This window comes from Coregonus clupeaformis, chromosome 16, assembly GCF_020615455.1.
Source record: "Coregonus clupeaformis isolate EN_2021a chromosome 16, ASM2061545v1, whole genome shotgun sequence".
Lineage (NCBI taxonomy): Eukaryota > Metazoa > Chordata > Actinopteri > Salmoniformes > Salmonidae > Coregonus > Coregonus clupeaformis.
The window spans coordinates 1,012,176-1,082,612 of record NC_059207.1 but is presented as its reverse complement, the minus strand read 5'-3'; the positions used below and the strand labels follow the sequence as shown (position 1 = coordinate 1,082,612).

General features: G+C 44.0%; 6 protein-coding genes across 9 annotated transcripts in view; 2 read left to right on the top strand and 4 right to left on the bottom strand.

Annotated features, from left to right (window-relative positions):
• LOC121558133 (2-oxoglutarate receptor 1-like) overlaps positions 1-3,662 on the top strand; it is an 8,250-nt gene extending 4,588 nt beyond the window's left edge. The window contains exon 2 of the mRNA XM_045225836.1: positions 2,385-3,662. Within this exon, the coding sequence (XP_045081771.1) occupies positions 2,425-3,483 (1,059 nt within the window). The 5' untranslated portion in view covers positions 2,385-2,424 and the 3' untranslated portion in view covers positions 3,484-3,662. The remainder of the gene's footprint in view (positions 1-2,384) is intronic.
• A 3,122-nt stretch (positions 3,663-6,784) lies between these two features.
• hs6st3a (heparan sulfate 6-O-sulfotransferase 3a) lies at positions 6,785-32,785 on the bottom strand. The gene is made up of 2 exons (XM_041872547.2): positions 31,635-32,785; positions 6,785-8,755 (listed from the first exon to the last, which is right to left on the bottom strand). Exons 1-2 carry the CDS (start codon positions 32,201-32,203, stop codon positions 7,993-7,995), a joined length of 1,332 nt encoding a protein of 443 aa, XP_041728481.1. The 5' UTR covers positions 32,204-32,785; the 3' UTR covers positions 6,785-7,992.
• Positions 32,786-47,430: 14,645 nt separating this feature from the next.
• Positions 47,431-57,558, top strand: dzip1 (DAZ interacting zinc finger protein 1). 4 transcript variants are annotated; one of them, XM_041872540.2, is made up of 19 exons: positions 47,431-47,537; positions 48,294-48,437; positions 48,757-49,350; positions 51,841-51,880; positions 52,219-52,355; positions 52,469-52,615; positions 52,739-52,864; positions 52,947-53,009; positions 53,169-53,297; positions 53,577-53,625; positions 53,812-53,862; positions 54,107-54,166; positions 54,592-54,746; positions 54,965-55,169; positions 55,482-55,650; positions 55,907-56,316; positions 56,497-56,624; positions 56,794-56,956; positions 57,047-57,558. In XM_041872540.2, the coding sequence occupies exons 2-19, from the start codon at positions 48,435-48,437 to the stop codon at positions 57,124-57,126; spliced, it is 2,709 nt and encodes a 902-aa protein (XP_041728474.2). In that variant the 5' UTR covers positions 47,431-47,537; positions 48,294-48,434; the 3' UTR covers positions 57,127-57,558. The 4 variants fall into 4 exon arrangements, with proteins under 4 accessions (XP_041728474.2, XP_041728473.2, XP_041728477.2 ...); XM_041872539.2 differs by having other exon boundaries at positions 51,796-51,880; XM_041872543.2 differs by having other exon boundaries at positions 47,432-47,537; positions 48,294-48,497; positions 51,796-51,880.
• A 99-nt stretch (positions 57,559-57,657) lies between these two features.
• Positions 57,658-60,128, bottom strand: cldn10d (claudin 10d). The gene is made up of 5 exons (XM_041872544.2): positions 59,718-60,128; positions 58,500-58,661; positions 58,340-58,421; positions 58,130-58,237; positions 57,658-58,010 (listed from the first exon to the last, which is right to left on the bottom strand). Exons 1-5 carry the CDS (start codon positions 59,947-59,949, stop codon positions 57,839-57,841), a joined length of 756 nt encoding a protein of 251 aa, XP_041728478.1. The 5' UTR covers positions 59,950-60,128; the 3' UTR covers positions 57,658-57,838.
• Positions 60,129-62,806: 2,678 nt separating this feature from the next.
• Positions 62,807-65,181, bottom strand: cldn10e (claudin 10e). The gene is made up of 5 exons (XM_041872554.2): positions 64,638-65,181; positions 64,161-64,322; positions 63,974-64,055; positions 63,732-63,842; positions 62,807-63,642 (listed from the first exon to the last, which is right to left on the bottom strand). Exons 1-5 carry the CDS (start codon positions 64,867-64,869, stop codon positions 63,249-63,251), a joined length of 981 nt encoding a protein of 326 aa, XP_041728488.2. The 5' UTR covers positions 64,870-65,181; the 3' UTR covers positions 62,807-63,248.
• Positions 65,182-67,242: 2,061 nt separating this feature from the next.
• cldn10a (claudin 10a) lies at positions 67,243-70,093 on the bottom strand. Its single transcript, XM_041872553.1, has 5 exons — positions 69,760-70,093; positions 69,034-69,195; positions 68,869-68,950; positions 68,639-68,737; positions 67,243-68,064 (listed from the first exon to the last, which is right to left on the bottom strand). Exons 1-5 carry the CDS (start codon positions 69,977-69,979, stop codon positions 67,908-67,910), a joined length of 720 nt encoding a protein of 239 aa, XP_041728487.1. The 5' UTR covers positions 69,980-70,093; the 3' UTR covers positions 67,243-67,907.
• Between the last annotated feature and the right edge of the window lie 344 nt (positions 70,094-70,437).

The window sequence follows — 70,437 nt, the reverse complement described above, 5'->3', positions numbered from 1 at the left end:
GTTGGTTAAGGGCTTTAAGTAAGCATTTCACTGTAATGTCTGCACCTGTTGTATTCGGCGCATGTGGCCAATAAAATTTGATTTGATTTGATTTGATTTGAGGACACATTGACCAAAACTAGAAAAACATCATGCAAGAGGGTCTTGTTAATGTTTCCTTTAACAGGACCACCTTTAGGGACTGGATATAGTTTTGGACACTGTGTTGGTTTGTGATAGCCGCATGTAGCACAGGAGGTTGGTGGCACCTTAATTGGGGAGGACGGGCACTTGGTAATGGCTGGAGCGGAATTAGTGGAAAGGTCTCAACAACATCAAACCCATGGTTTCCATGTGTTTCGTGCCATTCCATTCGCTCCGTTCCAGACATTATTATGAGCCGTCCTCCCCTCAGCAGCCTCCACTGGCATGTAGTAAGGTTAAAACAATACTTAGTTGACCATGAACAAGTCTTTGCATTTGTCCAGGCTGTGAAATTAGCAGCACACGAACTAACACAGTACATACCCTTCCTGCGTTTTGTCCAGACGAAAGGTCTGAGTCTGTAGAGGTCACCTGTAGGAAAATCTAGATTATACAATGCAATAACAATATTATGATGCGTCCTGTTATGAGGTGCAACATGCACCTATTTGTGGCAGGAAGCAGATCCGTCATGTGGTAACACTTCTTGGGATCCATTGTTATAAACAGAATAAAGTGTGTTCAGTATACCTATGGGTGTATTTGGTTTATTCAATACCTGGAACCAGATTGTTCTGTTGTATTGGAAATGAATGCCAAGTTTAAAGTTGATATCTTTGTGAATGGGCTGAAAGTCCTTGTCTATGCAGGCGGGAAGATGGCTGGATCCTATGTTACAGCAGATCTGCGTGGCACAATTTGGTCCTGAGGTAACCCCAGGGGGCCATATATCTATCTGTTTAGGATAAAGTGGAATCTGGTTGTTTGTGTATGGCCCACTATGCTTCCATACCCATCTCCCAGACCCCAGAGCATGGTTACGCTCTACTCACAGTCCTAATTCAATGCAGGTTGGTCCCATCACTCTCCTGGCCTCTGGGGTCCAGGGGACAGCTACCACCAGCCTGTTAAGACAGAAATAGAAAAAAACAAAGATCATCCAAGTCAAAACATTGCTTCATCACCTTTGACCCCAGTATGGCTTACATTGTGTAAACCATTTAAACTTCTGTCGGGCCTTAACAGCCTTGACCTCGTGAGGACCATGCCATCTTGGCGCAAAAGCATTCTCTTTCACGAACAATCTCACCATGACCATGTCCCCCTCTGTGAACTTAGTTTCAACCACTGGATTGAACAGTGCGTCGTTTGCTCTGTCTGACTGCTGTTGCCTCAGAGATGCCTGTGCATACAGGACCTTGAGTCTGTCATGTAACTGAGTCAACACAGTCTGCTGTTTTGCAATATAGTCAATCTGCAAAGACTCCCAGGTACCCCTCGGTGGATCTGGCCTGCCGAGCCTTGTACGACCAGGCCTCCACTGGTTAACAGACGCACACACCAAGCACGTCTTACACCAATGGTCTATATCAGCAGCCAAGCCTGGCCACCAATAAAACCGCTTCACGAGTTGAGCTGTTTTATCAGAGGAAACAGGAGAATATTCGATATACAATTTGATTATAGGCTTTTGCCTGGTACCACATATTTACAACCCTGAAGTACAATCCCCTGAACAACTGTCACCAGTGAATCCCGCTTCAAGTTAGCCTCTAATTCCCCATCAGAGACCCACAAATCTTTCTGATACTCCTTAAGATCCAAACTGCACTGACAGGTGTCACATCTGTCAGAGTGATATCCCAAGTATCACCTTGCTTAGCAAGCTTGTCAACAATGCCATTGTGTTCCTCATGCAATGAAGAGCCTTTAGTGATGTGAACGCACCTTCACTACACCATGATTACGGATAGTCCTGAATGAATCATGAATAATGATGAGTGAGAAAGTTACAGACTCACAAATACCATACCCCCAAGACATGCTAACCTCTCACCATTACAATAACAGGGGAGGTTAGCATTTTTGTGGTGGGGTATGATATTTATGCCTCTGTAACTTTCTCACTCATCATTATTCATGATTCATTCAGGATTATCCTTAATCATAGTAGTATCCACATTAATGTAGAAGTGTTTAGAAACATATTATGGGACCAAATACTTCACTTTTTACTACTTTAATACACATAGAAGTTGGTCCTCCATTATGTACAAAAAGAGTTGTAATTGCTAAACCGTAGTTTCAAATCCAAAGTGCTGGAGTACAGAGCCAAAACAACAACAAATGTGTCACTGTCCCAATACTTTTGGAGCTCACTGTATACGTATATAATTATATAACTCTCTGTCTCTGTTTAGGTTCCTCTTCTAGGCCTATAACAACACTCACAGTACGGTCATGTCTAGCGTCATCTACGACGGGAACAAATCCGACCATAACTGCACCAATGTGGACAACCTGATGAAACGCTACTACCTGCCAGTCATGTACAGTGTCATTTTCGCTGTAGGGCTGCTGGGTAACGTCACCTCCATCGCAATCTACCTGGCCAAGCTACGACCCTGGAAGTCCAGCAGTATCATCATGGTCAACCTGGCGTTGACGGATCTTCTGTATGTCCTGAGTCTGCCTTTCCTGGTCTACTACTATACCCACGGTGATTCCTGGACCCTGGGCGAGTTCATGTGTCGCTTTGTGCGTTTCAGTTTCCACTTTAACCTATATGGTAGTATACTGTTTCTCACCTGTTTGGCTGTGTTTCGATATGTCGTGGTGGCACATCCTCTGAGGGCAGCGCAGGTGCAGCAGAAGAGGTGGGGTATCGTGGCGTGCGCCACGGTCTGGGCTATAGCCGCGGCGGAGATAGTGCCCATGCTCACCATGATCACCATGGAGAAGCGAAACAACAAGAGCACCTGTTTGGACTTTGCTAGCAACGACCCGACTGTTCTGTGGTGGTACGGCTGGCTGCTGACCGTGCTGGGCTACCTGCTGCCCCTAGTGGTGGTGGTGGTTTGTTACTCCGGTATCGTCCGGAAACTAGCCAATGGGCCCCAAACCCACAGCCCTCGCCGGGTGCGGGCACGCCGCCTCACCGTAGTGATCCTGGTGGTGTTTGTGGTGTGCTTCCTGCCCTACCACGTCCTGAGGATACTAAGAGTAGACACCAGGAGGAAGCCCGAGACGTCATGTATGGTGGAGCACTGGGTCCACGCCGCTTATATCCTGTCCAGGCCCATAGCGGGGCTCAATACCTTCTTTAACCTCGCTCTGTACACCCTGGCCGGGGACAACTTCCAGCAGGCCTTCCTCAGAGTGTTCCACTGGGGCCGCTGGTGGACCAAGGCCAGGACTCACCTCAAACTCAGCCTGGCTGTCGTCAGTAAGCCCAGTAACACAGCTTCAACCAAAAGGACAGCAGCCACGGATATGGACATCCATAGACATGAAATATAATACAGTGTTCTGTTTCATTCTGTGTGGACATTACTACCATGGCAATATATTGTCCTACAATTAAGCAATAAGCCCCGAGGGGGCCTTATTGCTTAATATACCTAAGGGCTATTCTTAAGCATGATGCGACTCGAAGTGCCTGGATACAGCCCTTAGCCGTAGTATATTGTCCATATACCACAAACCCCCGAGGTGTCTTATCGCTATTATAAACTGGTTACCAATGTAATTAGAGCAGTAAAAATACATGTTTTGTCATACCCGTGGTATACGGTCTGATCTACCACGGCTTTCAGCCAATCGGCATTTAGTGCTCGAACCACCCAGTTTATAATATAGTATATACTGTACTGTGATCCTGTAAATAGAAAACCTTTTATCAGATTTTATTATACACCAATATGAGGTTTATAACATATGAGATACTTGTAAAGAGTGACTCTATATCTATTGTATACTCTAATTGATATTGCCATATCACTTCATTATAAATAAATGTTTAACAATCATCATTTAACTCATCAATATCTGTCTCAGAGCTCTGTGGGTATTTGATGCATTGTTCGAGCTCTGACATGACTTGTGAGAGAGAACCAAGAACATGATACACTTGACCCATGACCAGAAACATACCAATATGATTCAGACACCAAATGTTTTGACTTCTATACCCAGTGTTAGCACTCTCTCAGTTATTTATTAATCACCTACTTTATGCAAGCAACAATGAAATGAGAGTCTAGGAATAAGGAACACATTGGCTGGGGGGAAAGATTTCCTGCTGTTAAGTGACATCTATTTTTCATCTTACAATCACAGGACCACTTCCTAATAAGGAAACTGATAGTAAACTGTATCATCATGCTTTTCCTCTGAAGCCTATTTACTATAATACATTATTCATCCAATTTAATTTCAACTAATTTCATCATTTGATAAAATCAAATAGTTAACAAACTAGTGTCAGATTAGTGGTGCTTAAATGTTTATTTGAGGCTGTACTATTGAGTCCCACATCAAAGGGTGGTTATGTCCACTGTTTACCCTACATTGTGGGAACCCAGACCTCACTTCAGATTCAAAGCTGGAAGCAAGTAACTAATGCAAAGAAACACTTGAGTGAACTCTCTGACAGTAAAGAAGACCTCTGTATAGTATCTTGCTATCAGAACACTATGAGAACAATAAAGAGGTGTGGCTAGAATGGAAGCTTGAATATGAATATAAATTAGTAGGCCTATGCGTGCAACAAGTTCCTCCTGTCTCTAGTTGCACTTGATTGTTGGCTATAGTTTCTTCTCAACCTTTCAATCTCTTCCTCTACCGTTCCAGTAAACATTGTTGAAAAGCTCCTTTGGTGACATTTTGTGAATTCCCCACGTCAACTTGATACCCTCACAGATTACATATCATTAGAAGCAGTGTTATGCATTAGAGCATTTTGAGAATGTGCGGGTGTATGCCAACATGAGCATGCGGTCTCCTATCATAGTATCTACTGTCATTCTTATGTACAGGGGTACAGATCTTTGGCAATGATGTCGTTCTTCACTGTGATGTGGACGCACATGGACGTATGTGCACATACAGTAACGACGTGATTGCAGCTTAGTGATTTATTCTGTGGTCAGTGTACTCCCAGGCTTGTCAGGGGCTGTGTCCCAAATGGTACCCTATTCCCGATAGTGCACTACTTTTGACTAGAGCCTGGTCAAAAGGAGTGCACTAAATATAAGGAATAGGGTACCATTTGGGAGGCATATAGGGAATAGTGCTGTGTTTCACACTGACTGGGAACCAGGAAATAAAAATAATAATATGCCATTTAGCAGACGCTTTTATCCAAAGCGACTTACAGTCATGCGTGCCAAACATTTTTGTGTATGGGTGGTAGAAATTGTTTCTGTCTGGCAAACCCTTTACAGGGTGTGATCTCTTCCTTCCTCCACACCTCCCTTTCTATTCCGCATATTTTCATGTTTCTCGATGAAACACTTGTCTTTCGATCAGCACACGCCTTTCCCATGGGAGTCAACTGGAATTCAAGTCGACAAAGCCTCTGTTTTTACAGGTGTCTCTACAGACCACAGCTACTTTCTATTTCTAATTCCCAAACATCAATTCTACATAATATGTTGAGTATGACATACGTGTTCCAATTATAAGGACTCCATGTGGTTCAGGGCTGTCTGCATTTCATTTCAATGTATATTTAAGGTAAATTAGTGAACCTGAACCACCGGAACGACCCATTTCTATCAACAGTGAGAGATCTTCCTTAGAAAATAGGAGTGACAGGGTTGTTTGTTCTTTAGAACTGATGTCACCAAATGATTCTACTGAGTGCCATGTGTCATATCCCTTTATGCGTCACTAACCATGTCACAGTGCTTGCTCATGTAAATTATTCTAAAAGTAAAATATCTCCTATGGTCAGAACAAGTGTCATTTGGGGAAGCGGTGGACTTGACACTCAGGTTAATTTAGGTCTGAATTCTTTCAACAATGGATTTCTACTGGGATCCTACTGCTTTCAAAAAAAGCTTCACATTCTAAGTGTTATTCACAGTAGTGCATGGTAATAGTTATGGAGAAAAACAACGTATCTCACTGTTACTGGGTTGACTTGATAAGAAGTAATGATGGTTGTACAATTATTGACCTCAATGAGTCTCTCTTCTCTCTCTCCTACTGCGATAGCAATTAGATAGCCTGAGAACTGCAGCTGGGCTGAAAAGAGGCTATTTTGGGGTAAGAACACACTGACTTCCTCCTCCTCCTCTCCCTCCTCCTCCTCTCCCTCCTCCTCCTCCTCCATACATAGATCACTGGTTCTGTTCTCTCTTCATCACATCACATACTCTCTCCAGCCTCCCTGGTGTGACTATGTACCCAGATGAAGGAGAAAGGCATTAAGATAGCCTACTCTTTATTGTGCTGCGTTGGAGTCAAGCTCAATCGCACTTTAAACACTCCGTTTCACCCTGAACTGCCTGTAACCACAACTAATGGCTAAAGGCTGCTCTACACCACCATGATGTAAGAGAGCATTAATTGGTTCAGACAGCCAGCCTATTGTGTCCCCCCCCCGGAGTTTATTTCTAGAGTTCCATCATACAGTGAGTGTGTGTGTGTGTGTGTGTGTCTACGTGTGCGTGTTTGTGTGTGTGTGTGTGTGCGTGCGTGCGTGTGTGTGTGTGGATTTGACAGGGAAAGCGTGCAAAGAGAAGTGGATGTCATTGTTCTTTGTTCACAATGTGAACAGGGCAGAAAAAAGGACATGTTTTGGAAAGCTTGGAAATCAGTGGTATGCTGCGTACATTTATTGAACAGCTTTCCTACAGGTGAATGTGTTGAATACCATCATACTGTACATATTAACTCATAGTTGGAAAGCAAACTTACAAGGTAAACTAATACAAGTCCTGTCCTAAATAACCAAAGTATGGGAGGGTGGTTAATGAATCATTTATTGTGTTATTACTATCATATCTTACTGTAGATATCATGAGCAAGTCCAGAGAGAGAACCTAGGTTGCAAAGCTACCGGTAATTCACCAAAGTTACCGGAGTTTTCAGTAATTAACATGTCATCTATGGTAACTTTGGTCATTTACTCGAATAACTTAAAAAGCTAGATATTCATATATGTATACATTTTTTATATCTGTGACTGGTTCAAGAGAAAATAGCCTAATTAATGAGAAAAAAAAGCATCTAATCAAGAATGGCATTATTTTTCATTTAACACTACAACTCTTCCAACTATTGACTTTTTTTCACAACTGTCACCAGTTTGGCGCCAAAACATTTACAACAAAGAGATAGTAAAATAAATAAAAGTGTGTAAAAATATATAAAGGTGTTTAATGCTGAAACCCTCATATTAAACACCAATGGTATTCAAGTTGATGGTTTATATCAGGATAATATTTTACAGGTTTTCCATTCAATTTCTTATTTTAGAATCATCTTATTTCATTTTATACATTTTACATGTGATAAGGCCAAATAGAGGGCCATAGATTATTACAGACACCTGTGATAATATGAAGTACCCAAAATGGCCAGTAGATGTCATCTGGTAAAATACAAAAAGAAAGCTATCAAAATTCTGGTAGTTTACTGGTACACTTCGAAAGTTTCTGTTAATATACCCTCCCTTTGCAACCCTAAGCGAACCACATTACTTTTAAAGAATCCTGAGGCGCTCATTTTGATTATGTACAGTCCCATGGAGATTCTGATAAAATCTTGTTGAATGTCCATTTGACACCCTAGAGTTGTTCACTTACTTTGAAGGACAGACACAATAAACTCTGCATGAGAAGAAACAAAAGTTGACCACATCATAATACATAGTAATAATAAATACACCCATCTGAAAGATTAAGACACCATTGGGCAGCCCAAGGCAGAGAGAGAGAGAGAGGGAGCGAGAGAGAGAGAGAGAGAGAGAGAGAGAGCGAAACTGACAGGAAGTACTAGTCCTAGCATGGGTGTTACGCCTCACCATCTCACCACCTGGCTGCTGTAGTCCTCTGTGGTGGCCACACCTCCCACCTCCTCCCCCTCTATCTCCCTCTCCTCCTCCTCCCTCCTGGATTTGGAGATGGGGGCTCTGTGCTGATGTAGCCGCTCCCTCTCCTCCTGCCTCTCCTGCCTCCTCCTCAGCCTCTGCTCCCGGTGCTGTGTCTGGCGGCTGTACTGGTACCTCCGGAGGAACAGCTCCTTGGCGTACTCGTACAGCTCCATGTCCAGGGCGTTGAGCCCCTCGATGCGCCGCCGCAGAGCCCCCTCCCCCACCCCCACGCTGGCTGCCCGCGTGCTGTTGATCTGCGTGAAAGCCTGGATGAAGCGCAGGCCGAACGTCCGCTCAAACAGGTACTGCGTCTTGCGCTGGAACTCGGTCAGGCCGTAGAAGGCCATGTTGCGGAGGTTGTTCTTGGCGCTGGCTAGTAGGACGCGGCCGCGCTCCCGTTCGGCGCCGGCGGTAAAGGAGGAGACGTTGTAGCAGCCCACCAGGCTGAGGTCGGCCAGCATGCGGACCTGCCGGTTGTTGGCCAGGTTGGACGGGCAGTCCATGAAGTTGGTCAGGGTGACCCCGGTCCAGTCGTCGCCACTGTAGCAGGCGGGCAGTTCGTCCTGGGTGGGAGAGCGGCCGTCACACATGTGCAGGGCTGTCTTCCAGGTGGCGCCGCGTTGCACGTGCTTCCACTCGCTCAGGTAGCGGGAGACAGGGTCCCTCAGCATGGTGATGTAGTAGAAGTTCCTGCAGCAGCAAAGACAGAAAGAGACGTTAGTTTCAATACAATTCCTCCAATCTGTAATGACAGAACTGGGAGAGTTTGAGAGAGTGAGACTGGCACACGTCTTTCACTTTCACTCCCTCTATCTAACACTCACTGATGAGATAGATGGTGGCAATGAGCTATAATTATTTGACCACGTGAGAGAAAAAAAAAGGTGGAAATGGGTTGATGAAAAGAGTGAAGAAAATATCATATTTCTCACATTTAAAAATAGCCAGCTTTAGAAGATAGGAAACTCTAATAATGCTCTCTCTAAACAGTGATCCTAATGAGCTGAGAGCACAGTGGGCTATCTCATTTCTAATGCGGAATAATAGTGAAGAGATATTTCTCATCTTATTGCTAGGCCTCCCTATCTCCTGAATATTCATACCTTGGTACCTTCCTTTCACTACATAACAAATAGCTACATTTAAGTAGCCTGTTTCATTGCGCTTTACTGTACTTTTTCAGAAAATTATCAACTTATCGAACATCCAATCTCTAGAGGGTTCCTTCTAAATCAAAATGGGGAATATAGGCTAAAGATGAGAGTTTAGTCAGAGAGATCCCCTACTATGTATATAGAATCACTTCTTCTAATACAGATCAACCCACACTGCAGTATTTTCTACATTTTCCTGTAGTCAAATAAAGTAGGGGAACCGTTTTGGGCACTGGAAGAAATAGTAGCCCCCCTCACAGGTAGCGATGGGAGTTTGAGAATTAAGATCAAGACTAAAACCTTGAAAGCTGCAGCTATACGGCAGAATAAACATCTTGTATGGAGTCAGACTGTTTCAAACACAGCTGCTCCTTGTTTTCACTTAGAGATTCTTACCTGTAAGCTGCTAGAGATTTATACCTTATGAATGTTTCATGGCCCATGAGAAGTGGGTAGGAAAACAGTTGAGACTGCCAGAGGAGACAAAGCATCACAAAGCATTCACTTGTACATTATGAATCAGATGTGAATAGTTGATGGAGAAGGAACAGACACTTTATAAGATAGATACCATAGTCAACACTGAATTGCTTAAATTTTGCCTGAACAGAAACGGAATTGCTTGAACAGGATTTTCTCAATGGTGAGCAATGGCGTTGAGTAGTCAGAGTATGTCAGATGTTGTCTCTATATTGATGAACAAATATTGATTTCTACCAAAACTTAGGGCCAATTAAGAAAAGTTAAATGTCAGTCTGCACCACTGAAGTGGTAATAATGGCTCTGTAACTGCCATTTAAAGAACCGTCTGACTGTTGACCTTTTGGTGCGAGGGACACACACCACCCTCAAAGGTAATTAGGAGATTATTGTCAGGTGGCAGACTACCATCGACCGAGATTTTAATGTGTCAGCAGAAATAGATCCTAACAAAGTCTTTGCTCATGACACACGCGCGAGCTTGCGCACACGCAAACACACACACACACACACACACATACACACAGACTCACAAACATGCACACACACACTCCAAGCCGTAATGGATATCTGACCACGGCACAGGCTGTAAATGAATTAAACTGGCAGCTTTGATACACTGAGAGTGTGGGGAGAGATGGACACACTCCCAGAGCTGTACAGAGAGATGGACACACACTCCCCAGAGCTGTACAGAGAGATGGACACACACACCCAGAGCTGTACAGAGAGATGGACACACATTCCCAGAGCTATACAGAGCGATGGACACACACTCCCAGAGCTGTACAGAGAGATGGACACACACTCCCAGAGCTGTACAGAGAGATGGACACACTCCCAGAGCTGTACAGAGAGATGGACACACACTCCCAGAGCTGTACAGAGAGATGGACACACTCCCAGAGCTGCTGCCTACACACTGTTTCTGGGAAGAGGACATTTTAGACCTCAATCACATATAGATGTAGGATCTTTATTTGATCACTCTTTTGTTGCTGAGAATTTTCCTGCTCCGCAGGAAATGCAGATGAGCTTTGTGATTTACAGAAATTCACTGAAAACCCGCACTAACACAAGGTTATATTAACAGTATTTAACTTTTCATGTAACCTAATTTTGACCAGCTAATAGCCAAACCCCTGTTCAACCAACATTATGGACTAAACGTTCAAATCCTGTTGCTGCAGGATTATTCTGCTGTGACAATACTGGTCCAATTAAGATCATACATCTGGGCTGCTAACATATTCCATATGCACAAAAAGCTTATTTCTCTTCAAATTTGTGCACAAATTTGTTTACATCCCTGTTAGTGAGCATTTCTCATTTGCTAAGATAATCCATCCACCTGACAGGTGTGGCATATCAAAAAGCTGTTTAAACAGCATGGTCATTACACAGGTGCACCTTGTGCTAGGGACAATCAAAGGCCACTCTAAAATGTGCAGTTTTGACACAAAACACAATGCCACAGATGTCTCAAGTTTTGAGGGAGCGTGCAATTGGCATGCTGACTGCAGGAATGTCCACCAGAGCTGTTGTCAGAGAATTGAATGTTCATTTCTCTACCATAAGCCGCCTCCAACGTCGTTTTAGAGAATTTGGCAGTAAGTCCAACCGGCCTCACAACCGCAGACCACGTGTAACCATGCCAGCCCAGGACCTCCACATCCAGCTTCTTCACCTGCGGGATCCTCTTAGACCAGCCACCGGGACAGCTGATGAAATTGAGTATTTCTGTCTGTAATAAAGTCCTTCTGATTGGCTGGGCTCCACAGTGGGTGGGCCTATTCCCTCCCAGGCCCACCCATGGCTGCGCCCCTGCCCACTCATGTGAAATCTATAGATTAGGGCCTAATGAATATATTTCAATTGACTGGTTTCCTTATATGAACTGTAACTCAGTTAAATTGTTGAAATTGTTGCATGTTGCGTTTATATTTTGTTCAGTATACTTGTTTCATTTCTACAGCACGGATAGAACTCCAATCACTTGAAGCTGACCAGAGCCTGAGGGCTGGCTTTACTGTGTTAGTGCCAGTCATCTTTAGAAGGAAATTAAATCTCAATAATACAAGTTGAAAATGTGAAACTGTCCTCAAAACTGTTTAACGCCAAATAGTATATACTCTGTATGCTACATACATATATTATGGTCCCTTATAAATGACACTCAAACACTGCTTAGGGTCCACCTGCACATGGTGACAAAAAGAGAGTTTACATTATTTAGCAGACGCTCTTATCCAGAGCGACTTACAGTTAGTGAGTGCATGCATTCTTTTTTTATTTTTCATACTGGCCCACCGTGGGACTCGAACCCACAACCCTGGCTTTGCAAACACCATGCTCTACCAACTGAGCTACATCCCTGCCGGCCATTCCCTCCCCTACCCTGGACGACGCTTGGCCAATTGTGCGCCGCCCAATGGGTCTCCCGGTCGCGGCCGGCTACGACAGTTTAGCTGGCAGCCACATTGGATGAGTCACCAACAATGGTTTCCAATCATTTCTACCAAACTAAAATGGGACATCATACCAACTAAACATTGTCATCACATGTAGCCCTTTCCTGCAGTCAAATGACCTAGTGGCCTCATGGGTGGAATGTTATTCATATTTTTCATAATTTCATAATTAATAAACATTCTTCTTTTTTTTAACACAGAAAATCTGATGGGTTTCTGTCAAACGGTTTTTATATTTTTCAGTATTCCATGATGTATATAAAGTGTAATATTGGGATGCAAACTCAAAATGTAATACATTTCAACTCTATATCTGACATGGTACAGGTGTCTTCTTTTTAAAGACCATAACCATGTGTGTATACGTTGGTCTCAAAGTAGATTTATTTAAGACTACCAAGAAACACTCTGTGTGACCCTTATTCAGGCCACTGCAGTAAAAGGTTGAACACTGCAGGCAGATGGACAGATATAGCTTACCATCCTCAAATCCATACTTTAACCCTGACCTTAGATCAGCGTCTACACTACAACTCCCTCCCACTGTTTAAACAGCTGTAGCGGGTTGCTGCTCCTCTAGTGAATATCTGTGATTTCTATTGGCTTTCCATAATGTAATGAGACAACTCTGATGCTATTAGTGAAGGAGGAGAGGAGGACTGATTCTTTCTGATGACTTCATTGAGAAACAAACTACTATTCCCACAGGGCTCAATCAGAGAAGTGCAGGCAAATTAGCCCAGCTCCTCTCTGTGTTGCTCTCACAAAATCCCTGTGTAACTTCAATTCAAGTTGTGTTGCAACAAGGAATATGAACATGTATTGTAAGAAGCTGCTATCGTTTAATCTTTATAACCATGCAGTCACTCATATTTATTGAGATAAAATAGTCAACCAAGATATATAGGGCAAGTAAGTAAATGAGCAACAATGTAATTCAATAATAATAATAATAATAATAACTACATAATCATTTTCATTCAGAAGAACACCCCTCCTCATCTTCTGGCATGTTCAATGCAATGGCTGTGCCCTATGGGCCTTGATCAAAAGTAGTGCATTGTATAGGGAATAGGGTGCCAATTCGGATGCATCCAATGTCTACAGTCCGACCCAGTGGCAGAGAGAGGCCTCTATCCACCCTAATAAGATGAGTGCCTCTCAATCATTCATAACTGACCATTTCAACAGTGCATAGAAACACTCTGAGCACTCTGGACAAGCACTCAATACTGCCCTGCCAGGACTCCCAGTGTCTGTCTGATGGATGGTTGAATAAAGATAATTGGTCAAAGATAAAAAAACGAAATGGGAGAAGTTGGCTTATGACATTAAACAGGGCTAGAGTTGTATCCACTGGCCTTTAGTAAACTATATAGTGTCTGCAGTGTCTGCTGACCTTTTTGACACATTTCTCTAGTTTAGAAATGTCTGAGGGAAACAGAGGGTGTTATGGGTACTTGGGACCAGGATAGTCAGGAAGATACTTGGACCCAAACTCATATCATACAAAAATACAACTCTAAGAAAACAGCATGCTGATATATCAGACAAAGCACTCAATGACTAACTTAAATGAATGGATTAAAAAATTAGAATCTTTCAATTTAAATTATTATATAAAATTCTTGCTACCAATATAATGTTATTTATATGGGGGATACAATCTTCCCAGCTCTGCAGATTTTTCTGCGAAGAGACAGAATCATTAGATCATTTGTTTTGGTACTGTCCATTTGTAGCTTGTTTTTGGACACAGGTCCAGGAATGGCTAAAGGATTGCAATATTTACCTGGAGCTAACCTTGCAGATAGCATTACTGGGTGATCTGAAAAGTCATAGTCAATCGATCAATAATATAATAATACTTTTAGCAAAAATGTTTATTTTTAATTCACAATCTGTAGAAACAATGAGAATAGAAAGGTTCAGAGGTTCAAAGGTTCATTTTTGTAAAACATCACAGTACAGTTGAAATATCTATGGCAAATAGAAATCCTATATGGATGGTGTTAAGAGATACAGTGGGGGGAAAAAATATTTAGTCAGCCACCAATTGTGCAAGTTCTCCCACTTAAAAAGATGAGAGAGGCCTGTAATTTTGATCATAGGTAAACGTCAACTATGACAGACAAATTGAGGAAAAAATATCCAGAAAATCACATTGTAGGATTTGTAATGAATTTATTTGCAAATTATGGTGGAAAATAAGTATTTGGTCACCTACAAACAAGCAAGATTTCTGGATCTCACAGACCTGTAACTTCTTCTTTAAGAGGCTCCTCTGTCCTCCACTCGTTACCTGTATTACAGTTTTTGCCTATTGCTTACACACTTTTTGCAGAATTTGGCTCATTATGTCAAAACTTAACACACAAGCCAATCAGACATAGCACTTGGAGATTAACAACTCAGATATATGCCAAAATGAAATACTGCAATCAAAACTTAACACTCCTTTCTAAAAATGAAATTCTTGCAACAAAACCATACACACAAGCAACATTTGAATGACTCTTTCATATCAGCAGCAACACACTGATGGGCTTTATATAAAACACTGCAGTCTTTGTGTTTCAATTTTTATTGTCATATTATTGTCATTGTCTTCTGTAAAACTCAAAAGTAGAATTTCTGCAGTAATCAAACAGTATTTACAAAAAAGTTTTTACAAAAAAACAAACGTTCTTACAGAAATTCTTAACATCAAATTTAGCAACAAAACAAGTAAAAAAACTAAACAATTACTGGTTAAATTGCTATTGGGGAAAAATGCAATGATCTGTCCTGTATTGTAGGGACCTAGAGTGGCATGATGATGCAGGACTCCTTGGACACTAATTGCAGCACACAAGGTGATATTTCCCCCACGCTGCCCAGGGACATTTACAACAGCCCTTTGTCCAACTACGTTACGGCCCGACGCCTGGTTTTGGCCAGATTGAAGCCTGCCTCATCCACGTAGATGAACTCATGCGGCAGTTCGGCGGCATCAAACTCCAGAACTGTCTGTAACAGAAAATATTGAATAGTGTTACTGAAAACACATACAGTAACTACAATGTCTATATTTTCACATAAGTAGGGGCTGGGTTGGGTGAGTATAGACAAAAACTACAAGCTACAGGCAGGGCAGGTGGCAGCATAAACCCACATCACAATATATAGTTTGTAAAGTAAAGTGACACATACCTGCACATAATCATGGCGCAGATCCTTGACCCTGACACTGTTCCTCTCAAAGTTGGATTGCATTATTTTCTCGCACCTTTTCAAAGATGGCAAGCTCTTGTTGTTGAGTGAAGAGCCGTTTCCCTTCCACCTTGAGGAGGTCGTCCAACCATTCTGTAGAAAATGCCACCACAAGATGTCATTGGTTATTGGTTATTTTTCACATACTGTACTTTCAAACTGTACACAGTACTGCAACATCACAATGGTATTCCTTTAAATATACAGTACTTCACAGCACTACCCATTTTTGTATAGTATAGTTAGTACAGTAATACTGTAATATGATACAGAATCATGTGACACATACAGTAGGTACAGTCTGGAGTAGAACCTTGAAGATATACCTGTTCTCCAGTCGGAATGTCCTTTTTATCGATGCTACTGTGTAGCGACTGAGGTTAGGGTGGACTCTTTGCCCAGCCTCCCTCATGGACAGGCCATGATTTATCACATGGTCCACCAGAGTAGCCCTGATGTCATCTGATATACGTCTCCGCACTGGTCCTCGTCCTCTTCCACGTCCTCTTCCTCATCCGACTCCTCTCTCTCTTCGTCCTCCTCTTACTCTGACTCTCATTGCCTCCATGCTTGCAAAGTTCTAAAAATGGCTTACCTGAGGCCTATTTGTAGTGCTAAGGCTCAGACTGGCTGGTGTTCTGTTTTCTGTGCAAGTGTTTTCAGGTGTGTATGTAAGTGCATACAATTGCCAGATGAGTTTTGCATTTTGAACAGAGTGTTTTCCCAATGATAACAGGTGATTTCGTTTTTGAACAAAGTGTCTAATGTAAGAAAACGTGTGTAGTGTTTCGCAATAAGTGTGTTACAGAATTGCAAACAAAGTGCAAAGTTGACATTGTGTTTAAGCTATGGTTACACTGTGTTCAAGGTATGCTACAAGAAGTTTAGGTATTGAGGCTTTGGTCTAAGCATTCGGTTTTAGTGTGTAAGCAATGGGCAAAAACTGTAATGGCACCTGTTTGAACTTGTTATCAGTATAAAAGACACCTGTTCACAACCTCAAACAGTCACACTCCAAACTCCACTATGGCCAAGACCAAAGAGCTGTCAAAGGACACCAGAAACAACATTGTAGACCTGCACCAGGCTGGGAAGACTGAATCTGCAATAGGTAAGCATCTTGGTTTGAAGAAATCAACTGCGGGAGCAATTATTAGGAAATGGAAGACATACAAGACCACTGATAATCTCCCTCGATCTGGGGCTCCATGCAAGATCTCACCCCGTGGGGTCAAAATGATCACAAGAACGGTGAGCAAAAATCCCAGAATCACAAGGGAGGACCTAGTGAATGACCTGCAGAGAGCTGGGACCAAAGTAACAAAGCCTACCATCAGTAACACACTACGCCACCAGGGACTCAAATCCTGCAGTGCCAGACGTGTCCCCCTGCTTAAGCCAGTACATGTCCAGGCCCGTCTGAAGTTTGCTAGAGTGCATTTGGATGATCCAGAAGAGGATTGGGAGAATGTCATATGGTCAGATGAAACCAAAATAGAACTTTTTGGTAAAAACTCAACTCGTCGTGTTTGGAGGACAAAGAATGCTGAGTTGCATCCAAAGAACACCATACCTACTGTGAAGCATGGGGGGTGGAAACATCATGCTTTGGGGCTGTTTTTCTGCAAAGGGACCAGGACGACTGATCCGTGTAAAGGAAAGAATGAATGGGGCCATGTATCGTGAGATTTTGAGTGAAAACCTCCTTCCATCAGCAAGGGCATTGAAGATGAAACGTGGCTGGGTCTTTCAGCATGACAATGATCCCAAACACACCGCCCGGGCAACGAAGGAGTGGCTTCGTAAGAAGCATTTCAAGGTCCTGGAGTGGCCTAGCCAGTCTCCAGATCTCAACCCCATAGAAAATCTTTGGAGGGAGTTGAAAGTCCGTGTTGCCCAGCGACAGCCCCAAAACATCACTGCTCTAGAGGAGATCTGCATGGAGGAATGGGCCAAAATACCAGCAACAGTGTGTGAAAACCTTGTGAAGACTTACAGAAAACGTTTGACCTGTGTCATTGCCAACAAAGGGTATACAACAAAGTATTGAGAAACTTTTGTTATTGACCAAATACTTATTTTCCACCATAATTTGCAAATAAATTCATAAAAAATCCTACAATGTGATTTTCTGGATTTCTTTTCCTCATTTTGTCTGTCATAGTTGACGTGTACCTATGATGAAAATTACAGGCCTCTCTCATCTTTTTAAGTGGGAGAACTTGCACAATTGGTGGCTGACTAAATACTTTTTTTCTCCACTGTAGATGGGAGGTGTTGAATGGAGCTGAAGGATTGGACTAATAACAACTAACAACAAAATAATAACAACATAACTAATAATGTAAGCATACTGTGTCCATAATAAGTATATAGGTTGTATGTTGGGAGCTTTTGGGAAAGATCACAGTTAGAAAGATATGGGATATAGAAGCAAATTGGATGGATATCATGAAAATGATCGGAGAGGTTGAGAGTAGAGGAAGTTCAGAAGAAAAAAACAAACAAAATGTAATTACTGTAAAATTGACTGTGTCCATAAAATTTAGTAAGTATAAGCTGGAAGTAGAGGCCTAAGCATTGTTGTTCACTAGTTTACCCCAAGTAGGGAAAGGGTGGCGGGGTTGGAAAGTAATAAAGGGGAATATATATATAAAAAACATGGGGAATTGGAAGTGATGCAGACAATTACATTGATGGAAGTTACAATCTATCTGCAATATTAAGCTGATCTACCTTAAATGAATGGATGGGACACTTAAAACAGGAGCAATAGTTGTTGAAACACCTTGTATTCCCATAGAAATAGAATTCTATTTCTATGTGTATGCCCCTCTTATGGCCTGATCTCCAAGTCTCCTTCAGCTGCAGTGCAGACAGCCTCTCATTGATTTCCCTGAGTGTGTGGGGCGAACTTGACACTCTTGCTGTCTCCCCCTTGCCTCCCCTCACCTCCCCCTCACTTGCTTAGGCTTTCAAGGAACTCACGCCGTAGAGGAAATGAGGAACATGGGATCAATATTTACCAAGAAAATTCTCATGCATTCACCTGTATTGTGGATAGGCTACATCTTGACTTACCGAGTTTATCAACAGAGATTTACCATTCAAATGAATTATTACCATTATGTAGTTAGATTGGTAAACAAAAAAATGTCTAATTGATTGTATGATTGTATAATTGATTCATTAATGCATACATGGCTGTCTCTGAAATATGTTGATATAAAAGTAATGCACTCAAAAGATGCCCAACGATTTAACAGAGCAGTAGCTGAGTTTATCTGTCTGGATCAGGTGCCATTCTGTGGTATTGGTTAATATGCCTTCTTTTTTTGCTGTGGGATCATTTTGGTATCGTTTTGGTATCGAGTGTCGTGATGGTATCGGGTATTGTAATACTAAACCTAGTATTGACGTCAAAATTATGGTATCGTGACAAAACTAGTTCAGTGTTGCTTGCCTCAAAGCGAACATAGAAGTAATTTTGGTCATCTGGTAGGCTCGCGTCACTGGGCAGCTCGTGGCTTGGTTTACCTTCGTAATCTGTGATAGTTTGCAAAACCTGCCACATCCGACGAGCGTCAGAGCCGGCTTAGTAAGATTCGATCTTAGTCCTGTATTGACGCTTCACCTGTTTAATGGTTTGTCTGAGGTCGTAGCCGGATTGCTTATAAGCTTCCGGATTTGAGTCCTGCTTCTTCAAAGCGGCAGCTCTAGCCTTTAGCTCAGTGCGAATGTTGCCTGTAATCCATGGGTTCAGGTTGGGATATGTACGTACGGTCACTGTGGGGACGACGTCGTCGATACACTTACTAATGAAGGCGGTGACCAATGTGGTAAACTCCTCAATGTTATTAGATGAATCCCGGAACATATTCCAGTCTGTGCTAGGGAAACAGTCTTGTAGCTTAGCATCTGCTTCATCGGACCACTTCTGTATTGAGCGCATCACTGGTACTTCCTGTTTGAGTTTTTGCTTGTAAGCAGGAATCTGGAGGATAGTTTTGGTCAGATTTGCCAAAGGTAGGGCGGGGGAGAGCCTTGTACGCATTTCTGTGTGTGGAGTAAAGGTGATGTAGAGTTTTGTTGCATCTAGTTGCACAGGTGACATGCTGGTTAACATTAAGTAAAGCTAATTTATGTTTCCCTGCATTAAAATCACCAGCCACGAGAAGCACCGCCTCTGTATGTAAATTTTCTTGTTTGCTTTTGGCCCTATACAGCTCGTTGAGTGCAGTCTTAGTGACAGCATCGGTTTGTGGTGGCAAATAGATAGCTATGAAAAATATAGATGAAAACTCTCTTGGTAAATAGTATGGTCTGCAGATTATCATGAGGTATTCTAACTCAGGCAAACAAAAACGTGAGACTCCTTAACATTAAAGATCATGCACCAGCTGTTGTTAACAAAGAGACACTCCCCTTCCCCCTTCGTCTTACCCATGTCCTTGTTCAGCCACAACTCTGAGAAACATAGAATATTACAGTTCGTCAGCTTGTTCTCTAGTGACTGCACGTTCGCCAATAGAACAGAGGGTAGAGGCGGTTTATTTGCTCGTCAACATAATCTCGTCAGGATGGCGGCTCATCTGCCTGTCTTGCGCTGTCACTTCCTCTTTCTCGAGTCCCAGGGATTAGCGCCTGGTCCGGAGTAAGCAGCAAGTCCAGAGCTGCCAACTCATTGAAGTATAAATTGTCATCCAAATCGAGGTTAGTGGTCGCTGTTCTGATGTCCAGAAGCTGTTTTCGGTCATAGGAAATGATGGCGTTATGTACAAAGAAAGTTACGATCAGCGTAAAAAAACACACAACAAAGCAGAATTGGTCAGGAGCCCGTAAGACAGCTGCTATCCACTGCAGCGCCATCTCTTACTCTCCTGCTGTGTTGACTGTTGTAAGTCTGTGCACTAAATCCCCCTATAGGAAGTTTGACCAAACTGAGACTACTGTCTGTGATTCCAATCCAATGAGGTGTATAAGTCCATCAGACATTTTCATAAATCACAGTTGCCTGACCTGGTACTTCTTACCCTACCCTTACTTCTGCCATATTGTGTGATACAGGTAGATAAGAGGTTTGAAAGAGGTGGATGTTTCTACTTGACACTGAAGCTAGGGTGTTGATGGTTCTCGAGGAGTGTACCACACAACCAGTGCAAATCCAATTCAAAGGTGTCACTAACACCACACTGAAGCTACAGTACATTCACCCACATAGGCTACACGAGGCGTTCCAATTTTCCATCTTCACAATAACCCAATCGGTTGTCCTATTCCCAACCTTAACACCCTCAAACACTCTCCAACACCTCTTTCTGGTGTGTGAATTAGTTTCCCTGCAGGAGACCCAGAGGGTGTGAGTGTGTGACCTCCATCTCCCCAGCCCCCCGGCAGGAGGGGGGAATTTCCTGTAGGAAATGGAGGTTGTGTCCTTTAACCATGCCGAGTGTCGTGTTTGTATCAAGCACGTTGTGATTGGTAGAGGCAGCAGGCCAATGGTGTTAGACAAGAACTAGTAAGATAGAGAGAGATGCGAATGAAGACATATCAGGGCTAACCACTAACCAACTGATCACTAACCAACAATTAACCATTTACCATGAACCATTAACCAACTAACCAACCACTGGTATTGTTACTATACTTAGTGGCAGATTCGTTCAATACTTACTGTAGGGGCCTGAAAGATTGTCAAAACAGGGAACTGAACATAACATATAAAATCACATAGCCTAAACATTTATTTCAGAATATTAGAACGTCAGCATGGGTGTTATATTAGTGTGGGAAATGATCAGATGGGATTCAGATCATCAGTGTGTCCATTGAGCCAGAGCCATGTGGAGCTGTGTGACTACTGCCAGCAGCCAGACTGTAGGAGATATCCTCCACAGTCTGGTCTGGAGATCTGCTTACAGTTTTTCTCAATTGCTAAAACACAATTTCTGAAACCTTGCTCCATTTCCTGAAAACATTAAGCACAAAACCTCATCTTCAAGCACTATTTACAAAACCTCTGACTCCTCTCGTAAAATGAAACATTCGCCTCAAAACAGTTTTACCTGTGTTCAAAATCAAACACTGCTCTCAAATCATAAACAAAATGATCAAAATGATATACACTCTCAAGCAGTCAGTAAATGATACACCGAAAAATAGAAAACACATTCTTCAAAACATACAGTTCTCAGGGAGAAGTACATTTTTAATCTCAAAACAAATTTCATATTTTTCCGTCATTGACTTTTGATGAACGAAAACATGTTCTATCATAGTAGCTCAAAATTGATCAGAAATTACTACTCTGCTTTGCTCTTTGCAATTTAGTTTTTTGTTCTTCCTCCTCCTTGTACCCCTATTTTTACAGTACTGTGCCCTGCATCTCACAAACTTGTCCTTTGTCTCTGTGATACTGTAATTCTTGTTCTTTATTGATATGAACCTGCAACCAGTCAAAATCTATTGAGCAGTCAGTACTGTTAACAAATGGAAAGCACAATGTTCAGGGCCATACAATTTCTCCATTGTACAGTATACACCCTACAATGCACTGTACTACAGTATACAATACTAAAAGCGACAAAAATCAAAGGAGTAAACGTGATCAATGTGCTTCATCCTGTTACGATGGAGGACACGGTCAATTGTGGAAATGCTCACACTGTCGATTCCCTGGAAGTGTGTGTTGTCTTGTATCACTCATTCCTGGATTTCTCTGAGTCGTATTGCATTATCTTGAAGGACCATGCCAACTATAATGGCCTCTTGCTCCCGAGTGAATATAGCTGTCCTTCCACCTGCATGTGGCAGCCTTGCAATTCTACAAAAAGTAGTTCTGCAGTTACAAAACATATTCATGCAGTACAATACATACAGTGATTAACTTTACAAATGTCTATTGAAACAGCTGCATATAGTGTAGTACAGTAAATTTGCAATTACAAAAATACAGTAGTGTACTGTACCTGTTCTCTTCTCCACTATGGTGGACACAGAAAATCGGCTCAAATTGGATTGCACTCTAAGTCCTGCTTCCCTCATTGTCAGTCCATGGACAAGAACATAACATCGTCTATGACTGTTGCTCAAATTTCATCAGATATTTCCACTCTTTGTCTTCCTCTTTGTCTTCGTCCTCCTCTTCCTCTTTCTTGCCCTCCTCCTCTTCCTCCTCGTCGCCCACCTCGCATACGCACTCGTCCTCGCCCTCTCACATTGTTTCTTCTATCCATTCTCAGACTTTCTCCTTCCCACCTTCAACAACCTGTTTGCTCTCTGAACTGCCTTATATTGGTTGTGTCGCATCATTTGAAACAGGTTAAATCAATTTTGAGTGGTTGTGTTCAATCAATGACGTGTTCTCTATTTGTATTTGATTGTTGCCACTTGTGTTTACCAGTATGGATGACATGTGCATTAGAGTGCAGAATGTGTTTTGAGAATGAGAATGTGTTTAGAGTTTTGCTGAAAAGTCTAAGTGAGATCTGCAAATTGTGTTTTACCATGTGAAATGGTTTAAGGTATTGACAACAGACTGCATAATTAGCTAAAAGAGTCCAGGCAACTGAGAACTTTGTTCAGCCAATGGGTTTTAGTGTTTTAGCAATTGAGAAAAACTGTAATGAACCCTCACTGAGAGAGAGAGAGAGAGAGAGAGAGAGAGAGAGAGAGAGAGAGAGAGAGAGAGAGAGAGAGAGAGAGAGAGAGAGAGAGAGAGAGAGAGAGAGAGAGAGAGAGAGAGAGAGAGAGAGAGAGAGAGAGAGAGAGAGAGAGAAAGTTACAGAAGAAGAGGCAGAGAGGGACAGGGAGACACACAGACACAACAACACAACACAGCGCTGGAGCTCTGCCTTATAACCCCTCGCTGCACCACAGAGTCTAAGAAAAAGACAAAGACAGGGGGAGAAGGAGAGGGAGAAGTGACAAAAAAGAGGCAGAGAATGATATGGTAAGAGACGGGTAAAAAGGGCATAGATACTATATATACAAAGCCCCTTCTTAGAGACTGCAGGGAGGACAACTCCACAGGAGTTGAAAGACATGCCTGAGCTGTCTGTAGATTTAGATTTTAGTCATTTAGCAGACGCTCTTATCCAGAGCGACTTACAGTTAGTGAGTGCATACATTTTCATACTGGCCCCCCGTGGGAAACGAACCCACAACCCTGGCGTTGCAAGCGCCATGCTCTACCAACTGAGCTAGAGTAAGGTTAGATCATAGAAATAGAATGAAATTCATTCTAGTTCTATGGGTCAGACTGACCTCTTGTCCATTCACACTCCCAGCACTCTGTCTGTCCCCGGCCCGTACAGCCAAGTGTGGGAGTGAACAGATCCATTTACTCTAGTGTGAGATTGATTTTGTTAAATGACTGAATGCTGCTCAAGCCAGTTCCAGGATTGGAAGGTGTTGTTGGGGTAATTAACTTGTAATAAGACCCAAATCGCTGCAAACCTGCCATGCCAGACAGATACCCTCTCAATGGACGGTTATGACTAGAGCCCAGAGATCATCTTGGTCAGGTAAAAAAATATAACTAGCCCCAATTATGACTACTGAGCTCACTAAGTCCCCACGAAGAATGTTTGATGCAGAGCATCAAGTAACATCAGAGCTCACACTAGGCAGAATGGGACTGGTAGTGTATCTCTCTCAGTGGTTACGTCCCAAATGTCACCCTATTCCCTAAAGGGTACTAGTTTTAACCAGAGCACTATGGGCCCTGGTCAAAAGTAGTGCACTATGTAGGGAATAGGGTGCCATTTGACTGTCACCATGTATTAGGGACCAATCACATCACTTCTTCACTCTCTCCTGTTCGACGGCGTATATAGTCTCTCTCTACAGATGAAGCGTGAATGCTGATGCAACACTCATTTAAAGCAGTGAAAGATGCTACGTGCTAGCCAAGAGTGAACAGCTGTGTGTGAAATCATTTTTCCTTTAGAGATGCTGTGATAACTTAACACCACTCGTTTGGCTGATGCTGTTGGACTAAATAGAGTTTTGCATATTAATTGAGCAATTAGTTGATGTGACTGATCAGATCACTTCCTCTACTGGAATTCTCTGCCAGTTATTACATGAGGTGATAAGAGAATACCTTTCTACAGTGCTCGCACGCGCACACACACACACAGGCACATGCACGCACACACACACACACACACACACACACACAGGCACACACACACAGGCACACACACACACACACACAGGCACACACACACACACACGCACACACACAAATGCCCACACACATACTGCACATCCACAGTACAACATGCAGTCCATTACAAGCCCACAGGAGAACAGGCAGAGAGGGCATGTTACTCGATACGGCACAGAGATCCAGAGAGAGAGAGAGAGAGAGAGAGAGAGAGAGAGAGAGAGAGAGAGAGAGAGAGAGAGAGAGAGAGAGAGAGAGAGAGAGAGAGAGAGAGAGAGCGAGAGAGAGAGAGAGCGAGAGAGAGAGAGAGAGAGAGAGAGAGAGAGAGAGAGAGAGAGAGAGAGAGAGAGAGAGAGAGAGAGAGGGCTAACACTGTGGCTCTGATGGTCTCAGATCTGGGATGCTATTTTGGGAGCTACAGGAAAGCCCCAGGGATACTGGTGTGGAGACAGTGTAGTAAAATGAGAGATTTACTGGGTAGATCTTGGGTAGTGTGTGTGTGTGTGTTTGTGTGTGTGTGTGTGTGTGTGTGTGTGTGTGAGAGAGAGAGGGAAAGGGAGAGAGATAACACAGACCCACAAAGAATTCGAAAACAAATCCAAAGAATAATGGACTCTCCAGTGGGTTACTTGGACCACAATGCATTTCACCCTTCACTTCCCCCCCAGCACACAGCAGCACGTATTTCTCAATTGACAGCAAAAACCTGCTTTTGTTGCAAAGACTTGGACATTTCCTAAAGATAAACTATACAAGTCAGGAGCACAGCAGCCTGTCAGGATTGTAGTTAGCGTGTCACCTTTCTCTTTAACAGTTATCAGAAAGACCATGTACTGCTTATGGAACTACATACAGTAACACATGACACCACAGAATAGGTCTACAGACACGGCTAGCCAAACAGGTAACAATGCTATCACATGTCACTTATGCGTATGTCCTGATTGCTTCTCAGAAAGGAACTTAGTATGGAGACATGAAAACAGTCCTGTTATGTCACTCTTTCAAATGACCTTATATTCGAGAAATTCGGAGTCAAACAAAACTATTTACAAATTATTGGACACAGCCAATGGCATGCTAATACTCGAATACTCTAACCTAGCGTGTTAGTATTTTTAGTCATGAATTGAGCTTGACATGTTAATCTTAGCAGTTTTTTTCTTCTAAATAAGTGCTTGCCAATCCTCTGGGTTGTCTTGGGTGAGCTTCATGCAGCACTCCCCTCACACACACACACACACATACACACACACACACACACACACGCTCACACACACACACACACAGCTGTTACTGTAATATCACTCACACAGAATCTCTGTCATGAAACCTGTGTACTCAAAACACTTGTTGATAAGACAGAAAAGGTGAGGGGAGAGGAACAAGTAGAAACAGGCTTGTATCCGGGGCTTTAGTGAGGTGTTATACATACACATGAAGAACGACAGGTTTGTGTATAAATCGGAATCTGCTCCTTAATCTGCCTCCAGATGATAAAACGATGTCTCTGTGGCCATCCCTAATCTCCTTTAAGGAGTGTGGAGATTACCACTATCCCCTGAATACCTCTGCAGAGTACATTACATTATGTTGCAATGGAATATGTTACCTTTCCACATGTTCTGATTAGGGACTGATACATTTTGGAATATGATCCAAACCAATGACACATTCGGTTTTTGAGAGACTTCTCAGTCAATTGTTGGGAGAAAGTACTTTATGAAGGCATATGCACAATTGACCAACTTCTACGGAAAATAATAGCTAAATGGTTCAGGGTCCTGGGGCCTCCCATGGTTGCACATTTTTGTTTTTGTCTTAGCACTACACAGCTGATTCAAATAATCAACTCTTCATCAAGCTTTGATTATTTGAATCAGCTGTGTCGTGCTAGAGCAAAAACCCCAAACGTACACCCCTGGGAGGCCCCGGGACCGAGTTTGGGAAACCCTGGTCTAGTTAATTCCAGGTCTATAGAAACTACAGAGAGAACACACTAATGACAGAATGACCTTATACCAAATTGGCTACTTAAGGTAGGAAATCATACCTCTCTCTCTCTCTCTCTCACTCTTGCCTTCTGCAAAGACAAAAAAGGGTAAACAAGTGTCAGAACCAGGATGCTGTGTCTAATGATGTGTGAAGAGCATGCTCCGAGCTCTCTCTGTGTGTGTGTGTGTGTGTGTGTGTGTGTGTGTGTGTGTGTGTGTGTGTGTGTGTGTGTGTGTGTGTGTGTGTGTGTGTGTGTGTGTGTGTGTGTGTGTGTGTGTGTGTGTGTGTGTGTCTGGATCACACACACCTCGGAGTGTGAGACATCTGCTGTAAATGAATACACCTGGGGCTACACCTCCTCTGATAATCACCTTCTGATCATATATTATCAGTTTTATTGATTTATTCTTATTCATTTTTATCCTATCTGATGTGACTTCCTTGTTATGTGTGTTTGTGAAGTGGGTTGTGACAGAGTCATGTGAAATTCGCTGTAAATACAGTTAGAATTTAAATCTACCCTCTGAACTAACTGGGAGAGGAGCTTACATAAAACAGCCTTCTCTTCAGATGGGAATCTTGAGCTGAGGGATTTAACGGATGAGAAATTGATTTAAGTGCAGGAAAAGATTAATGTCTGAAATTTGCCACCAGATGGGTTTTTTCTCATTTTCTCATGGTCTGCTTTGGGTCCCAGTGCCAGTGAAACGTGGAGGAGGAGGAAGACAATGCTGAATCATAAGTGTACTGGATTTTGTGCGCAAAACCCATATTATTAGACTACTGGGCTGCTGTGGGTCCAGGGTAGGATGTTTTATCTCTCCTCCTATAAAACAAAGCAAAACGCTAATAATATCTTTGTCTATTCTAGTAGTGATGTTTCTTTATGGAAGAAACACATTAGCTAATGTTCACAGGCTCTGAGTAAAAGCCGTGTCCGTCAGCCTCAGGGTTTGATGTCAATTCATTTTCAATTAATTGAAGAAAAAATAAACTGTCATCGAAGATAATGGGCAGTTTTCCAGTTCATAGCCGGTGATTCAATGCAATTTCAATTTGATTGTTCTGAGATGGAATTGACCCCAGAACAGGTCATTATGTTATCTTTCCACTTGGGTGAGACAGTGAGGTTTGCCTCCTCTCTCTCTCTCTCTCTCTCTCTCTCCTACCATTGCAGCTGGCCGTGCAAGAGCAGGCCTGACAAATGAAGCAGATTCTAAGGTTGGAGCAGTGTGTTTCTGCTGTGAGCAGCAGGTCATGCTGGACTCTGTGGCACTGTGCTCTTGTTAGTAATTGGCAGTAACCTCACATGACTCACTGATGGGGTTGGTCAAGTGAAGGTAAATTATGTTGAAAGTAGGATGGAAGTTAGGGAGGGAGGGAGGGTTGGATTGATGGGTGGATGAATGGATGAATGGATGGCTGAATGGATGGATTTTAGCATTAGGGCAGAGCCTAATCCTGATCATGTTGGTTAAGAACATACATCCACATTCACCCACGCTGGGTGCTCCAATGAAAGTAGTCTGATGTGACAGGATCTGCTGTGATGGGTGTGACCTTTCATACGTTAGTCTGACTGAAGCGTCCCATGCTCTGGAGCTGCATGGGGCTGGGGACTGGCTGGAAATTCTAACGCTGTCAGAGCCCTGGCACCAGCCCTGGCACAGCCTGGACCTGGGGAGACCAGATGATGGGGTGTCTGTGAGTTGACCCGAGGGCAACAACAGACAGACGGCAGTTCTGCCTGCACTAAAGACCATCATGTCCCCATAGATGCTCCATGCTAGCCTATAGGCATGGAGACTCTCAGAGTGACAACCTCACAATTTCCCATGTTAAAGGCCCAGTGCAGTCAAAAACATGTTTTTCAAGTATTTTATATATATATTTCCACACTATAAGGTTGGAATAATACTGTGAAATTGTGAAAATTATGATAGTGGCCTTTACTGTAAGAGCTGTTTGAAAAGGCCGCCTGAAATTTCAGCCTGTTTTGGTGGGATGGAATTTTGGCCTGCCTGGTGACATCACCAGGTGGCAAATAAGTTAATAGACCAATAAGAAAGAGAGTTCCAAACCTCTCTGCCAGTAGCAGCTTGTTTTCAGTTTTCCCCTCCCCAAATTCTTTGTTGAGAAATTGCTCTTTGCTAACAAGCTATATTTGTTGATCTTTTACCATTTTAATTGAGAACTTTTTTTCGAAGTAAGTTACTTAATTGCTACCCAGAAATTATTTGATATTGAGATTAAAACGGCTGCATTGGAGCTTTAACAAACCAGTACTGTCACACCCTGGCTCTGGGGACACTGTTATGTTGAGCCAGGGTGTGTAGATCTATGTACTTTATTTCTATGTTGGCCTGAGTGACTCCCAATCAGAGGCAACGAGTGTCAGCTGTTTGCTGGTTGTCTCTGATTGGGAGCCATATTTAAACTGTCGGTTTTTCCCTTTGTTTTTGTGGGTTCTTGTTTCAAGTTGTTCGTGTTTGTTCATTGACTGTCACGTCATCGTTTTGTTGTTTTGATCGTGTGATCATTATAGAAATAAATATGTTCGCATTCAACGCTGCGCCTTGGTCCTCATCTCTTACCGACGATCGTGACAGAAGAACACACCTGAACTGGACCAAGCAGCGAGTCGAGGAGCCATCGCCAGGGAAATCCCTAGCAGATCTCCGTGGCAGCCTCGACTGGGTCAAGCCGAGTGAAGAGCAGAAAGGGTGGACTTGGGAACAGTGGAGGAAGAGTCTCGACTGGGTCAAGCCTAATGAAGAGCAGAATAGCTGGAGTTGGAAGCAGAAGAGCGAGAGTTGGGCGAGAACGATAGAGGCCTGGCCCACGGGGAAGAGAGACCCCCAGAAAATTTTTAGAGGAGGCCGCCAGGTTACGGGGGCCACTGGTCGAAGAGGGGATGGAAGGTGTAGAGGCACGGCGAGAGGTACTGGGGTGTGTTACCAGTCCGGTCCGGCCCGTTCCAGATCCCGGTGTAGGGCCAGTGGTGTGTGTCCCCAGTACGGTCCGGTCTGTTCCTGCTCCCCGCACCAAGCCTACGGTGCGCGTCGCCAGCCCGGCCCGGCCTGTTCCTGCCCCTCGCACCAAGTCAGTGGTGCGCTTCGTCAGCCCGGCTCGGCCCGTTCCTGCTCCCCGCACCAAGTCAGTGGTGCGCTTCGTCAGCCCGGCTCGGCCCGTTCCTGCTCCCCGCACCAAGTCAGTGGTGCGCTTCGTCAGCCCGGCTCAGCCCGTTCCTGCTCCCCGCACCAAGTCAGTGGTGCGCTTTGTCAGCCCGGTTCGGCCCGCTCCTGTTCCCCGCACCAAGTCAGGGGTGCGTTTGCGTCAGCCCGGCTCGGGCGTTCCTGCTCCCCACCCAAGCCAGTGGTGTGACGTCGTCAGTCGGCTCGGCCCGTTCCTGCTCCCGCACCAAGTCAGTGGTGCGCTCCGTCAACCGGCTCGGTCCGTTCCTGCTCCCCGCACCAAGTCAGTGGTGCGTTTCGTCAGCCCGGTTCGGCCCGCTCCTGCTCCCCACACCAAGCCAGTGGTGTGCGTCGTCAGTCCGGCACGGCCCGTGCCTGTTCCTCTGGTGCCTGGTTCAGCACGGGTCAGCTGCTTCACGCCGGAGCTAGAGCAATCCGCTCCACCAGTGTGCAGTCCAGCTCCGGTCAGCAGGGCCAGACCGGACCAGGGGGTACTTTGGGGGTTAGAGAGAGCGAGTGGGGATCATGCCCGGAGCCGGATCCGCCGCCAAGGCGGAGTGCCCACCCGGTCCCTCCCCTGTGGTATTTAGTTGGCGCGGTCGGAGTCCGCGCCTTTAGGGGGGGGTACTGTCACGCCCTGGCTCTGGGGACACTGTTATGTTGAGCCAGGGTGTGTAGATCTATGTACTTTATTTCTATGTTGGCCTGAGTGACTCCCAATCAGAGGCAACGAGTGTCAGCTGTTTGCTGGTTGTCTCTGATTGGGAGCCATATTTAAACTGTCGGTTTTTCCCTTTGTTTTTGTGGGTTCTTGTTTCAAGTTGTTCGTGTTTGTTCATTGACTGTCACGTCATCGTTTTGTTGTTTTGATCGTGTGATCATTATAGAAATAAATATGTTCGCATTCAACGCTGCGCCTTGGTCCTCATCTCTTACCGACGATCGTGACAAGTACCATGGTTTTAGTCTGATCTTTTGATCTGTTTCATTTCCATGCTTATTCTTCTTATACAAGCAGATCATATTTCTGCAATACTTACGTGCATTGTTACCAGATTTCCAGTTTTAGGTTTTACAATCTCAGCTGTGCACTACTATCTCAGTCTTTATGGTATTTTATAACACCCTCATAATCATTGAATATCTTTTAACTCGATACCAATAAAACCATGGGGATAATCTACGGTACTCTACTTGTATTATCCCTATGGTTACGGTACATCCTAAAGCTACAGTAAGAAGTACGGGATCAGGACCAACAAGAGGACAAATGTACCAATAAAAAGACAAGAAGATTAAATTATTGTAATGTCAAGCAGAACCCAAAACTAAAAACGGAAAAAAAAAAAAAATGTAAACAATGTTTCAGTGCTTCCACCCCAAAATTGAATAACTCAGTTTATAATGTGTTTATAAAAATGTATTGTAAGGGGTCATATAGCCCTCTGTGAGGATAACTACTGCCTGTTAAAGCTTTCAGAAAAGTGCAATTTCATTTTCAACAGGAACATGAGTGCGAGGGGGGAAATTGTTCATATTTTTAGTCAAGCTCCTTGTCTTCTTAATCAAGCTTTTAGCACGCTCTATTCAAAAGAGAGGCTAATCATAGTATTTCAATACAAATCATAACGATTTTTAATCAGTGTTCATGCTGGGTTGGAACAAAAGCCTGCCCTTTGCAGCCTCTGAGCCTCTGTTATAGAAATGTAGTATAGGCTACATTATTCTTTCAAACATATCTGACCACTGAATTTAATTCTGTCAATGTGCACTTGCATCTCACACTCCTGTCCACAAACAGTTTAGGCTCTGATTAGGTACAGGAACAATAATCAAATTGAGACCCCTTACCGTCGGTTCCTCTGAGCATCCTTCTTGTCTTTCTTGTTCATCACTGCAGGCACGCAGTTAGTGAGCTCGGTCCAGTCCGCATGCAGACCACAACTCCAGCCAGTAGTAAACCTGGAGAAAAGCCAGGACTCCGCTTTGCCCGGGCGGTGACAGGTACATTTCTTCTGTCCGGGCATACAATCACAGGGCTGCTCGAGGTGAATGTTTCTGACAAGGTGCCGTCCGAAAGTAGTCCCACCGGTCTTCTGGATGTGGAGGAACACTATAACGTCATCTCCTTTGATGTTGAAGTCCACGTGTCGCTCAAGGTCTCCGTCAGTCAAATTTAATTTGGACAGAATTTTTGAGGCACCCTCCTCGTCCAGCCCTTCTTGGTATGCGTAAATGTCGTCCCCCGAGTGATATTGGCGGAATATTCCACTCAACTTTTCCCCAGTTAGGAAGCGACAAGAGTTACTGCCGGTTGGACAAATGTACTGATAGCCTATCATCAAGAAGACCACGGCCAGTATCGGAATCAAAATGAGTTTGTTGGATTTATCCTCCATTGTGGGTGGTGAAATTGTCATGCCATTGATAAATGCGGTAACATAATGTCTCCAGCCACACCAAATGCTCTAACGCCTCGTGCACCCTGCTTCATCGTAGTCTGGATGGTACAGTTGTCAAACTTGATGTCTCCGTTGGAGCAATGCACAGCTCTCTAGACAGGCAGCCTATTTATTTCCAGCAGCAAAATGTAATTATAAACGATTCCCAACGCTGTGCCAATGTTTCGTCTTCTATTGTCGGAAGCAAGGGAGTCATTTGTGAAATTTGAAAAGGAGACATAGCCTACCCGGGGTAGCCTATCTCACGAGCGCCCAGCCGATTCAGCATCTTCTTCTACAGCGGCTCTGTCCGGGTGCGGCGAGTGCAAGCTCGCATAAATGAATCCCGCTGTCATTAGTAGCATAACCACCAGGCACACACGCACTACCCATGCATCTCTCTATAGCCTACCGGTTCACTGTTAATTTGAAACCTTTGCGTCACCACGACAATGTTTTTAAATAATAATTTTGTGTCGCTAAAGGCCGGCTCTTCAAGTCAGCATCTCGCCAACAATTGTTCATGTGTGCGCACGGCAAGAAATTGAAAGCGGGGATAGAGAACCCGCTGCATATAAACCAATCATTTATTATCACTTGCTGTAAAATCAACCAATCCATGAACATAGCCTACGTGAAATACCCATTGGCCACCATAACAATATTCGCACTAAAACCTTACTTTTTCAGCCAATCCAAACGGGGTAAACATTATAAGGCCTAAATGCCTACACCCGCCAGCCCCATGAATGGAAATCAAATTCCTTTGCGGTCAGCTTGCAAAGGAGTTTCTGATGTCAAACTTCTGGTTTATCAAATTCCCAATAGTAACTACATGACTTTCAAACAAGTTGTATCTCACTGCATTAACAAATGTCGTATGTCTTCTTGGTTTTAAAGTGAGCCCTGTGCGGACCTGAACTGTCTGTACCAGGCTATAGCGTTTCAGAACCATGGACAGGTCCAATAGCGACAGACAGTGCCTAGATTATAGTATACAAAGCAAAGCACCTTTGCAACCACTACATTAGTGTATGTGTGTGTGTGTATGTGTGTGTGTGTGGGTGTGTGCATGCGTGTGTGCCAGCGAGCGCAAGTGGGTGTTTGTGCAATCATTTCCTGATTTCGTGCTTCTACACCTGCATTACTAGCTGTTTGGGGTTTTAGGCTGGGTTTCTGTACAGCACTTCGAGATATTAGCTGATGTACGAAGGGCTATATAAAATAAAATTGATTGATTGATTGATTGATTGATGATTTTCATTGCAATGCACCTCCAACATTACAGCCTTTTCCAACATTACACCATAACGTTGGAAGGTGTGTTTGGGTCACTGTCCTTGCAGGACAGTGTGCATAGCCTACTCTTGCAGGACAGTGTGCTTGTATATAGTAAACTCTCATGCTGTTCTCAATCTGCATCATAAGTGCTTCCACTAAGCTTTTTAACAAATGCATGTTTCTTAAGCTTTTATACCGATCTCAAGCTTGTGTTGTGATTTGCCTGAAACACCCACCATCAAAGGCTTTTATGACTATGTGGTGAAGCACTTTAGTATTCCATCCTCTTTTTGCCGTGACTGCTCCAGCAAATGACTCCTGCACTGTCCTGTGGTAACATAATCACAGCTTTGATCAGCATCGGAAAATGTGACATTGTGGTTTGTGTCACTGCAGCCAGGAGAACAAAGCCATAAGCTGTGAGTGTTAGAGAAACACATGCCAGGGCTTCAGTGGTGAGAGACTGTGGATGACACAGCAGACGTTGTGTTGTAGAAAGGGTTGAAGACTACAGCTGTGACCTCTTATAGAGCAGAGATCACCACTGTTAGGGGACCACACGCAGTTGAATGAGTTCAAACATAACACCATAACAAACTATACAGATAAGTTCTCGTCATTTACCTCTCCTCTTTGGTTGAACATTAGCCCACTTGCCAAACTGTTTGATTTTCACATGGACACTTTTGAACAGATGTTTGGTAGTTGGAGCCATTCCCAATGCTACAATCATTGACTACGGCCATAAGATTGAGCTGATGTACATTACTCTATAAGGTTGGGGTCTAATTATTCAATTGAATCCAGTCTAATCAGGAACAGAATTAAACATTCCAGTCCTGGTGACTGTAAGCATCAACATCAGCCATCCCAGCTAACAAATGTTGGTTCTCAGAATCGTTATGGGAACGTTCTGTGCTAGCTGGCTACTCCATTGGCACCAGTCCCAGTTAGTGAGGTGTGGTAAAGAGTCTTGTAATCCTGTGGCTGTGATGTTTGTAGGGCCTAAGACTCAGACAAGCAGGCAGCGGTATGAGGAACAACCCCTCAGAGTGCAGAGTCAGCACAACACCTCACCGCTGATATACAGCCCCAACGGGCACAGGCGACTACAGGAAATTAGAATAGGGTTTGTATTAATATATATATATATATATACAGTACCAGTCAAAAGTTTGGACGCACCTACTCATTCAAGGGTTTTTCTTTTATTTGTACTCTTTTCTACAATGTAGAATAATAGTGAAGACATCAAAACTATACCATAACACATATGGAATGATCTAGTAACCAAAAAACTGTTAGACAAATCAAAATATATTTTAGATTTGAAATTCTTCAAAGTAGCCACTCTTTGCCTTGATGACAGCTTTGCACACTCTTGGTATTCTCTCAACCAGCTTCATGAGGAATGCTTTTCCAACAGTCTTGAAGGAGTTCCCACATATGCTGAGCACTTGTTGGCTGCTTTTCCTTCACTCTGCGGTCCAACTCAACCCAAACCATCTCAATTGGGTTGAGGTCGGTTGATTGTGGAGGTCAGGTCATCTGATGCAGCACTCCATCACTCTCCTTGGTAAAATAGCCCTTACACAGCCTGGAGGTGTGTTGTGGATCATTGCCCTGTTGAAAAACAAATGATAATCCCACTAAGCGCAAACCAGATGGGATGGCGTATCGCTGCAGAATGCTGTGGTAGCCATGCTGGTTAAGTGTGCCTTGAATTCTAAATAAATTACCGACAGTGTCACCAGCAAAGCACCCCCACACCATCACACCTCCTCCTCCATGCTTCACGGTGGGAACCACACAAGTGGAGATCATCCGTTCACCTACTCTGCGTCTCACAAAGACACGGTGGTTGGAACCAAAAATCTCAAATTTGGACTCATCAGACCAAAGGACAGATTTCCACCGGTCTAATGTTAATTGCTTGTGTTTCTTGGTCCAAGCAAGTCTCTTCTTCTTATTGGTGTCCTTTAGTAGTGGTTTCTTTTCAGCAAATCGACCATGAAGGCCTGATTCACGTAGTCTCCTCTGAACAGTTGATGTTGAGATGTGTCTGTTACTTCAACTCTGTGAAGCATTTATTTGGGCTGCAATCTGAGGTGCAGTTAACTCTAATGAACTTATCCTCTGCAGCAGATGTAACTCTGGGTCTTCCTTTCCTGTGGTGGTCCTCATGAGAGCCAGTTTCATCACAGCGCTTGATGGTTTTTGCGACTGCACTTGAATAAACTTAGAAAGTTCTTGTAATTTTCCGGATTGACTGACCTTCATGTCTTAATGTAATGATGGACTGTCGTTTCTCTTTGCTTATTTGAGCTGTTCTTGCCATAATATGGACTTGTTCTTTTACCAAATAGGGCAATCTTCTGTATACCACCCCTACCTTGTCACAACACAACTGATTGGCTCAAACGCATTAAGAAGGAAAGAAATTCCACAAATTAACTTTTAAGAAGGCACACCTGTTAATTGAAATGCATTCCAGGTGACTACCTCATGAAGCTGGTTGAGAGAATGCCAAGAGTGTGCAAAGCTGTCATCAAGGCAAAGGGTGGCTACTTTGAAGAATCTCAAATCTAAAATATATTTTGATTTGTTTAACACTTTTTTGGTTACTACATCATTCCATATGTGTTATTTCATAGTTTTGATGTCTTCACTATTATTCTACAATGTAGAAAATAATAGTACGTGTGTCCAAACTTTTGACTGGTACTGTATAGATATATATTTTTAACACTCCCTGGAATCCTGAGATGTGAGGACAGATCATGTGACTGTTTTCATTCATGCTCTGTGTATGTGTTTTATTTCTGTCCTAGAACTGGATCACATTGAGGCGGTACATCACATGTCCTCTCAGTTTCAATAGTTATGAGTACTTCTGGTTGAAGAGATCCAAGAGAATTCCTCATTGGAGAGCTGAGATGGCCCTCCAGGAAGTGACATCTAACTCCATAGGTGCATGAATCACACACTGTGCCATTCGCCTTGGCTGCATATAACTGACTGTGTGTGTGTGTGTGTGCATTCGTGAGTGTGTCTAGCACATAAATGAGTTAGATAGAAGCCCTTTGCTTCTGTAAAGGCCCACAGCCCTGTGGAGCTCCAGTGCCAAGCTTCCGCCCCCCACTGTCCCCCATGGTCCAACCACACAATGGTAAAGCTCCCATGTCTTCCTCTTGGGCATGTATAAAAGCCTTCTCGCTCATGCACCAAGGTTACTATGGCAGTTATGATTGCTCTGTGCGCCATTAGCCACTCTCCTGTCTCCGTGACTTGTAAGGAAATTGGGGTTGTTGGAATCTGACAGGAGTCTGTCACCTCAGCCTACCAGCGATTTGCTATCGGGCCAGGGCTGGGAGAGGAAGTACTCACCCCTGCCACATCCCGGACTGAGGCCACTCTACCTCTCTGCAGGGGCATAATCACATGTGAAAAGGCCCACAAGTAATTGTTGTCCTACTTTATTTTTTTTTTATTTTGTCATTTAGCAGACGCTCTTATCCAGAGCGACTTACAGGAGCAATTAGGGTTAAGTGCCTTGCTCAAGGGCACATCGACAGATTTTTCACCTAGTCGGCTCGGGGATTAGAACCAGCGACCTTTCGGTTACTGGCACAACGCTCTTACCCACTAAGCTACCTGCCGCCCTGCTTGTCTATTTAAAGCTAGAATTAAACTAGTTGAAACGCATGTACTGGCAGCTTTGATACACTGTATGGCGCAAAGTATCAGAATCCTTCCTGTGAATTAATGCATCCATGTTTTTTTTTACCTCCAAATATGATAATTATAAGTGCTGCTGTGTGAGATAAAGAGGTTAGATGTGTCATCAAGTGTTTCTGACAGTATTTTACCTCCCTCTATGTCTCCTGCTGTTGATATCACAGGAGCGTTCCAGTCCTCTCTGCAGACAGACTCTGGGCAGAGGGGAAATGATCCATTGTAGTAAGGGCCATTGTAGTAATTCCTTGACCGTGTGGTGCTGTTACATTGATTGAGTTACGGACATAGTTGAAGGAGATAATGTAAGATTTCAAGAAGAAAATAAAGACAAAGTGTGAAAATAACTCAACCACATACAAGTTCTTTTGATCATATTCTTTAGAATTGTTGTTGAATAGATTTTCAGCCATGTACTGTATATTACTGTATATGTCACATTTCAAAGGATCCATTTAAAGTGGATCAAAAGTGTGAAGCTGTGAGAGTGAATTCTCAGGTGTCCTTTTGCCTTGGCCCTGATATAATTCTTTGAAAGATATGCCAGTGTTCATTATAAATCGCGTTATAGTTGTGTAATGATGGATGCATTGAAAAGAAGGTCTCATGTGAAGCCATAGATGACTCCATAATGGGTGAAACGGGATACATAACAGTATTTTGGATTAGCATAGGATTCCGATAGATGTATATAGCAGACCTGGGTTTAAATACTATTTAAATTATTTCAAATATGAGCGTTTGCTTGAGTCTGTCTGAATGGGTGGGTTTGCAGTTTTGACAAGTTCATTCATGCACAGATAAAGTCTTTGAAATTATTTCAAATAGTATTTGAACCCAGGTCTGGTATATAGGATGGATGCATAGACAGGTTGGTTGTTTAGCAACAAAACCGAGGCTTGCGCAACTATGGGGAAAAACAGACAGGGTTGGCTTAGATTGTTGACAACATGTAAACTGTATTTTGTCTCCAATGTTTATTGAAAGCATAAATAAATTAACACAATGAGCACTTGTTGTCTCTCAAATACATTGTTACAGTTGTTGGTTAGCTAGCTAACACATTTTTGCCATATTAGCATTGACATGAAATCAGTCAAAACACCTCAAAACAAGACATCGTAAGTGGCTGAAACGAGCCACTTACGATTCCCCGCATGGCAGTTTCTTGTCATGCTTGCTAGCAATCAGCTAGCAATCAGCTTACCCATCTATAGGGAAGGATATTCATAGGATGCAGAATAGGATAGAGACTACACTCACTGGCCTTTCTTGGTAATGGTAGGGCTAAATACCTTGATCTGTGTGTGTGTGTGTGTGTGTGTGTGTGTGTGTGTGTGTGTGTGTGTGTGTGTGTGTGTGTGTGTGTGTGTGTGTGTGTGTGTGTGCGTGCTGGCGTGCTGAGTTAACCCAGGGTGCCACCTGAGTCAAGTAGGAAGTGGGAGCTGTGCCCCACAGACCCTGGCACCAGACTAGCCCTCACCAGCCAATGTGTTACTCCACCACTAAAGACTAGGGCCGACATTCAATCATCCCATAGCGCTTCAAATCTCACAGAAAGTCAACAATATTTATATATGTTGTTAAAGTCATATCCCAACTACAGTATATATAAAAACAAAATGTGTATTTGTCTAAAAGGATTTTCTGTTAATACAGCTGTTATTACTGTTGTTTTCCCCAAAGCGGTATGTGTAATAATGTCAATGCATTAGGGTGGAATTCATGCAGTAATATGTGTGCGTATTCAGGACTTTAACAAGCAACTTGGGGAAGAAAACAAGGTGAACACAGCCTGTGGATCTGGTCTGAATCACAGAAAGTCATTATCTACTGAAAACACCTTCCCTAGAGGAGGAGCAAGGAAGCTTCAAACGGATATCTTAATATTGGAATGCAGTCACATTGCACAAAAATAGGAGAATTGCACAGGGAAATCTTTGAAAGCTTGTTATGCCTGGGCTGCTTAGGTAAGTGCATTGGACAACTGTACATCAAAGCCTCAAAATATTCAGTGAGCAGAGCAGAAATGGTAAGAAAAATATACAAATGGATTAGTCATCTCCCTCCGGCCATAAATATAGTGAATCTCATCTTGGCACATTCCATAAGGCAGCCAACAGTACATTCCCTGAGTGACATGTTCCACAGCGACATGGGGTGCATCCCAAATAGCACCCTATTCCCTATATAGTGCACTACTTTTGAGCAGGGCCCATAGGGTTCTGGTTAAAAGTAGTGCACTTTTAGGGAATATGGTGCCATTTGGGATGCACAAAGGTGAGAGCTGACAGAAATAGAAAATATAGTATGTTGTGTCCCCAACACCCCTTAGTAGGCTAGATTGTAGGTTAAGCAGAAACAAAACTTCAACAAAAAAAATGTGTTGACCTTTAAATGATTAATGAAACCAATTATATTAACATAAAGGAGCACATTGTAATGATTATTTCAACAAGCAGCAGTTGGAACGATGAATGAATGATGCAGCTAGTGCTCTATTTTTCAAGAACAGTGGTTGAATATCTAGAGAGGTCTTAAAACATGACTGCTTCAAAAGGACACCTGAAGTAGATGTAGGATACGTCCCAAATGGCACCCTATTCCCTATGTAATGCACTTATTTTCAAAAGTAGTGCACTATATAGGGCATGGGGTGCCATTTGGGATACAACAGTATACTAACCGTGTTCAGGTATATGTCTGTTATTATGCTTTCGATTGTAGGTGCATTATAGAACTGTCTGTTAATTTATTGCGACAGCTACGAGTTCAGATGAGTCATGGAGATCAGTGAAATCTCATCCGGCCCGAATGTGTGGACAGTTTCAAATCAATTTGTATTACAGTAGTATCTGAAAGGGCTGGAGCAGCATTAATATGCTATGTAAGAAGATTGTTCTGTGATGATGACCTTTCCCTAAGCACTAAGCCTTGGAAGATAATGTTTGATAAAAAAAAAAGAGAATGTGTAGAGAAAGCTTAATATGTGAACTCCAAATAGGCCAGAGGACAGGTTTTTGCTATCTCCATGATCACAGAGCTACCAGCCCATTTGGCATTTAAACACATGTCTGAGATAACAACCTCTTCTCTACTTTTATGTTTTCCACTGGCCTCTAGAGAAAATCTCTGAGCCTTTCTAAATGTCAAGTTAAGTGCTTTTCTTGTCCTGGTTTGACAGGAATGAGATCCCTTCTCTGAATTGGGAGAGAATCAGGCTGGAGAGTTGCCAGGGACTATGGCGGATATCGCCCTTTCAAATCTACACCCTTTTTTGTCTTTCAACCTATCAAATGAAGATAGCAACTGATGCTCTCTACCTGCACACTGAGATAGAGAACTCAAGTATTTCCATTGAATAGAAAGTGGAGCCATAGGATAACTATTTTTTTTTACTAACATTCCTAACAAGGTACATTGATATACAGTATGATCTATGTTAATATATGGTGATGTCCACTGCCCATCTCCCTATTGCATAGCAACAGCCAGTACTCAAACACTTCCCCTCCTGCCATGCTGGGCTCACTGCAGTTGGGTGATCTCTCTACCTCCAACACCAGGTTGATGCTGTACATACTTTACACAGTGAGTTACATTGAGAGACTGAAAGTCTGAAAGCATTGCATCACATAAGTCAAGAAGACACCCAAACACGCTCAGCGGTTTGATGGCTCTTTAATGTTTTATTGATTAAAAGCTGTATAACTGAATATTCCGGGAAGACAAGCAGGGAGGAGCCATTTAGAAATGACTACTGCTTTTAAAAGACGTGTTATAATGAGATGATTACTTTTTGTGTGCTGGAGCTGGGCCAAAGGGAGAGAAACACAGCTTTATGTGATGTCACATGACATAAAGCACAGGGACCTATCGTCGTTAAGAAGACGTGCCCCAGCCTAGATTTACAACTACTGCATACAGGGCAGTAAACAGCAACCTTGAGATGCTTATTGCACTGATGTAAAAATAACCATCATCAGAACCGGTGAGTGCTACTCACTAACATACAAATGATACTATTCAGTGTTGCATGTAGCACTATATTGGAAGATGGTGAGAAGTTCTCATGTCTCACAGTTCCTCCATGAGTGTTGGAGCCCACCTACACTCTTTCTTCATAAAAAAAAAATATATATATATATTTCACCTTTATTTAACCAGGTAAGCCAGTTGAGAACAAGTTTTCATTTACAACTGCGACCTGGCCAAGATAAAGCAAAGCAGTGCGATAAAAACAACAGCACAGAGTTAGATATGGGGTAAAACAAAACATAAAGTCAAAAATACAACTGAAAATATAAATTATATATACAGTATGTGCAAATGTAGCAAGTTATGGAGGTAAGGCAATAAATAGGCCATAGTGCAAAATAATTACAATTAGTATTAACACTGGAATGATAGATGTGCAAGAGATGATGTGCAAATAGAGATACTGGGGTGCAAATGAGCAAAATAAATAACAATATGGGGATGAGGTAGTTGGGTGGTGTCACGCCCTGGCTCTGGGGACTTTTATATGTTGAGCCAGGGTGTTAGTTTCTATGTGTTAGTTTCTGGGTGTTAGGTTCTATGTTTCGTTTTCTATGTTCTTGTTCTAGTTTATGTGTTTCTATGTTGGCCGGGGTGGTTCCCAATTAGAGACAGCTGTGGCTCGTTGTCTCTGATTGGGAACCATACTTAGGCAGCCTGTTGTGCACTTGTCTTTTGTGGGATCTTGTTCCGTGTAGGTTTGTGTTTATGACCGAGGACTTCACGTTTCGTTTTGTTGTTTTGTTATTGTTATTGTACTCAATAAAAGATGTACGCATTTCACGCTGCGCCTTGGTCCACTCATTTCGACGATCGTGACAGAAGATCCCACCAAAACAGGACCAAGCAGCGTTTCCAGGAGCAAACGCTGGAGGTAACGTTGGTAGATGTCCTCCTCGGTTGGGGGAGGATAACGGAGGAGGAGGTCGTCCGTTACCGGAGGGCGTTGAAGGGGGAGACCCAGGCAGGAGAGGAGAAGCGGCGCCAACCGGGCCGTCGTCGGACAGGCGAGAGGCAACCCCAATACATTTTTTTGGGGGGGGCACACGGCATAAAGGACGACGGGGCTGCTGGAGGCAGCTACAGGGCGAGATTGTGGACTAGGAGAGAAGGCCACCAGGTTACGGGGGCCATTGGTCATTAGAGGGAAGGAGAGTGTAGAGGCATGGCGAGAGGTACTGGGGTGTGTTACCAGTCCGGTCCGGCCCATTCCTGATCCCCGCACAAGGCCAGTGGTGTGTGTTCACAGTACGGTCCGGCCTGTTCCTGTCCCTCGCACCAAGCCTGTGGTGCGCGTCGCCAGCCCGGCCCGGCCTGTTCCTGCCCCTCGCACCAAGCCTGGGGTGCGCGTCGCCAGCCCGGCCCGGCCTGTTCCTGCCCCTCGCACCAAGCCTGTGGTGCGCGTCGCCAGCCCGGCCCGGCCTGTTCCTGCCCCTCGCACCAAGCCTGTGGTGCGCGTCGCCTGCCCGGCCCGGCCTGTTCCTGCCCCTCGCACCAAGCCTGTGGTGCGCGTCGCCAGCCCGGTCCCGGCCTGTTCCTGCTCCCCGCACCAAGCCAGTGGTGCGCGTCGCCAGCCCGGTCCGGCCTGTTCCTGCTCCCCGCACCAAGCCAGTGGTGCGCGTCGCCAGCCCGGTCCGGCCTGTTCCTGCTCCCCGCACCAAGCCAGTGGTGCGCGTCGCCAGCCCGGTCCGGCCCGTTCCTGCTCCCCGCACCAAGCCAGTGGTGTGCGTCGTCAGCCCGGTCCGGCCCGTTCCTGCTCCCCGCACCAAGCCAGTGGTGCGCGTCGTCAGCCCGGTCCGGCCCATTCCTGCTCCCCGCACCAAGCCTGTGGTGCGCGTCGTCAGTCCGGCACAGCCCGTGCCTGTTTCACCGGTGCCTGGTCAGGTACCGGTCAGCTGCTCCACACCGGAGCCTAAGCAATCCGCTCCACCGATGTCCAGTCCAACTCCAGCCAGCGGGACCAGACCAGGGGCGCTACGGGGGGTTAGTTAGAGGGTGGTGGTCACGCCCAGAGCCGGATCCGCCTCCGAGGCGGAATGCCCACCCGGCCCCTCCCCTGTTGGGTTTAGTTGGCGCGGTCGCAGTCCGCGCCTTTGGTGGGGGGTACTGTCACGCCCTGGCTCTGGGGACTTTTATATGTTGAGCCAGGGTGTTAGTTTCTATGTGTTAGTTTCTGGGTGTTAGGTTCTATGTTTCGTTTTCTATGTTCTTGTTCTAGTTTATGTGTTTCTATGTTGGCCGGGGTGGTTCCCAATTAGAGACAGCTGTGGCTCGTTGTCTCTGATTGGGAACCATACTTAGGCAGCCTGTTGTGCACTTGTCTTTTGTGGGATCTTGTTCCGTGTAGGTTTGTGTTTATGACCGAGGACTTCACGTTTCGTTTTGTTGTTTTGTTATTGTTATAGTACTCAATAAAAGATGTACGCATTTCACGCTGCGCCTTGGTCCACTCATTACGACGATCGTGACAGGTGGGCTAATTTCAGATGGGCTGTGTACAGGTGCAGTGATCGGTAAGGTGCTCTGACAACTGATGCTTAAAGTTAGTGAGGGAGATAAGAGTCTCCAGCTTCAGAAATGTTTGCAGTTCGTTCCAGTTATTGGCAGCAGAGAACTGGAAGGAATGGCGGCCAAAGGAGGTGTTGGCTTTGGGGATGACCAGTGAGATATACCTGCTGGAGCACATACTACGGGTGGGTGTTGCTATGGTGACCAATGAGCTAAGATAAGGCAGGGATTTGCCTAGCAGTGATTTATAGATGGCCTGGAGCCAGTGGGTTTGGCGACGAATATGTAGTGAGGACCAGCCAACAAGAGCGTACAGGTCACAGTGGTGGGTAGTATATGGGGCTTTGGTGACAAAACGGATGGCACTGTGATAGACTACATCCAATTTGCTGAGTAGAGTATTGGAGGCTATTTTGTAAATGACATCGCCGAAGTCAAGGATCGGTAGGATAGTCAGTTTTACGAGGGCATGTTTGGCAGCATGAGTGAAGGAGGCTTTGTTGCGAAATAGGAAGCCAATTCTGGATTTAACTTTGGATTGGAGATGCTTAATGTGAGTCTGGAAGGAGAGTTTACAGTCTAACCAGACACCTAGGTATTTGTAGTTGTCCACATACTCTAGGTCAGACCCTTCGAGAGTAGTGATTCTAGTAGGGTGGGCGGGTGCCAGCAGCGTTCGATTGAAGAGCATGCATTTAGTTTTACTAGTGTTTAAGAGCAGTTGGAGGCTACGGAAGGAGTGTTGTATGGCGTTGAAGCTTGTTTGGAGGTTTGTTAACACAGTGTCCAATGAAGGGCCAGATGTATACAAAATGGTGTCGTCTGCGTAGAGGTGGATGTGAGAATCACCAGCAGCAAGAGCGACATCATTGATATACACAGAGAAAAGAGTCGGCCCAAAAATTTTACCCTGTGGCACCCCCATAGGGACTACCATAGGTCCAGACAACAGGCCCTCCGATTTGACACATTGAACTCTATCTGAGAAGTAGTTGGTGAACCAGGCGAGGCAGTCATTTGAGAAACCAAGGCTATTTAGTCTGCCAATAAGAATGCGGTGGTTGACAGAGTCGAAAGCCTTGGCCAGGTCGATGAAGACGGCTGCACAGTACTGTCTATTATCGATCGCGGTTATAATATCGTTTAGGACCTTGAGCGTGGCTGAGGTGCACCCATGACCAGCTCGGAAACCGGATTGCATAGCGGTGACTCTTATGAACTATCTTCCCTTCCTTATCGCTGACCAGCGTTGGGCCAGTAACCGAAAAGTTGCTAGTTCACTGGTTCGAATCCCCGAGCCGACTAGTTGAAAAACAATCAGTCAATTTGTCCTTGAGCAAGGCACTTAACCCTAATTTCTCCAGGGTCGCGGTCAATAATGGCTGATCCCTGGCCATGACCCCCACTCTCCGAGGGTTTCTCAGGGGGAGCGGTATATGCACAAAACACATTTACAATTCCCACCACACACTTATACAGGTTACACACTTGTACATGTGTAAAACAGGACAAATATAAGCACCCCCTATTTGACCTTTTGTTTGATGACCAGTGATATAGAACCAGGTTGGAGATGAGAGAAAACATCAAGACCTTTCACCTTCCAGGAAAGGATAGAAGAAGAAACAGCCATTTTAGTGCTCAGTCCTAGTCCACATGCAGCATACAGGTACCTCTCCCTGCCTCTTACCTCTTATTACCCTTGAGACTCTTGGTAACCTCTCTATTTCTATCTCCTTCTCTCTCACACTCTTATAGCCTTCTCCGGCCTAGCTCCAGGAACGAATCACGTACAACCTGTGTACACAGAGTCCTCGGTTCCCAGTGAACTTAGCAACGCGTGTTTGTGGGTAGACAATAAAAGGATCCGTGGGTTGCCTCTGTCCTCGTCGCTGTTTCCTTTCATGTTCTCTTCCTACAAGGTCGAGTCACCTCACTACACTGTATCTAAACCCTCCTCGGCTCGCCTGTCAAAAATAGACAACAAAGTGGCTTGGATGAAAGGAAAAGGACCATTTCTATAAAATGTTCAGCTCTGAGATACTGAACAATTGTTATACTGCATTCACTAGGCTCGAGATATCGAGAAAAGTGGAGGATAAGATGCATAGTGATGACAGTGCAGTACTCGATTGTCTTGCACTTTCCCTTGTCACTCAGCTTGATAGTTGCTGAAGTGGCTCTGATGGTTTCACCTTCCAAAGAGCTCCAGACATCACCAATATCGACCTTTGGAGTAAGCATCTAATGGGCCTGTGGTCAGGCACCTTTGGGTGAAACTTGGACCTCTACGCATCATCTTCAACATGTTGTCCTTTTGCTGAACTGTGGAATGCTTCATTAGGATGCCACTCCACACCAGTATGGGCTTCATGCCTGCTCCTGGACAAGCCCCTGAGAGAAAAGTATCTCTGTCTGTCTGCCCGGGGCTATCCTGTCTGTCTGTCTGTCTGTCTGCCTGTCTGTCTTCAGCACTGTCGAGGGGAATTAAATCCTCTATTTATCAGGACCTCTATCTGCTGCTAGTGGTGCAAACTGGGGACTGACCAGGGAAATATGCCAGGAGCCACTGCTCAAATAGCGTCTACTGTCAGTCTACCGCAGCAGTGGCACTCCAACAGCAGGTTCAGCACTAGATGTTATCTCTCTTCCTTCTTTAAGCTGATGTGATATGAAAGGCACTCTTAAGATGGAAAGGACGAGTTTTAGGATAATCCTACTATCTAAACTCCCTTGTTAAATGCACAATGTGTGTGTGTGTGTGTGCCTGCGTGCATGCCTTAGTGTGCTGACTGGCACCGATGCACCCCACAGTGTCTTTCTGTCTCTTTTAACAAGGAGGTGCTGTGTTCTCTCCCTGCCCCCACAGCTGTTTGGCCTGACTGCCCTCAACTAAAACAGCTGACATGTTTCCCCTTGATAATAGTGAGTTAGATGTCCTATTGTCTGTGTCATGCTAATAATAGTGTGTAGAGAATTGGTGGGTCATTGACAGTGCACTCATGTAAATAATCTCAATATGGTCTTATTTTATTATGACACATCTAGACTGTGATTCCAAAGGACCAAATGAACTAAAATTTGTCTTACAAAATTGATAAAAGTATTATAATATAATAAAATCAATGGGGATACATTTTGCCAGAAATACTAGGCTTAATGGACCAAACAGTAACTATACAGACTTACCTTGAAAATGCCTCGTGCAAGTGATGCATAATCATAAAACATTAAAAATACATCGATTTACTACTGACATCTTCTGGTAGAACAAGCCACACATCTCTGTGGGTAAATTCATAATCTACACCACAAGGGGGAGTCCTTAAAACACTAAAAACTGTTCACGAACGAACACAACCTTGAGCGCAGCAGCCTGTCCTTTGCGCCGTTGTTTTTCTTGCCTATAAAAACAACGACTGTGGCTAAAAAGTAACGGCCAACAGCCAACAAAATGTTAAAAGCACTGTAGCTCTAAATATGCATATGGTGCATGCAATTGCGTATTCAGGGGGATATTAGACTAACACCCACATTTTTTAATCCCCCCTTTCCTAAATCTCAGCAGTTTGAGTTCCCTAATTCCCTTCCCCCTCTTTTGAGAGGGGAACACGATGAGCAGAGTCTTTGGAATGTGTGCAGCAGCTGCTACGTCATCGCGGTCTCTCCAGTTTCACTCCATCAGTAGATCTCGCAAAGTTTGAGTCTCCTGGAAAAACCGTTTTTATGGACTTTAAAAACGTTGCGGACGGTACGTTTGACTTCTAACTAAAACTTAGAATTTGATCAGAATGTTATTGATTTTATGAGATAAACTCAAAAGGCACATGCAAATGAAGTCCATGTTCAACAAGTTCGTTTGCGGCTAAATTAAATGTCCGTTAGACAATTAGCTAGCTAACTTATCTAGCTAGCTAGCTGACAGTAGAAGTACTCACGGACTGAACTCAACTCCATTTTGGAAAATACAGATGTGTTGGCTAGTTAATTTACCGGTTGCTATTTTGCTAATGTTTACAAAAGAAACGTTACTTAGCTAGCTAAAGAACAACAACGCTAGTAACTATTATAGCTTAGTTACATTTATAGCTAGGTAGCTAACTAATCATTTTATGTTGCTGAAATTAGCAGCAACATGCTGAGTTTTCAAAATCCAAAAACGACTTCTCCACATGCGTTCTGTTCTTTTGTTGGGATCAACTTGTCCCAACTTGAGCTGTTGAAGCACAGTGCCCGTAATTTGAGAGGGAAGCCAGTAGTGGGTGATGCAGAAATCTAGCTTCCAAAGAAGTTAGCTACCAATCAATCAATCATATTTATTTGGTTATTTTCTTTGACAATACATTAGTCTACATTTGATCTGGGGGGGGGGGAATACACATATCAGATCCGTGACTTCACAAAAACATCCAGTTCGCGAGGATGCTGTTGATGCTGCAGTCGCGTGCATTATGGAATCATTTAGGATTGTTTAGGTGCAATATTTTGATAACATGTGTCTCCCCAGGGAGCCCGTAAAGTGGGACGCGCCGGTCTGTCTCCATGGTGATCGAGAGGACGCCATGCCTCGGTGTCGCGGTGTACAGCTGAAGGGGGCGTGCACCAATAGGAAACGACTACTCGTTCTCTGTGTTCAATCTCATAAAGGATGGTAAGGACATCACGGCGTCGACTCGACATCAGTAGAATTGGGTAGATTATCGTCGAATACGTATGTAATGCTGAGCCTTTTTGTGTCATCATATGGTTCATTCATGTTCTAAGTGGTGGAATCCTTGCTTTTTTTCTTCCATATTCTCCAATCTGTGTTCATGCTCTTGTTATATTGCTATGATACTTGCAGAAGGTTTGTTTCTCCCTGACCTTGATTGAGATGCTGCTTTTCTAATCTGTAGCACACAATAATCTCTTCATTGTTGTCTGTCACACAAAAAAAGAATAACCTAGTATAAATGTCTTGTCTTTTTCAGCCATTTTACAATAACGTCTATTACCCGTACCAGCCAGAGACCCAAGGGACCCACTCATCAGCTGGGATCCCCTCCCTCCTAAACTCCCCCCTGAGCCAGCCCTCCTCCAGCAGCCGGTGTCCTCCAGCACCAGCCATGTCTGCCTCCACATCCACCACCATCCCGCCCTTCAAATTCCGGCCGCGGCGCGAGAGCGTAGACTGGCGCCGGATCAGCGTGGTGGACGTGGACCTGGTGGCCAGCGAGCTGGACTTCCAGACCCTGCAGGAGCACATCACAGGGGTGACCTTCTGCAACGTGGAGGGAGAGCGTTGTGTCCGCTGCCAGAGCCCCGTGGACCCGGCGCTGCTCAAGCTCTTCCGCCTGGCCCAGCTGACAGTGGAGTACCTGCTGCACTCCCAGGAGTACCTGACCCTGAGCCTGGGGGCGGCCGAGGAGAGGCTGCAGACCCAGGCCCGCGAGCACCAGCAGCTCCTGGCCCAGCAGCAGAAGCAGGCGGACCAGGCCAAGGCACTGAAGACGGAGCTGAAACAGAGGAAGAAAATCATTGCCCTCAACCAGCAGGCTATGATCAACATGACCAATTGCCATAAGGTACTGAACACCTCCTCACACCGCACGCTTCTTCTCAGTGTCGGTTTCCATTTGCATTGTACAACAGTCAGTCCCCCCACCCCCCTTCCTCCTGGGTCCCCCTCTTAGCCATTGTTCCCCAGGTGGTATTCAGAGCTGCTTTAGCTTTGTTCAATTGTCATTGTCAGAAAAGTGAGAATGCTAACAGGAGGTAATCTTTGTACATATCTACCTCAATTACCTCGTATCCCTGCACATCAATTCGGTACTGGTACCCCATGTATAAAGCCAAGTTATCGTTACTCATTGTGTATTTATTCCTTTTAATTTTTTTCTCTGCATTGTTGGGAAGGGCCCATAAGTAAGCATTTCAGTTAGTCTGTTAGTCTACCTATTGTTTATGAAGCATGTGACAAACACAATTTAATTGGATTTGGTTAAAATTAATTATTACATTTAAATCAGAGACATAGTATTGGAAATAGGTTCACCTCGTACTGTAGCTGTAATGTGGCCACTTTATAAGGATTGGTATACGTAGTCATTATCAGCCTTGTTTTGGGACCTAAACAATAGGATTGTGCTCTGAGCAGATGGCGTCAGCTGGTGATAATTAGACCTACTTCTTTTAATCCACTTACAAAAGGGTGGCAAGAGCCGTAACCAAAATGACTGAACCACCCCCCCCCACACCCTCATTCATGTTTCCATAATGACATTGGTCTCGTGTCAACAGGACGTTTTGATGTTCTTCTATTTTCTGCTCCAGAATTACCTTTGTTTCCACATTGAATGTATGCATTTATTGTACAGATGTAGAATAGAAGGAGATATCCTTATATTTTTTAATGGCATTGCTGTTGACCAGGGCCCAGCTGTTGCCAAGGCAACACCTAGTGTTTCATATGACTGAGCATTGTTGCTAGGTGAGAGTGCCCTCCCCGGCTAACAGGCGTGTTGATAACCGAGGCGTCAATTATTGATGGACCACCATGCATCTAAAAATAGACCTAGATGTGTTGATTGTTTCACACAGGTACTCAAATGTTTTGCATCAAGCTACATTTACAGATACAGAGTGTATCTGATACACAGTATCTAGCCTAATTGTCTGCAAAGCACAGAAATGTTTCCTAAATTGTAGTAATTTTATCATTCAAGAAACGTACTGCCTATTTCAGCCTGTGTGTTGTTAATGCAATCTAGAAAATGAAAGTTTTAGTCAGCTTTTTTTTTTACCGTCTCACACATCAAGACACCGGCAAACGGATGCCAACAGATACACAACTGCCTTGATTCTATCAATGACCAGACCTAATTCAATTTCACTAGCGATTTCCAAAGTTATTCCAGAGCAGCAATGCAATTACACAACACAACAACAAGGGTCTCTGTTGTAGGAACCACCACTTCCCCCGCAGCATGGTAGAGCACCAGCACGCGGTGCAACAAGGTATCGGTAGCAGTGCGGTTAAATTTGAATGAAGGCACAGATGCAGGCTGTGTTGGTGTCGGGCGTTAAATGTGGCGTGTGATGTGGTTGCTCCAGCGTTTAATCTGCCCTGTCTGTGACTCCCCCTGTGAGCTGGAGCGAGGTGACGCCAGGCATACGGGGTGTATCATGTCACTCACGCTATGAAGATCTGTCTCCCATGAAACAGTCACTAAAGCTTATTGGTAGATGGTATAGTCGCTATGAAGATCTGTCTCCCATGAAACAGTCACTAAAGCTTATTGGTAGATGGTATAGTCGCTATGTAGATCTGTCTCCCAAGAAACAGTCACTAAAGCTTATTGGTAGATGGTATAGTCACTATGTAGATCTGTCTCCCAGGAAACAGTCACTAAAGCTTAATGGTAGATAGTATAGTCACTATGTAGATCTGTCTCCCAGGAAACAGTCACTAAAGCTTAATGGTAGATAGTATAGTCACTATGTAGATCTGTCTCCCATGAAACAGTCACTAAAGTTTATTGGTAGATGGTATAGTCGCTATGAAGATCTGTCTCCCATGAAACAGTCACTAAAGCTTATTGGTAGATGGTATAATAATAATAATAATATGCCATTTAGCAGATGCTTTTATCCAAAGCGACTTACAGTCATGTGTGTATACATTTTTACGGATGGGTGGTCCCGGGGATCGAAACCACTACCCTGGCGTTACAAGCGCCATGCTCTACCAATTGAGCTATGTAGATCTGTCTCCCAGGAAACAGTCACTAAAGCTTAATGGTAGATAGTATAGTCGCGGCTTGAGCTTTGGGTTCAGATGTGTTAATTTTATACACACAGCCCAAGTAGCCTATTACGAAATTGGCCTTACGTTTTATCTATAAGTGAAGGTAGCAAACAACATGTATTCAGTTCATTGATTCTTTGCATGAAAAACTTTGCAAGTTGCCATGGTTCCAAGTTGAATGTACTGTAGATGAATAATTACATTTCTTTTTCTTTTCCTTTAGTGTCAACATTGTGATAAAGCCTTCATGAATTCCTCCTTTCTCCAGAATCATATGCAACGTCGCCATCCAGACGAGTACGACAGCCGTAAGTCAAGAGAGCTTTAAAAGGTTTGATCATCAGTTTAAAGAGAACGGTAGGGAAAGTAAGGTAAGAAGGTTTGATGCAGCCAACCACCCTGTCTCCCCTGACAGTCCCATAGGGTCCCAATGGTATGGGTGTCCCCAAGCTCACCACAGTGTTCCTACAAGGCCGGAAAACCAGTTCCTATGACATCCCAGTCTAGATTGCAGCAGCAGTAGACATGTCATTCACTCCCACACAGTCTAGCAGAAAGAGAGAGATTTATCTTTGAGCCCGGCCCTGAAACAGCAGTTAGGCTATCTTTTTCTTCATGAGTATGTCTCTGTAATTGTCTCTCTCAGAGTTAAGGACAGGCAACCAGAGGAAAGTGAAGAGCATTGCCGATGAAGAGGAGATCAGTCGGCTGAAAGGGCAGCTGAGTAAGACCACATCTGAGCTGGAGTCACAGAAGCAAGCCCTCTTGGCCAAGGCCTCTCAGGTGGGACAATAGGAACCGTGCTTGTTTCCATGGCGTTGATCAGCTTCGTTATTGAATGCAATGTTTGCATTTCTTTAGAGGTTTTGACCATTTTCATTCCCTTTCATCTGTAGGAAAGAGACCAGCAGTCCATGCACCAGGATTGGATGAGAAAGCTAGAGAGATGGAAGGAAGAAGAACACAGGAAGATAGAGGAGATGAGAGACGGTTTCCGGAGGGAGATAGAGATGCTTCACAACCAGAACGCTCTTCTTCAACAAGTTAGTCCACTACTCCATTTGTCAAAGCACTGACTTTCATGGTTCTGTGTCCAATTCAAACTGATGCGTTGGTGATTTGGTGCTGTAAGTCAGCGAGGTTTTTGTTTGATGGGATCTGTACAGAAAGTGGACCTCCAGAGGACCAATCCTGAGAGGAGGCCCAGTCCTGCTCCCCAACAGACTGACCAAGACATGGATGAAAAAAACAAGTTTGTGGTCCAGAAGATGGATCAGAAACACAGGAAACTGGTAAGCAGCTAAGCAGTGCTTCTTATCTTTAAATAATTCAAGTTGTGATAAAAACATTGATCAACAATTTATTTTGTTACAGGAGGAAAGGTTTACATCAAAAATTGAAAAAATGAAGGCTAACCATGAGAGCGAAAAGAATCAGGTAAGATATGGATGACGTATCTGTGACGTTTTCATGAAGAACACTGGTTAACAGAACTACTTGTGAGTTCTGTTGAATAGTTCATTAAAGGTCAGCAGAGAGCCTTGAAAGAGGCTGTGTGCTCTCTAACATCTATGTCTGTCCTATGTCTCTTCTCAGTGGCAGGATCAGTTTAGCAGGTTGGAGTCGTCTGTGGTGGAGTGGCAGCAGCAGAGCCAGAGGGAGAAGGAAGAGAGTGGCCAGCGGCTTCAGGAGCGCGACCTAATCATCCTCTCTCAGAGAGAGCAGGTCAGTTCACTCACCACCGGGGCAGCTGGGAATATGAGGAAACGAGGCGCCTGCTCGGCCCTCATACAGGAAATCCTGGATTGACGGCGCCGGATGGACGTGTCATGTTTTCATACGCTCATATAGTGTAGTCGACAGGGACGCTCAGACTTCATAAGCATGTTAAGGAGTTCACTTAAATTAGATTACGCCTTTGGGGTTCAACAGCAGGGGTTGAATACAAAACATAAAAAATATATATAATTTAAGTGTAGCTAATTGTACTGCTTCATTTCACAGATTAAGCACATGTCCTCAAATCCACCTACTAAAGTAGTTGAAGTTCCAGGTATGCATACATTTTCTTTGACTTTATTTTTTGTATTACTATGTTTATATTTGTGGAATTTGGATATTAGCTTGAATTTGGACATTAGCTTGAATTTTGATATCTTGAACTTGGATATTAGCTTGAACTTGGATATTAGCTGTTTGTAGTTCTGTAAATAACCTGTTCCTACTTTGTATGTTTCAGTGATCATAACAGCCCCAGCACCAGAACCTAAACCAAAGAGAGTAGTGAATGGTAAGTTGTTAGCAGGAGATTCTAACAACTTAGCTCAGTCAATCTAGACATCTGCATCCTTTTGTTTAGAGAAAAGGTATGCTAGCATGTAACCAGACTGTTCTGTCAGCGATCTCTCTCTCTGTTGATCAGACCTCCCAACTAGACACCATTAGAGATCAATGTTATAGTGCCCTCTACCTGAGTTCCCTCCTCCTAATTCCCGCTCTTGTCTGACCTCTGACCCCCTGTGCTGTCCAATCAGAGCAGCCTCCCTCTGCTCCTAAACTGGATCCTATAGAGGAGCTGTCTGAGGAGGACAAAGGTAACACAGTCTAGACGGCAGCAGCAGCGTCTGTCTGTCTGCTCGATGCATGCTCTCTGCATGGACGTGTCAGTCGGTCTGTGATGCCTGCCATGTAGTCAGTCGAGTCAGTCAAAGCCACATTGGCCCAAAAAAGCATCAAGATGTTCTCCTCCTCTGCCTGTCCCTCTGCAGAATCCTGTGGCTGTTAGCTGTAGTTACATCTATGGCACGGGTCAATGTAGATGGAAGAAGGGAAGCTGATATGCACCTCTCTCTCTCTCTCTCTCTCTCTCTCTCTCTCTCTCATCATTTTCATGCTTGCCCGGCCTGTCCTCTGAAACTACAAAGGCATCAGTGTTATTTTGAGTGTGTTATCAAGTAGACTATTGAGCTACTAAGCGTATGTGTGTAACTGTTCTGTACCTGTCTGGTGCTTGTCATAGACTGGTCCAGCGTGTCTGAGAAGAAGCCTGTTGTAAAGAAGCAGCCGTCTCCTGTGACCAGTGTCCTGAGGAAGAACCCCAACATCAAGAGGGAGCTGCGTCCCGCCCTGGAGCAAGCACTCCTAGAGAAGCTTGAGTCCCTGGGAGTCAAACCGGTACGTACTGTACCTTCATGAGTACAAATACACAAGTGCACCTTTTAACATCACACTCTGTAGAAGATCTATGCCGTCAAAGAGTGAGCCTGACAGAGCCACCGTCAAAAACGTAAAACAAATTGACTTCGCTAATAGACTTGAGGGATCATTTGTTTCCCCAGTAAAGAGAATCATTATGAAACGTTTTCCATTTTCTAATCTACACAACTCTGTAGGGGCTGAGGGGACTCCGAGGCAGCGAGTACAGTGATATCATGGCTAAGGTGCGCTCGGAGAGAGAGAGTGCAGCGAGGGACATTCCGGACTACTGGCGTCACCGTGAGGATGTGACTCACACACTGCGTCTGAGACTGAAGGACAAGAGGACGGGGAGTGACTCTGCCCCCGAGCAGCGGGTCAAACCCAAACAACCCACTCAAGGTACATGTGGGGAGTATGATGTCTTAGAACTTTTAACTCATTCCAGAATGTTAATGTGGTTTTTGCTGAGGGGTTCAAACCAAAGACACATTTCAACTCGTGGGTCTATGCCATTCTCTTGTGATAGTTTTCTGGCATGCTGCTGTTGACATAAAAAAGTCCCCCCCTAATCAATGTAACATTTAAGCCATAAGCCTTAAGCTCCTCGCAACATGAGTCATCTTCGTCACCATTTTAACCTACTGAGGCCTTGAGACGTCCTCAAACGAACTAATCAGCTAACTGCTGTTGTTGTTCTGTCCCTCCATACAGTGACCCAGGCCAGACAACGGTCCAGCAGCCTTTCCTCCAAGGTAACCCAAGTGATGTCAGGACCACCAGCAGCGCCTGCCAAACAGCTGCAGACGACCCCCCAGCCTGCCCCCCGGACCCTTACCAGTACCCTGCCCAAGACCACCCTGCCCAAGACCTCCACTCCCAAGTACGTAGCTAGTCAGAATCTCCTGCTGTTTGTCTTAATGCATGCCAGATAGACACCATGTCTAAAGAGACTACCTCACCACTGGCTTCATTTATGTGGTATCAGTTTCTTATCACGCCAAAGATATCGGGGTACATAGTCTGTTGCATTGAGAAGGATACCATAGAAAGTTGTCTTATAAGCTGTCTCTTACCTTATAAGGAAGTGATTGATTGTATGTTCTTTTCAAATGATGATATTGCCTTTGTCCTCATAGGACCCCTCCCTTCAGCTCAGACGACGAGTCATCATCAGAGGAGGAGTCTGAGGAGGAAGAGGAGGAGGAGCCACCTCACAAACCCAGACAGGAGCAGAGAGTCCCTCATCACAGAGCCTCCCAGCCCAAACCAACACAACCCAAGACCACCCCCCATCACAAACTCACCCAGTCCAAACCGGTCCAGGCCAGATCAAGCCAGCCCAAACCGGTCCAGCCCAGGACCACCCAGGCTCAGCCATCTAAACCCCAGCAGCCCAGAAGCACTGCGGTCAACACGACCAAGACGGCAGTCACTGTGGTAGAGAGCGAGGGAGAGTGGACAGAGGGGAGTGAGTTGGAGGAGATCGACACACAACAGCTCCAGAACTACAAAGACCAGAATGGGAACGTACAGAAGACTACAAACAGTAAGAGGGACTTTTGTTGTTTTTACTGCTGGTTTACTCCTTTGTGTGGTATTAAGTGCTCATTTCAGATAACAACACACATGCCCCAAGTCTGCAGCCTTTTCTTTTTTAATTGTGTGTGTATTGATAACTGTTGCCATATGTTTTTATGTGTTGTGGTGACCATATTTGACTTTCCAGATAACCTGGTCAAGGACTTGACTAAGAGCCTGGAGAAGCAGCTTGCAGACAGAGGACCAAAAAAGCCACTAGGGGGAGTGAGCACCTTACCAGAGTGGAAAGACAAAGATGTTGTACGGGAACTCAAGGTGAGAAATCCTCTCTAGTCTCCTCTCTGCAGTGTCATCATCAACTCAGAGTAACATAAGACCGAGAGAACAAACAGAAAATGTGCGGACGTCAGAATGTTCCATTACCTTTAGTATCACACACTGTAACTGGAGCTTGTCCAGCTAATCATGTTATGTGGTGTTTCAGTATACAAACGAGGAAGATGAGGATGACTGGGATATCTCCTCGTTGGATGACCTATCGGTATCCGCCCCCGTGGGCAAGCCCACCGCCCCCGTGAGGAAGAGCCTGGACTCAAACAGCACTACCAGTGTCTGGGGAACCTCCACTGGGAAGGGACAGAAAACAGGTCAGTCTCACTCACTCTCACAGCCCCGGCTCCATTCAGTTCCCTTTATCCTTCACCTTCAGCCTCTGATGATGTTTATCCATTCCCCAGGTCTGAATGAAGCAGGAACCGGCAGCACTCTGAAGAGCAGCCTGGTCTCTGTCAGCGACTGGAGTGACGATGATGTATAGCATTATGGAGGTGATACGGGTTTACAGTTCTAGAATGATAAAACTCAATATGATGTCCATAGGAATGATTTGGAAGACAAATATACTTATACATGATTTACGATGCTGTTAGAATATCACTATATCATATAAAAGAGACTTAACAAAGAGATCATCTATCTCTGCTCAGGACACAGTGTATCTATAGAGATATACACCTATGACAGTGGTAGCCATCTGCCTTGTGGCAGTTTTCAGTGTTTTTATTTAATATAAAGATGATATATTAGCTATAGATAATTGTCACCTTAAGAGGTTTTATGAAATGTGATATTGCACTCCATGTGAGGTACTTGTATGATTTGTGTCAAAACAATTTACATTAAATGTGTAAGACATTTGTGTGTCCTATGAAAGAACAGGTCAGAAAATGTGTTTTTGTATATAAAATATTTATACATGCTATACAAGCAATAAAACATTTTTTAAAATTCAAATTAAAACTTTTATCTCTTTCCTTAATGTCAATTCAGTTCAAAATGTTCAAAGGAAAACAGTGTAAACGGAACACAGTTATATGTTAGTAAAACAGTCATACAAAGGGTATCTTCAAGGTGTAGGTGGTGAGACAGTTACCAAATCAAATTGATTCAGTTCCTACAATGTTTTCATGGTATCTAACGACCAATGATATGAAGCAGTGTATTTCCTGCAGCACAGGAGCTACTGCAGCTCACAAAAAATCGTCCCTGCTATATGTCCTAGTTGTCCTGGTCTTCCTGCCGGCTCTGCTCTCTTGGAACAATTGTGGCATTGGAGTCACTCTGGAAGAGTTTGGCATCATGTATGTGCGTCTGGTCTGAGCTGTGGCATAGGATCTAGGTCTGCGGGGCCTTTTCTTTGAACTGGAAGACGGAGCAAGAGAATTGTGAGATGATGAACGAATTCGAAAATATACACAAAATATATTCCTCTGATGCAATCTATTGTCTGAGTGAAGCAGGAATTTTGTGGAAGGTATTACGTCGAGCGTAGACCCTCCTTTCCAGAGAAGAAACTGAGTACGAAACCACCGGTGATGAGCAAGAGCGAGCCTCCCCAGCCAATAAAAATCGCTGCTCCGATTTCAAATCTGAAGAGCAAAAATGAGAATGCATATACTGTATACTTAACTACTTGAAACCAATGTTGTTCTAGTGTGTTCCAACAGTCTCACTGAAAATTATCCACTCACTTCTGTGCCTTGAAATTCGGATCCACAAACTCTGATCTTACTTTGTTACCCCACAAGGAGTACACAATCAGGCCAGCAAATCCTAGGAGGAAAACGGCTATTATCATCATATCACTAATCACTTCGGTTACTAATCAAGTACTCCATAAACATATCTTACCAGACGTCAGATAGGTGATTCCCCCGGCGAAGGTGACCCGTGCGTTGGCGAGCTCTGACCCTCCAATCTTGGTGCATTTCATCCCTATCAGTGTGAGGACTCCAGCGAAGAACCCAAGGATGACAGAACAGATCGACAGAGCCCTAACCGCGTGGAGGAACACTGATGCAGAGAGTAGAACACTCAGTTAAACAGAGGAAGCTACAGTACAGGACTACAGTTATGTATTATATACATTTGAGTATACCAAACATTAGGAACCGCTTCCTAAAATTGAGTTGTACCAAACCCCTTTTGCCCTCAGAACAGCCTCAATTCATCAGGGCATGGACTCTACAAGGTGTCAACAAATCCCGTGTGGCTCAATTGTTAGAGCATGGCGCTGGCAAAGCTAGGGTTGTGGGTTCGATTCCCATGGGGGACCAGTATGAAAATATATGCACTCACTACTGTAAGTCGCTCTGGATAAGAGTGTCTGCTAAATGACTGAAATGTGAAATATATAAATGTGTCAAGCATTCCACAGCGATGCTGGCCCATGTTGACACCAATGCTTCCCACAGTTGTGTCATTGGGGGGTGGCCCATTCTTGATACACACAAGAAACTGTTGAGTGTGAAAAAGCCAGCAGTGTTGCAGTTCTTGACACAAACCGGTGTGCCTGGCACCTACTACCATACCCCGTTCAAAGGCACTTAAATCGTTAATCTTGCCCATTCACCCTCTGAATGGCACACATACACAATCCATGTTTCAATGGTCTCAATGCTTAGAAATCCTTCTTTAACCTGTCTCCTCCCCTTCATCTACACTGATTGAAGTGGATTTACCAAGTGACATCAATAAGGGATCATAGCTTTCACCTGGACTCACCTGGTCAGTCTATGTCATGGAATGTTCTTAATGTTTTGTGTACTCAGTGTATGTTGGAGTTTGTGGATTCCACTCTATGGGATCACTACTTCCATCTGCAAAATGTTGATCATGATGTTTATATTCATACTTCTGCTCTGCCCCATTGTCTGCCTGTAATGTAGTACTGCATAAGAGCATATGCTAAATGACAATCAACTGCACCGAACTGCACTGAAGATCAAGATATCAACCCTCCCAAGTTGTAAGCATCACCATCCAATCATGTATCATCAGATGCACAGTGTCCATATTAGGACAGAATCACACATCCATGGAAGTTGTGACAAGCTGACCAGAACATACCTGGTAGTGCCAGCATGGAGGGGTACTCTTTGCAGTCGGACACCCCCGTGGAGTCTGAGACACAGTCCTTCCAGAGGCTAGAGAAGTAGATGCCGGTGGTGAGCACCATGCTGCCCACTTCAGACCAGGTCCAGTACTCTATAGCCAGGGTGGAGCAAACCAGAATCCAGCCAGCCAGACACGACACAAAGCAGCCTATCTCCATATACATCATCACCGTCCTGTGCTTCATGATGATGGTGATAAGGAGGATGCTCTCCTTGAGCTTGGCAGTGGTCCCGAAAAAAATATATAAATGTATGAAGAGGATTTACCAGAGAAATGGGTGTAGTGAACAAAGCTGGAGTGGAGTTCCAGAGACACTAAGGGATCTTTGGTCATTGGAAGTCGAGGTGCAGCCAGACACTTGCATTGTTATCTCACTGATGCCTCCCAGTCAAGCCAGCATTGTGGAAGTTTGCCTTATCTCACAGGGTTTTGCTCAGTAAGCAAACTTCTATTTTCCCATGATCCAGGGGGAGATAGTGTCAGGGATGGGGAGTGATGAAACTGGTTCCCACCCTCCCTCCCCTCATATGGGGGTTTGACTAGGTCTCCCTCTCATAGCCCTTTATCTCAAATCACAGTGGATGAACTGCTCCATCCCAGCTAAAGTCACAACATAATGATGCATGTAACTGATTCATATCAATATTTTCTGGACAAACTGATAATGATCTATGTAATGTAACCTATAGAGTAGAGCCGTGGAGAGTATCCTAAAGTAGATCTTTATTGAACAATTTGTTTTGCTACAATAATTAAAATACACTGCTCAAAAAAATAAAGGGTACACTAAAATAACACATCCTAAATCTGAATGAATTAAATAATCTTATTAAATACGTTTTTACATAGTTGAATGTGCTGACAACAAAATCACACAAAAATTATCAATGGAAATCAAATTTATCAACCCATGGAGGTCTGGATTTGGAGTCACACTCAAAATTAAAGTGGAAAACCACACTACAGGCTGATCCAACTTTGATGTGAAGTGGACAGTTTGATTTCACAGAAGTGTGATTGACTTGGAGTTACATTGTGTTGTTTAAGTGTTCCCTTAATTTTTTTGAGCAGTGTATAATTTTTTAATGAAAAATAACATTAAAATACACATGGAACAGTTACATGTGAAAAACTGAAATCACAGTACAACATGTACATGTCCCACGATCACAACCATGTATTCACTGTAGAGGTGGGACTTGTTAGATCCCTTTGGCGCCTGTGACTGTAAGGACTGTTTTGATTGGCTGTTTTCTCTAGTTGAGAATTGTCTGGTGAGGGGTACCATGGGAGATGTGGAGGAGGGGGCCTATTCCATCCTGCTATAGAAATGATATTAAGCAAATTAAAGATATATTCAGAAAACATGCACTAAAAGTTTACGCAAATCACAGTGTAGGCTGATAACTGAAATGTACTGAAAGAAGCATGCGTATGTGGTGATGTATGTAAATTATGCAGGTATGCTTATGCTTGTACTGTACATTTAACCTTTTTGAATGGGCTACTGTGAATACAGTGGCAGAGAACAGAATGGTTCCTAATATGATGAGGAAGCCTCCCACTAGGCCAAGCCAAAGAGCAGTTCCAATGTCATACCTGAGTAGAGAAAATGTAGACGAAATACAGCTTGGCATTCCCATACAGTTTGATATTCCAACATCTTCCCTCTCAGATTGTTCTATTTGCGACATTACCCTAGTTTTGATGGGTCTGCTTTGGCGTGTAACAATGGCTGCTGCAACTGTGTTTATAAACAATAACTGGCGTTGTCTGAGACGCCTGCATGATGATGCGTCAGGGATCAGGAACCAATGACAAGGAAGAAAAACATGTTTATGGTCGGGATGAGGAAGTTTAAACCCTCTAAGGTATGGTGATTTGTATGTGTCCTGAAAAAGGAAAGTTACCGCCAATAAAATGGAGAGAGGCAGCTGTTAATAGCAGTTTGTCATTGGTTCTGTGGTTTCCTCCAATGTAAGTGCACTCCATTCCAACAAAGCCGAACACAGTTCCCACCAGCCCCAGGGCTAAACCAATCATCACAAGTCCCCTCACTCCCTGGATGTATGCTGTGTAACGCGTACAGACCTCATTGCTTTGGAGGCTAATTCATTCCTGTAACATTATGTACAAAATTAATCGAACCTAGCTTAGCCAAATAAAATATATTGCAACTATCATGTATCATTGTATTAGTCACTATGTATCACAGCTGTGGTAACCTGCCAATATGCTTTAATTAATTCAATTCAATTTAGAGAAAATGTTATATTAAGAGACACTGCACCCATAAGACTCCTGATTATTCCACACAGAGATACCAGATACCAGACGAGAGATTCCAGTACTCAACCCACGTTTCACCGTCCACAGAACCCCAAAGTCCACACAGTTGACCACAGCGGTGGAGTCCTCAGAGCAGTCTTTCCACAGGTAGGACCAGAACCAGGTCACTCTGACGATGGATGACCCACTCTGGCTGCCGACCTGGGCCACCCTCCAGTAGTCGATAGCCAGGGTGCAGGCCACAAACACCCAGCCCAGCATGGACACCACGAGGCCCAGGATCTGAACCAACCTCCTCCACATTCCTCTGTCTGGACAGGTGGAGAGGATCGCTCACAGGGACTACAGAGTGTAAGTTACTGGAGCTATTACAAGGTTACTGATTTTATCCAATCTAGTCACGGAATTCACAAAAATGCATCCACTAAAAATGATTCCATATTTATTTAGAAGAGCACAAGATAGGAGCATCGGTCTGTCAGCTGTGCGGCATATCACTCTTGGTTTAAATAGGAAACAGTGCCCGGGCAGAATTGAGTGGCAACACCAAAAACAGAGACTGTTTGCAGGCAACCTCCCTGACTGCTTTGGCAGGTATGACCGTGCCGACAATATCTAAAAGAGTTGGTGATTATTTATATATCTTAAAATATCTTGATTTTGATTAGACTACAGTTGAATAATTTGAAAATGGAGAACAAAACACAACACGGAGTCAGAGAGAGCTTGCTCAAAAGGTAGAAAGGCCCTGCTTTAATGACATTATCAATAGCAATACATGAAACAATGAATGTGATGAAGCAGTTTATTTGATGATCGTGAAACACTCTCAGGAAACAGGCCATTAGATACAGAGACTTTTCCCCACATACAGAATCACAATTGGATCATCATTGGGCTGTCAAACGATTCAAAAATGTAATCGAGTTAATCAAAGGATTTGTTGTGATTCATCGCAAATTCAGAAATTCAGAAATTGAGTTGTCCAAAGTATTTAGGATGTTTTCAGTGTATTTTGAAAGCTTTCAGACAATGCGATTAATCGCGATTAAAAAACATGAATGCACTAAAATTCAAAAAGTTAACTTGAGTTAAAGGATAGACTCTGACAGCTCTAATCATCATATACAGTATATACAATTGTTACGTCAGTTCGGTCCAGTCAAAATCCCAGATACTATGCACAGAACCAGGTCATATGTAGGAGTTTTTGATAAACGGTTCTCTCTCGCTCCTCCTTGACCCACTGGATAAAGAGGACACTGTTCTATTGCTGCCGCTGCTCACCTCAGAGTGTATTGACCCATGGGACCTCGATGAACGACCAGACGTCAAAGACCCACCGTCAGATTTCGAGGACTGCCCGGAGTTCGAGGACCGTCCAGATCGCTCTGACACGCGACCGGACTGACCAGACCTTGAGGAGATGGCAGACACATCTGAGTGTGCAGATTTGGAAGAAATCTTAGATGCAGATGCAGATGCAACCTTGATCTTTGAGGTGATCTGGGATACTGGGGACTGTGCTGTGGTGGACTTGGCCTGGTCACACTCAACCTCGGGAAGTTCAGGGATGACTATAGTTTTGCTGGGAGAGATAACATACAATCAATGACAAGTGTATTATGAATAAATCAATAACTATTCCATGATGAGTATGGCTGTGCTTGTACTCACCTCTTGTCCTCACAGAGCAGTTTGCACACAGAGACCAGGTAGAACCAACCCCCTGTCATATGGAAAGCTGATCCCACCCAGCCAAGAAACAGAGGAGTCCCCAGGTCAAACCTGTGTGTTAGAGGGAGGGAGGGAGGGAGGGAGGGAGGGAGGGAGGGAGGGAGGGAGGGAGGGAGAGCACATAAACATTATCTTGTAACTGAATGGAAAAACCTGCATCCAATTTATAAAAGTCAACTCACTTTAATCCATCAAAATAGGGGTTGAAGTATTCCCCAGAGACGTATTTTGCGTAGACAGCATATCCTGACGCAGCCAGTATGCCTGCATAAGACGAAGTAAGTCAGTCAGCTACTCTCAATCTGCTACAGTGTGCATCTACCAGGTTGTTTTCACAGAGGGAGAAGTCAACTGAAAGAACATGTTTACCGCTAATGATGTGACAGACTCCTCCAGTGAAGATCTTCCTGTACTTAGCATTGTCCTTGCCCCCGAGGAAGGTGCACTCCATCCCAATGAGACTGAGTACGAACCCCAGCATCCCCAAAGACAGAGCACCCATCAGCAGGCCCCTCACAATCTGGATGTGGTCTGGTTGATAAGAACACAACCAAACGCATGGTCACATTTTACACTACAGTAGGCTTTATAACTTCAGTGGAATAACCAATGTCACTGTACTGAAAAAGTCTAAACTCACAGAAGTTTGTCTGCATTGCTTTAAAGGGTACAGTAATAGTCACATTTGAACAGAATTTGTTTTAAACCCTATTTTTTGGGGGGTAAAATAAATTAACTTAACAAGACTGTCTTCAGATGTGTCCCTCTTGTTGATATACAACTTCATATCCACCATAGAAATAGAAGTAGAACACAGTATATTATGCATATCTCTATGGTACTTACTGTCCACGGACCAGAGCACAGGGAAGTCTTGGCAGTTGGTGACAGAAGTGGAGTCAGTGAAGCAGGCCTTCCACAGGTTAGACCAGTACCAGGCCACCTTGATGACAGCCGAGCCGCCCATGCCCCCGATGGACGTGATCTTCCAGCCCTCCATGGCGATAGAGCACGCCACAAAGATCCAGCCCAGCACTGTCATCAGGAAGCCCCAGATCTGCATCACGCGGATTTTCATCCTGATACTCTGGTGTGTGGAGTCAGTCTATATGCTCTATATCTAGATAACCCTCAAGTTGTCTTGTTATGACTGTCTCTTATTATTATGTCTCTGTTGTGTTTCTTTTCTCAAGATCTGACTTATTGGGGATTCCTTTTTCTCTCGTCTATACAATGGTGTGTCTCCTTGGTGGAGCAACCATACAGTGGCGTCTGAGTCTCCTGCTGTGCTGTGATGTGATAGAGAAGAAACCTGCTCATCCCAGTCAGACAGTTTGGTAGCAGGGCTCAGTATGACTAACGAGACAGTCATGTTGTCACTCTACCTGGTTGTCACTTTTCCCATACTGCATGAGGGTGGATATGGGTGAGTCTGTTGCTGCTGAGGTTCCCAGAACCTTGTTTGGGTGCTAAAAATGTTCACCTAAGCGTTTATCTCAGGTTTCAAAAACATCCATCTCTATGTCCCAAGCTGATTCCGTGGGTTTTGATTTTATTTGACTAATTCTGAAAACATTTATTCTAATGACATAAACATTACCTGGTATGGCCCAATGCCTAGGGCAAAACCTTGACCTCGTCTCAAGATATATACAGTAATGATCTGACCTTAACTAGTTCAATAAGAATTCATTACCTGAGGAATTACAACTTCAGAGTCCGTTGAAGCGCTTCCATTGTCCGTTGACATTGCCTCGGGCTGCGGTAGGTTATTAGCTAGGTGTGCTGCCTGCTTTACTTATATAATTAAAACATAACGTCTTTGAGCTCATATAATTAGGCTCTCTCTGATGGTATTAGTTGCATGGGGAGTGATGGATTTTCTTGTGGTGAGTGAAGATGAGAAGGGTCTTCTTTGTACTGAGTCCCTCGGCTTATTGGCAAAGTTACTGGCAAAGTAGATGGGACATTGGTACGGACGCACTGTTGTGATGCCTGGACCTATACGGTGGTGATTCAGGCTGTGTCATGCTTTTAATTAGTGAAGGGCTAATAACAGAGAAAGAACAAAAGCGCTGTTGTGTTCACTTGCAGGGCCTCACGTTAATTATGGGTTGTTAAGAACAAATACATGCTGTATAATAAACTACAATATCATTTAAGAAATATTAAGTAAGATTCCATACAAAGATGATGCATACACATTGTTTGAATTTCTATCTGTCAATAGTTTCATTCTATGGTCCTGTAAATAAAGTATAGATATACTGCTCTCTGGTGGTGTCTTGTTGAAATACAACCAAACTGTGCCTCAAGCGCAGTCAAAATCAGACTCAACTTGTGTATTTTGTGCAGAAAAGTACTTTGTTTTGAATGTTTAAAAGTAGTATAATTGTCCATAATGGATTTTCTGGCACAAACAAACTGCTGTAAATTTGGCAGAAATTAACTGCTTTTGGGGCAAGGATTCTGCTTGTGGCCTTCATTTTTGAATTTAGAATCTGATGTAACAAAATAAATATTATTTATGGATGCTTGTGAATCATGTGAGCCTTCTGATGCTTCAATCCATACAAATGAGGAATCTTAGACTTATTCCATACAATAAAACAGTATTTTTTATGTGGTGCATTCATCTCTTGATTCATTCTGAAAAATATGGACATCAAAATGTGAAATCACTCACCATTATTGATTTTGTCTATAGATGTCTGGTTATGTTTTCCCCTCATCCAGACATAATAGTGTAGTCAGAGTAGGTCCTCTGACCATCCATCCAGAGCTGTGGGACACCCGACACCTGTTTACGGATGCACAGGACTGGAACATGGAGCACGGGGTGGCTGCCAGCTGTAGCTCCATGCCAGCTGGTGAGAGTCTCCCGGCTCGGAGGGCCAAGAGGATTTACGTAACAGGGTTAAGGTTTCCATTGATCAGAAGGTGGAGATAGATGGCAGACGGTGGGGGAAACTTCCGATTCCCATATCCGAGTCTGAACAAAGATAAACTGGGGCAGGCCTGCTGTTGATTGGTAACTCTGTGATCAGTCGAGACAACGGAAGCCCCTTTCTGTCTGTGGTGGCTGGTAGGGGGCCATCTTTCAGTGTGAGGTATATTGCAAAAATACAAGAACTTGACACAATGCTCTCTATTGACTCTTCCTTCATCTAGGCTTCACTTGTGGTCTGCTAAAGAGTGACAGCATATGGCAGACATGCATTGGGTCCACAGTTGAGTTCCAGAGGTAGTTGTTATGAGGTACTCATACAGAGGTCTATGTCAAAGTGATAAACCCACCAATTAAAAAGTCCACTTATTCAATCCCCATTTTCTTTATACTTAATTAATGTTCTTTCATCAGATCATTCAGAGAAAATTATCACTGAATTCCTTCTTGTTTGCAAAAAAAAATGTTTATTGACATTGCCACTGATTACAACAAATTGGGAGATGTATAGGAATTAACCAATTTAGTTAAATTTAGTTTTTAGATGATCTCAAACAGACACATATTCCTGATATTTGTTCTTGAGGCATATCTAATGAACAACAATGGATTTGGAACAGTACCAGTTAGTTTGTCCCTTCAAGGTGACCCAGGAGTTTAAATTGTGATCCTAGCCAAACCGAATTTCCTGCCCTGCGAAGAAAACAAGTTTATCTGATTTATTTTGTTGATAGCCCGTTGACAGAAGAGACCTATTACCTAATGTGGTTTTAGAGAGGACCCAACAGCTTGCCTATTTCCTCTTGCTGATTTCAAGGGTTATTTCCACCAGCATTGTTTGTGCCACAGGGGGTGACATCATTCAAGTAGTCAGGTATACAGCTGAGGCACAGGGACAGTAAGGACAGTCTCCTTTGGCAGAGAAGATATCAAAAACGATGTTCTATGTACAGTGCATTGGAAAGAAGTGCCATATTAAGGAAAATAAAAGCAGGTAGCATGCATCACACCCTTAGGTAATGTAATCCCACAGGAATCCGTCTCAATAAGGAATTGGGGTTCTGGTTGAAGAGGTATGAAAAGGTGACCTCATCAAGCTTAGTCCAAGGGTCAAATAGTCCATGGTCACCTCATATGACCATATGGCAATGCCAGTGATCCGTCCATTGTCACACATAGGCGTTCTTTCCAAACTGCCTTGAGTGTTCTGCTGGGTCTCGGGGGTCTGTGGAAACTGGCGATTTGTAGAAACTGTTGGCAGACTTGCTGGGTTTGTGACGCTTGGTTACCATGGACGTAGCGCCACTGTAGGAGTACTCTGCTCGACTAGAGGAAAACACTAAGGGTTACTCTTTTGAGATATACAGTGTCCTCATTCCATTTCCATGGTGAAAACAGTTCTAGTTCAGAAGACTAGAGAAGTCTCCGGATCTAGGGCAATTGTAGTCACGGTTATAGAAGAAGTCTGTTACCTCATCCCACCCCATACACCAGTTCCCTAGGCCCCCCACCCAAGGTGACTTTCACATAAATACATTGATACTATACACAAAGAAAACATTCAGTCATCAACATACAGTACATGTCCTTATACTGTTATCACTATGAGACAAGATGTTGACAGTGATCCCTTGATATCCCAGTACTTAAACAACTTAATTACAGTTCATATTAAACTGCTTCATTGACTTAGTGAGTGACAAGCTTTACGATCTGTGTACTCTATTATGGATAACTTTAGATTTCTGTATCTCAGTCGACATGATGTTGAGAAATGTACAGTACTTACAGATTACACAACATATTGAGTAAACGGGAGGGAGAAAAAACACGTCTATCAAAGTAATCATTTTCTGTAATTGATCATCATTTAATGAATTGTAGACACAAACAAACTTGCCTGAAGCCCTCTGACAAGGAGAGGCAGAAGATAAGTCCTCCTAAAATGCAGAGCACAGAGCCAGCCCAGCCGATGAAGAGCGCTGCGCCCAGTTCAAACCTGGCAACGAGAGGACGGGCATAGCCAGTAAAGCCAGTGACCAGTTAATAAATACATGTGCTCACTGCATTTCATTTGTTGACATGCAGTACAGTAGGACATTAAGTAGCACAGTTAAGCTGAACACTTACTTTTGAGCAAAAAATAGTGGGTCAAAGAACTCTGATGTGATCCTGTGTGCGTACAGGGAGCATGCAGTCAAGGAGCAGAGCCCTGCAGAGAAAACAGAGAGGACTCAGCTCTGGTCTAAATAGCAAGGAGTAGTTCAAAAAGCATACAATATCATTAATATTCACCATTGAGTATGAAGTGAAGGCCTGAGAGGCCTGCTAGTCTGGCCTTGGTGGTCTCTGAGCCTCCGATCCTAGTACACTTCATTCCAATCAGGGCCAGGGTGGCTCCAAAGAACCCCAGGCACACAGACGCGATCATCAGGCCCCGACACACCTGGATATATGCTGGGTGGGTGCGTGCGTGTGTGCGTGCGTGTATGGGGGTGCGTGCGTGTGTGTGTGTGTGTGTGTGTGTGTGGGGTGCGTGCGTGTGTGTGTGAGGGAGAGAGCGAGAGATAAAGAGACAGAAACACTGAGTTATCTCACACTTGTAAAAGTGCTCTGACTTTCTCAATTTTCCTCTTATTGCCACTGTAAAAGCATTGTATCCTCAAATGGCAGCTTGAACACCCGGTTCAAATGCTGCTCTGGCCTCTGGTAGTATATGTTTTAGAGGCTCTTGGGCTTAATCCGACAAACCAATAGGGATATCAAATTCCAAATACCACTTTTTTCAAAGCCAGCCATTCATCCCAAGAGGACGGATGCTCAAGATGTAAGACATCTGTGATTAGGTGAAAGAAATCACACACACACATACCTCCATTACAATCCCAAACAGACACACACACGCATGCGCACACACACACAAGCACACACACACACACACAAAAAATACACCTAATCACATACAATTACAACTATACAACAGGACAACAAAAATAGCAATCAGCTCAAGTTTGAACTGACCATCCAGAGCCAGCATGGAGGGGAAATCTTTACAGTTTGACACTCCTGTAGAATCGGTGACGCATGTCTTCCACAGGTTGGACCAGAAGGTTGCGGTGGTGATGACCGTCCCATCCACGGAGGACACCTTCCAGTAGTCAGTAGGCAACGTGGAGCAGACCAGGATCCATCCAGATATGGTCAGGATGAAGGCAACGATCTCCATGGCCATGTTGCTCATCTTCCTCAGAGAGTTCTGTCCTAACTCTTCTAGAGCTGGGTCAGGTAAGCTGGTAAGCAGCAGTTGTGGCAGATGAGGCTGTATGTCTGTGGAGCTAAGGATAGTGGATGGAGAGCAGAGCAGAGAGCCAGTCCAGGATGAATGATTAGGAGAAGAAGTGTGTCAGTGGTTAAGATGTCGTAGCCTGGTTTATGCTCAACAGGGAGGGCTCTGTGTTCAAGCCTCTGCACCTCTACCTTTGGACCAATCCCAAGGATACACATCACTCACTGACACACACACTGACACACACACACACTGAGTCAAACACACACACAAAGACACATCCGCTCTCTCTCACACGCATACCCACCCACCTACCCATCCACGCACACACACACACACGTCACTCCACAGTAGTCATTTGAGTGAGAGGAGGGGGGTCAGGGAGTGGATCAGTAGGAGATGGGGCTAATTGA

Bases quoted from the DNA above. Each gene is read 5' to 3' on its own strand.
- cldn10a (XM_041872553.1), bottom strand. From the start codon at position 69,979: ATGAGCAACATGGCCATGGAGATCGTTGCCTTCATCCTGACCATATCT. The intron at 68,738-68,868 runs GTAAGTGTTCAG...TCTCGTTGCCAG, and splicing joins CCACTATTTTTTGCTCAAAA to GTTTGAACTGGGCGCAGCGC. The intron at 68,065-68,638 runs GCAAGTTTGTTT...GTTTTCCTCTAG, and splicing joins TCCTTGTCAGAGGGCTTCAG to TCGAGCAGAGTACTCCTACA.
- cldn10d (XM_041872544.2), bottom strand. From the start codon at position 59,949: ATGAAGCACAGGACGGTGATGATGTATATGGAGATAGGCTGCTTTGTG. The intron at 58,422-58,499 runs GTAAGATATGTT...TTTTCCTCCTAG, and splicing joins AATCACCTATCTGACGTCTG to GATTTGCTGGCCTGATTGTG. The intron at 58,011-58,129 runs GTAATACCTTCC...TCCGTCTTCCAG, and splicing joins AAGGAGGGTCTACGCTCGAC to TTCAAAGAAAAGGCCCCGCA.
- dzip1 (XM_041872539.2), top strand. The intron at 55,651-55,906 runs GTACGTAGCTAG...TTGTCCTCATAG, and splicing joins CCCAAGACCTCCACTCCCAA to GACCCCTCCCTTCAGCTCAG. The intron at 56,625-56,793 runs GTGAGAAATCCT...GTGGTGTTTCAG, and splicing joins ATGTTGTACGGGAACTCAAG to TATACAAACGAGGAAGATGA.
- hs6st3a (XM_041872547.2), bottom strand. From the start codon at position 32,203: ATGACAATTTCACCACCCACAATGGAGGATAAATCCAACAAACTCATT. The intron at 8,756-31,634 runs GTAAGGGGTCTC...TTGCTGCTGCAG, and splicing joins GATGCTCAGAGGAACCGACG to GAACTTCTACTACATCACCA.
- cldn10e (XM_041872554.2), bottom strand. From the start codon at position 64,869: ATGAAAATCCGCGTGATGCAGATCTGGGGCTTCCTGATGACAGTGCTG. The intron at 64,323-64,637 runs GTAAGTACCATA...CTTATCAACCAG, and splicing joins TGTGCTCTGGTCCGTGGACA to ACCACATCCAGATTGTGAGG. The intron at 63,643-63,731 runs GTGAGTACAAGC...TATCTCTCCCAG, and splicing joins CTGCTCTGTGAGGACAAGAG to CAAAACTATAGTCATCCCTG.